The 60,948-nt window shown below is 42.8% G+C and overlaps 1 protein-coding gene across 1 annotated transcript; it reads right to left on the reverse strand.

Moving 5' to 3' along the window:
• Window positions 1-25,614: 25,614 nt before the first annotated feature.
• rae1 (ribonucleic acid export 1) lies at window positions 25,615-59,284 on the reverse strand. Its single transcript, XM_041205176.1, has 13 exons — window positions 58,979-59,284; window positions 56,952-57,043; window positions 50,125-50,229; window positions 46,670-46,762; window positions 43,173-43,259; window positions 41,738-41,824; window positions 41,052-41,123; window positions 38,942-39,049; window positions 37,338-37,444; window positions 37,171-37,249; window positions 34,343-34,537; window positions 29,883-29,968; window positions 25,615-25,814 (listed from the first exon to the last, which is right to left on the reverse strand). Exons 2-13 carry the CDS (start codon window positions 57,033-57,035, stop codon window positions 25,808-25,810), a joined length of 1,110 nt encoding a protein of 369 aa, XP_041061110.1. The 5' UTR covers window positions 57,036-57,043; window positions 58,979-59,284; the 3' UTR covers window positions 25,615-25,807.
• Window positions 59,285-60,948: the final 1,664 nt, after the last annotated feature.

Genomic DNA, 60,948 nt, shown 5'->3' on the forward strand with positions numbered 1-60,948 from the left:
GAAAGACAGAGAGAAGCAAAACTACATACGCTGCATCAGGAACTAGGGGCAGTTGAGGCAGGTTGGAGAATAATACCCTCAAAAAGTCAAGGACAGACAAGAGTGGCTGAGAAGGCTGGGGAGAAAGCCAGCAGGATCTGCTGAGGTGCAGGGAACTGAGAGAGGTTCAAAAGCCCTACAGGGGTGATAGAATCCGTGAGGGTTGGAGTGCCTAGGGAGAAACCGCTTGCATTTAAGAAGGCCAGATCCAGGCCAGTAGAAGTAAAAGGAGTCAAGATAGGCACAGAGAAAGTTAAAACCGCCGAAGCCAGACCAGCAGATGTAAAAGAGGTCCGTAAAGGGCCCGTAAAGGTTAAAAAGAATTAAGGAAGAGGGCCAGTGTTCTGGTTAGCAGACACTTACATGGCAGATTTAAATGGGGACCAAGGAAGTTCCCAAATAGACCAAGAAAGAGCGTGATGCCTCACTTCGTTGAAGAGCCACCAGGGAATACAGAAAGAGCTGAACATGCACTTGGGGCAGTAGTGTTCCAGGGAACATGGAACAGGTTAGGTTCCAAAACAAAGGAGGAAGGCAAGGAAACACATCCCAAAGCAAATAACACTAGTGGAGACCACAAGGGGAATATCAGTGAAACTTATGCAGGGTTAAACACTGGTACGCAAAACAAAACAGACCAAGTTGTAAACTTCAACAAGCCTAGCAGTGTTGATGGAAAATTCACCAGAACGACGTACTGGACGCCAGTCCAGAATTACTCCAGGAGGCAAAAATCAAAATACCACCCACTAACTTCCTAGAAATCAAATTTATAGAAGTATCTGCCTTTGAGCTATTAAATTCACAGATTATAACGGTGGACAGCAAATTAAAACTGTTCAGAGCAGACCAGGCTAGCAATCAGGAAAATTTGCATACTAGGAGCCACTGTGCTAAGCAACCTGAAGGCAGAGCCAATGGGAGGTACAGAATGCCCCTGTCCCTACAGGAACCAGGAGCAGTTACCAGCAGCCTGGGAGCTAACAGCCATGTAAAAGGACCAAAACACTTAGACAACACTTAATCTGAAGGTACAGCCGGGAACGGGCACAGGGTTTCTGACAAAATGATCTGTCATGCCTACCATCAAAAAATATTATTTAGGTACCAAAACCACAGTAGAGCATAATGGATGCAATTAGATTAAATGTGTGAATGGGTGCGCATGTGTTATGTTTAATTCTCTTAATATTTGGGCATTTGTAATGAAACGATCATTGAAATTTATGTTTCATTCCTCATGAGATGGAGGTGTCACAATGATGTGAGTGTGCATGTGTGATATTAATCTTTAATTTCATAGGCTGATCAAATATATATTGAAATGATTTAAAAGGACTTTTTAAAAGTAAGCAAAGACACTGACTTAACATGGCTGCTGCAAGTCACCTGACATCTGGCATTACAAGTTGACCAGTTTCTGGAAGGTTCAAATGTGAATTATAATTAAGACATGCCAAGACAACCTCCTATGGGATTTCACACCTGCTGATTTCAAGAACTACTTCAAAAGATGGACTGAAACCATAAGCCTCTTACCATTTGCATTTCTATAAAACTACCATTCAAGCAAAGACAGAAAGTCTACCAGGACAATGGCTATATCGAAGGTATCCTTCCTATCTCATCAAGATGGAGGACGGATCATTCAGAAGTTGATAGCTGGGATATTAAGAAAACTAATCAGCTCAACCATAAAACAGTAGCCACGGTCTGTCCAAACACGAGCAAATCAATTAACTTCTGAAATCACTATGGGGAGAGAGGTCATGTGACTAGAAGAACCATTTTTATTACAATACCCAAGCTGCTAAAACAGAAGTCTGGAAGAAATCAGCCAATGGAGCAGTAACACCAGTTCTCTCTTCCTTAATCTGAAGGTACAGCTGGGAACGGGCATAGGGTTTCTGACAAAATGATCTGTCATGCCTACCATCAAAAGATAAAGCAAGTTCCTTCACTCTCTCAAATTCAAGACATTATCTCTACTACAGTTTGAAATCTAGCACAGAGACAGAGAATTTCCATTGAAAGGAAGATCAAGTGCAATATTATCAACTTTTGGAAAAGTTGGATTACATTTAAAAGATAAGCTGTCTCCAGAAATTGGCGTTTACATCAGCTTCAACTGAAATTTCAAGACTACTGTGGAAAAATTCTACTTCAGCCATGGATGCCAGTGAAGGACTCATGAACAGTGAACTCTCTATTTTTTTGCTTTTTATCAGTGAATTTTAATTCAGCCAAAGAGTAGCTTCCTACCGTGGAACTTGTAATGTTACATGTTTTTGTGTATGTTTGTGTGTGTTGCGAAGGTCGGGACATGGGTTTACTTTATTAAATATTTTTATATCTTTACCTGGGTGGGTTTTTCGCTCAATAAAAACTATCCCCTTTGCATTTTAAATGCAAGAAAGCCTGTCAGATTGCTTTCTTTGCAATCAAGACGTAAATGGTTAAGCATAGACATTGAATTAATACCTTGATCCTTATAAATTACATGAAGCCCTGTTGCAATCAATTGTGGAGTGGAAAAAAGGTCAAGTCCTGACAGATGTCCTCACTGGTCGTAACAATAGTTGTTGGTGCCCGTGATGAAAATCTCTCCCACTTTCAACAGACCAAGGATAACCACACTTTAGATCAATCAGTCCAATGTGCGATGTAGGCCGAACTCAGATAAATAAACTGGGCTACAATTCATTGAAACTCCGAGGCTGTAGTTGACTCCATTAACTGATCAACTGGAACTCTGAAGAAGAGTCAGATTGGACTCAAAACATTAACTCTGCTTCTCTCTCCACGATGCTGCCAGGCCGCTGAGCATTTCCAGCACTTTCTGTTTCTATTTCAGATCTCCAGCATCCATAGTGTTTTGCTTTTATTCCAGTGCCATTCATGATGTGTCTGCCTGATCGTCAGCCTCATGGAATTCACTGCGCACATCGGATGCACACATACCTTAATCTTTCATGCCACCCTCGCAGAAGAAAGCACAGAATGCCAAGAAGAGGATGAGGACTGGAGACAGATCTTGACAGAATGAACAGCTTTATCAGGTGAAGGAGATTACCAGAATTTCTGCCTCCCTGAACATCTGTCATGGCATAATTGGTGATGCATTGCATGACAGTGAAGTTTATTTGGGAGACTCTTATTGAGAATAATACTGAAGGGCACCAAAGGCTTGCCTGATGATGCATCTGGTTACCATATAGTTTACTTTGTAATGCTCCTGGTGTACATTAGTGGGGCTCTCCTAAGGCGGCATCAGCTGGCTTTGAGGGGATTATCTTTTGTTAACAACCAGTCACCTTTTCCAAGTGGATTCCAGTTCTGAACGTGTTGGCGATGTTGGATTGCTCCAATCTATGAAGGCAGCATGGCAGCACCCACGGAATCTGGTGCAGACTGAATGAATCTTTTCTTGTGGTTACACAGCAGCTGAATATTGATGGAGTAAAATTCCTTGCGGTTGATGAATGTTCCTGATTGGTAAGAGGTGCTTGGATTATCACCTAAGTGCACCCGATGGCTGTCTGCACTGTTGGAAACCTGCCAGAAACACAAGCTCAAGTGACCACTTATTCTGGCTATTCTAATCAGAGAGGAAGTTTGCATAACTCCCAGTCTTGGTAAATAATCCATCAATCACCTGCCTTTTGCATTTAAGTGCAGCCAACTGGAAGACCCCCCAAAATATCTCCAGCAAAACCCTGGAATGAACCAGAGATTAAGAAATTGAAGGTGATGGTAACTTTCGTAGCCACTGGTAACGCATTGCTACTAATTCCAGTATTAGCTGATCATCCTGTAGAAGGTTGCTGATTGCTGCGACATACTGTAACAATTTCAGCCTTCAGCCCTCTGCCTTGTGAAGGAAGCTGGGCCTCTGTCTGTAGACCCTGTTAGGTGGGTAAGAGCTCAGCCCACTGTTGCTGCCTTTGTGACTGGCTATCTGCAGCTCTCTCCACCACATGCTCTTGCTGCTGTTTGTTCTCATTCTCCTCCCCTTCCGAAGTCCAACTGAGGACATCAATGACACCAGCCATCCAGAACGTCTATGTCTGAACACCTGCAAACACTCCAGATAACAGTCAGACCAAACTCTCACCAAACTGCATCTCAGAGGGAGGAAAGGTGTTCATTGACATTGGGCCTCCTGACCTTTAACCACCTTAATAAATAACCAAATAATCTCACCTGTTTCCCTGATGACTTTCCTGATGGCCAGGAAAACCCAGGCAGCACCAGGGAATTCCATATTGCTCTCCCAAATACATAACAGGAGCCCAATTCAAATATATTAATGACGATCCTCCTTCTCAATGGCATCTCAATATCCACCGCTATTAAAAGGCAACAGATGTGTGTGTGGTGGGTTGAATCACACATTGCATATTGTTAATACACCCTGACTCTCTCCTGTGCAACATAGGGGAAGTTAATATTGAAGCCTTGAACCCATGTTCTCTGAATTAGAGAGTAACGTGACCACAGTATTGTACCCAACAATGTTGCTTTCTATTTTTAAATAGTTTTAAAGTTTTCTTTAAGTTTTAATCTTGGAGTTTAGGCCCTGAGGGGAAAGATGAGGTCTTCCTTAGGTCTCCCAAACCCTAGTATAATGAAGAGGAGAAAAGATGAGAGGAGCTAACCCCCATTAGTGTTTCTGGAGTCACATAAGACAGGCCTTCCCATTAATGAATCAGATGGATTTTTAATGATAATTCAACAGCTTCATTGTCACTTTTACTGAGGCCAGCTCTTTATTTCCAGAGATTTTAAACTGAATTTAAAATTTTAAGCTACCATTGTGAGATTGAACTCAGGCTCTCTGAATTATTAGTTCAGGCCTCTGGTTTACTAAATCCTTAATTTTCCATTAAAAAATACATGGGTCTGAATTTTACCTTTGGCAGGCACACATGATCGGCGGTCCCGGGAGCGGTTGGGGGAAATGGGCCCCGGACCGCGATTTATGCTGGTTGGCCAATTAACAGCCAGCCAGCGTGAAATGCGCGCTGAAATGCTGGGCGCTGCCTGGGTGGAGGCGGGAAGAGGGTGGGTGATGACATTTCCATGGGTGTGGGTGAGCGCTGTGAGAAAGCTCCCTGAAGGCAGACAGCTGCCTCAGGGAGCTGCAAGCCTGAAAATGCTCAAATAAAGATTTAGAAAGCTGCAAAAAAGTGTCCTTGCATCACAATCAATCACCTGAAAATATAGCTGATGAAAATGCTGTCCACAGATATTTATTTTAATTTTATTTCATAACAGAAATTTCATCCTGCCCTTGGATGAGGTTTGATGAAAAATGTGAAGGTCGCCTGCCCGATTCGGCAGTCCACCAACCATAAGGTTGGATGGGCCACGAGAAATTGGGGACAACTGCGTCGTTAATGGGCTTAATTGCCCTCTAAATTGTCAGCGGGTGCACTTCCAACTTTTGTGCGTGCCTGCCGAGTGAAATATCGCACAATATTGCACGGTGCGTCAGGACACTTACCCAAGATCTTCTTGCGCGATTTTATGCCCAATTGGGTTGGGTGCGTGTCTGCTCTTGGGATGTAAAACTCAGCTCATGATCTCTGCCTCACCCACTCCCTGTGATAAAGTATTTCATGCTCCTACAAACAGCAAAATCCTGTGCTGGGGTTGGTTTTAACGCCCCCTGATTGAAAGATAAGGGCCAGGGAGAGTAGTTAAAATCAAGTGGCTCCATTTCCTGATTTTAATGCCACTGGATTTTCATAGAATCTCAGGTTGTGGTATCATTGGCAAGGCAAGGTGGGCGATTGTTGTCCTTGAGTGATTCACTAGTCAACTTCAGAGGGCAAGTTAAGGGTCAGCCACATTGATGTGGGATCAGAGTGACATACAAAGCTAAAGTTGGTAAGGGCAGCCAATTTCCTTCATGAGTGGCATTAATGAACTAGCTGGATTTTTCTCTGGCAGCTTCAAGGTGATTTTTACTGATACCAGCTTTTTATTTCCAGGTTTAAAAAAAATCAAACTCTGGAACTGCCATGGTGGGATTTGAACTCACTTTCACTGAATTATTAGTCTAATAACATAACCTCCACACCTCCATCCCTGTAGTTACTCTTGTGCAGCCATGCCCCATGCCATTTTGCACATGTTCCACCAGTTCAACACCAACAACTTTCATTTATGTAACACCTTTAACAAAGTAAGACATCCCAAAGTGTTTCACAATTAAGCATTTAAACTTCCTACTGTTTCGGATCATTGTGCTTCCCTTGTTACCTACTCTTGTGCCTCCATTCAGTCCAGTGCCAAGAGGTTTTGAGGTGGTTGATTACTTGAGAGTGAGTTGGAGAGTTCGTCCTTTCTTGTCTATTCTAAGTGCTGCCAACCTTTAAAGTTCCTCTCTTTATCTATTTTTATCCTATTCATTTTTTTCTACAACTCTTCCTTTACTGTGACATTGCCAGCATTCTCTTTAGTGAAGAGAGAAAGTATTCATTTAGCACCTCAGCCATGCCCTCTCATTTTGGTCCCTTCTTTTGCCTTTGACTACCTTTTTACTATTCATAAGTTTATAAAATACTTTCGAGTTTTCTTATATGTTACCTGCTAATCTATTCTCATGCTCGCTCATTGTCCCTCTTATTTTCTTCTGCAGTTCTGATCTGTACTTTCTGCATTTTCTTGAATACAGGAGCAAAGATGTCTTACTGCAGCTGTACAGGGACTTGCTGAGACCACACCTGGAGTATTGTGCACAGTTTTGGTCTCCTTACCTAAGAAAGGATATACTTTCCATTGAGGGAGTGCAGCAAAGGTTCACCAGACTGATTCCTGGGATGGCAGAATTGTCTTTTGAGGAGAGATTGAGCCAACTAGGCCTCTATTCACTGGAGTTTAGAAGAATGAGAGGAGATCTCATTGAAACACATGCAATTCTAACATGGTTGGACAGACTGGATGCAGGGATAATATTTCCTCCAGCTGGGGGGTCGATAACAAGGGGTCACAGTCTCAGGATATGGGATAGAGCATTTAACACTGAGATAAGGAGAAACTTCTTCACTCAGAGGGTGGTGAACCGATGGAATTCTCTACGCCCGCAGAAGGCTGTGGAGGACAAGACACTGAATATATTTAAGAAGGAAATAGATTTCTAGACCCTAAAGGCATCAAGGGGTATGGGGAGAGCACGGGAGTATGGCATTGGGATTGAGAATCAGGCATGATCACATTGAGTGGCAGAGCAGGCTTGAAGAACTGAATGACCTACTCTTGCTCCTATTTTCTATGTTTCTATTGAATTATAAACCTGACATTTATTATAATTTTCCTTTTCTGTTACATATTAATTTATATATTTTTGGTCATTCGGATCCTCCTTTACCCCTTGTGGGAATGTGTCTAGCCTGTCCCCAAACTATCTCCTTTTCCAATGCCTTCCATTACTCATTTACTGTTTTACCTGCCAATGCTTGATTTAAATCCCTCTAGGTCAGATCGCCTTTCAACTCACTGAAATCAGCTCTCCTCCAGTTGAGTATTTTTATGTTTGATTGGTTCTTGTCATTTTCCACTGATCCCCAAATGCTCTCCAAATGAAATGTGCTCCATTTGCCCCACTTCATTTCCAGAGCAAGATCCAGCAATGTTTACATTCTCATTGGGTTGGAAACACATTGAACAAAAAGTCGGTGCTCAGTGTTTGAAGCATGGTAGAGTGACAACATAACTGTAACACCCAGCTGGCCCACTTAAAGGACTAAAAATTACTAGTTACTGGGCCGGTGCTTGTTGCCATCACAGCACCAGATGTGGCATCGGCAGTTGCAAGGATCTCATGCCCCATTGTAAACAAGTACAGAGCTGTGTCCAACTGCAGAGGCTCCAGTTAGAGAACAGCCATACTAGCTCCTGATGGTGGGTGAGCATCTTGTGGAAACAGCAGACTAAGTTCTAGACAATGAATGTACCAGCTCTCTTTCATCATACCTATATCCCAATTCAAATGTAACCTGGTTAAGGACTTTGCTTCCTCGTACCTGTTTGATGGTAAAATTGGTTATCTCAGTTAGGAAATGGAAAGATATTAAAAAGACAAAAGAATGTATGCATTGTAAAGGTGGTAAAAAGTCTGGGAAAAAAGCATCCTTTTGTCATAGATTAGACTAGGATAGAAGACAGGGAAGAAATGAAGGGGTGCAAAATTGAAAAAAAGTGATGCAGGAGGTTTGATATGAAAGTCAGAAATCCTGGAAACATACAGCAGGCCTGTTGGTTCTGATCCTTTGCGACCCTTGCTAAAGCTGCATTCCAACAATTGGAGAGGGGGTGTGGGGGAGGTGGGGAGGTGTGTGGTGTGGAATTGGGAAATCCTTTTCCATGATCCTGCCCCAAAAGGAGGCAGAAGTGCAGCTGCAGTGGCGAATGTTGGGAAATTCAGACCACTGAGGTCTACCTTCACCACAATGCCCCAACCGGGAGTTCCCATTTGGCAGCTCCTTCCCCAATGGCTGAATGCAAATGGAATTGGAGAGACTGATGTCCTGCGTCTCCACATCATTTCTCTCCTGTCCACCACACTTGCTGCTGCTTCCTGGGTCTGAGGTATGGAAGGTGGAGGGAAAGGACATTGTGGAGGTCTCCTCCCACTCCAGGCTAGGCTCAACATTTGATGGCAGATGCCCTTACTCTGGTTGAGGTCTACAGTAGGTATTTTGAATCCAATCTTTAGCCTCCCTCTTTCCCTTTCAGCTCCCTCAATCAAAGCTACCACAGGAACACTGGAATATCCTCAGTTACATGGTGGTCACCTTCAGGATCATAGAATTATTGAATGATACAGCGCAGAATGCAGACATTCAGTCTTAGCCTATCACATCTGTTAGAGCTATCCAACTAGTCCCACATCCCTGTTCTTTTCTCATTGTCCTGCAAATGTTTTCCCATCCAATATTTTTCCAATTCCTTCTGAAAGTTACTATTGAATCTATTTCCACCACCCTACCAGGCAGTACATTCCATATCACAGCAACTCCCTGTGTAAATAAATATTTCTTCATGTCACCTCTGGTTCTTGTACCAATCATCTTAAATATGTGTCCTCTGGTTACTGACCTTCCTCCCACTGGAAACTGTTTCTCCTCATTTACCCTATCAAAATCATTCATGATTTTGAGCACCTCCATCAAATCTCCTTTTAACCTTCTCTGCTCTAAATAGAACAACCCCAGGTTCTCTAATTGATCAATTCAACTGAAGTTACCATTCTAGTAAATCTCTTTTGCATCTTTGTAAGTTGTTGACATCCTTCCTAATATGTGGCGCCTAGAATTGAACACAATGGCATGGATATTGCATTGAGCGTAGTGGTGAGGCTAAAATGACACAATGATTAAGGAGTAAATCGGACAGCAGCTTTTGCAGTCCTATTATGCACAGTTAAGCATGGAAATCCAGAAGTCACTGTCCAATTTACCATGCTGCTCCGCCTAAGCTCAGCTACAGCAGTATCTCACTGAGACCCAAGTAAGTTCGTGAAGTTGAGATACTTTAGGGCTGGTGTATTCAGGTGTAATTATAGAATCATTACAGCACAGGAGGAGGCCATTTGGTCCATTGTGTCTTTGCCGACTCTCTGCAATAGCAACTCAGCTAATCCCACTCCTCCACCTCATCCTTGTAGTCCTGAAAGTGTTCTATCTTCAGATAATTATCCAACTTCCTTTTGAAAGCTACAATTGAATCTGTCTCCACTGCACTCTCAGGTAGCGCATTCCAGATCCTAATCACTTGCTGCGTAAAAAGGTTTCTCTTCACGTTACATCTGGTTCTTTTGACAATCAATTCAAATCAATTTTCACATCCATAGGGAATGCCTTCTGGGTTGTGCGGTTAGTGGCTCGCGGTGTTGCCTACACCTGTGGAATTGCCACAGTTTGTCTAGTGCTGCTGAAGTGGCGCTACGTGAATGAATTTTTTCTCCCATGTGTCTCTGTGTGAGTTCTTCAATCTGTTTAACTGTTGCTTGCCCTGCTCACACATGCACCTACTAAAGGCACCATGCTGAAAGTGATCCCTAAATATCGTGGGGTGGAAATTAGCTTGCACTGTTTTTTGGGCAGGTGTCACAATTTGCGACCTGTCCATGCCTGTTGGAGATTGACAGCATGCAAATTTGGTGCTGCCACTTCATTACCTCGATTGTAGCCTTGAACCGAGTGGGGCCCGTGCAGCCAGCTGCCTCAGTGCTCAGGAGGTGGCCACGCCAAGTAGGCTGATTCCACATGTTGTAGCTAGCCTTCTGCTCTTAAAGATAGTCCTTCCATCCTAAAGGGAAGCTGCACTGAAGCACAGGCGGTTGCTACTAAATATTATTGTTGTAATTGTAAAATGGGACACCAGGAGAGACAGGGGACTCCTGGGTCAAGGACGCAGAGCTGGGGGAATGAGCATGGAAAGTAGACAGGAGGAGAAACACTGTCGTTCTGTTGGGGAATGGTGGGGGGGGGTGGTGGTGGGATGTGGACATTGAAAGGCATCAGGGACCGCAGTCAGAAGGGAATGGGAGAAAGTGGCCAGGGAAGTCAATTCCCAGTTTCTGAATGTGAGGATCTGGCAGCAGTGCCACACTAACTCTAATGAATCACGTGGGTGGTCAAGATCAGTGAATGCATCCTCATATGACATCCCCTACCCACTGTTCCACCACACTCTCTCAATATTCAACACAACACAGTTTAAACCCTGCCCCACTGCACTACTTAACCTTTCCTCCAGGATATTTGTCCCAGCTCTTGTTGAGGGGTAAGTGCTCACTTTGAACAAGTCCCTCCCATCCCAGAACTGGTTCCAAAGCTCCAGGAATCTGAAACCCTCCCTCCAGCCATGCATTAACCAGTTTTATCCTACTATTCCAATAATCACAAGTGTGTGATACTCAGAGTAATGCAGAGATTACTGCCTTTGGGGTCCAGGTCTTTAATATTCTCGTGAAACTCTGCTGGAACAACCTGAACTCTCTTCTTTCCTATGTCATTGGTTCGCACATGAATCACAACTCTTGTCTGTTCCCTTTCCCACTCAACATGCTCTGCACCCTCTCTCAATGGCAGTAATCCACTGAGAGCCCACAGCACATGTATGGAACAAATTATGGCCTAGGAAAATTTGGGGAAGACATACAGCAAAATAGATGTGAAATATGTATTGTTTTCTGACTTGTACATAAGAGCATAACTGTCACAGAAAATTAACACAATGGCATATGTGGCATTCTTGTCTAATGATGTGTAATATGATCATGTGTAATATGTTGTGGTGTGATATGAACAAATATCAGAGAGAGCAATACTGTCTTTCTCAGCAGGAGGGCATTGAACTGAACGCATCTCCCTCTCCCAGCAATGCTGCACTCCACCTTTAGTGCCCCTGAGGCAGACCCCAGCTGAAGCAGGTGAGAAATACTTGAGATGAGAGCTAGCTGACCATTCAGCCCACTCTTTCTGACAGAGCCAGAAGCACTGCGATTTGTATAACACATTCCCATTGAACTTAGGGTATGTCCACAGCTTCCACAAGTGCGAGGATTCAAATAGCGAAGCCCATGGATTGGATAAAGGAAGCAAGAATTTGCATTTGTACAATTTTTTTCACAGACTGCCTAAAATGTTTCAGAACCAAGGAAAACATTTTAGTAGTCATTGTTGGTGTGTTGGCAAACAGCAACTAAGTTATGCACAGCAAATTCCCACAAATAGCAAATTATATAAATGTCCAGATTTCGAGGTGTTGCTTGAGGGATAAATATTGGCCACCGCATTGAGGATAACTCCTCTGCTTTTCTTCAAAATAATACCATGGGATCTTTATGTCCAACTGGGAGGACGTTGGTTTAATATCTCTCCAAAGTCAGCGTCTCCAGCAGTGTCACATTCCTTCAGTACTGCACTGACTTGTCAACCTAGATTTTGTGCTCAATAATGTGTGGCGAGACTTGAACCTGCAATCTTCTGCTTCAGAGTCATGAGTGCTAAGATAAGATAAAATGGATATACCCTCACCAAGGTGTTTTTTTTTGCATTTGGAAAGCTCCAGATAGTTGAGTACTGATAATGAATAGATTGAACTATGAGGGACATGAGCCAGTGGTTGTTGCCATGTGTAAGAGCTAACATCAACAATGAATGAGTATATGTACCAAAAATACCACATGGTCTGATTGTGTGCAGAAGGGAAAGTTACACTGAGTTTTGTTTGTCTGGTAGAAAGCTAATCTCCTGCCATTGTCCAACTGATCACAAGTGTGTCAGCACAAAGGCTGGACCTTTATACTCCAATTACATCACTTCTGTACTGAGATGAAAAGTAAACTGCTTAGCTCAAACTTTTCAATTCAACTGAATCTAATCAGCCAGATTCAGCCATTAACCGATTGTTATATTCTATGCACAACAGTCAATGCATAGATCTGTGTGTGATCTTGTGGATATGGCAGCCAAGTGTAGAGTTCATCACAAACAGTGAATTAAGATGGCTTTCCTCATCCAGAGTATCTTGGTTGATTGATCAGTGTGTAAAGACATTCCAACACTGAGCTTTTCAAACAAAGAAAATTATATATTTATAAAGCACCTTCTACATCCTCAGGATCTCTCAAAGAACTTCATAGTCGATGAATTACTTTCAAAAGGCAGTCACTGTCCTTTTGTAGTGAAACATGACAGTCAAGATTGCACAAAAAGCTGCTGAGAAAGCTGTGAATCTAGGATGGTATGTTGTCTCTGGTGCTAGAGTCAAGGATATCACTGAGCAGCTGCAGAGCACCTTGAGGGGATAGTGTAAACAGCCAGTGGCTGTGGTCGATGTCAGTACCAACAACATACTAGTAAGTAGGAAGAGGTCCTGTAGGCAAATTGTAGGGACCTAGGAAAGGGAGGAACAAGCAGGACTTCAAAGGTAATAATCTCCAGATTACTACTGATGCCATGTGGTAATGAGTATAGAAATAGCATAGAGCAGATGAATGGTTGGCTGGAGAGATGCACGAGGGAGGGTTTTAGATTCCTGTCACATTAGAACCAGTTCTGGGAAATGTGTAACCTTTACAAGCCATAAGGGTTTTACTTAAACAGGGGAACAAATATTCTCACAGGCTGGTTGGCTAATGTTGTTGGAGAGGGTTTAAAGTAACTTGGACGGGGGATGGGAGCCAGTATGTAGCATTAAAAAGGAGAAGCAAGGTCCATGAAGGTCCTCACAATCTATACCAATGATTTGGATGTGGGGACCAATTGTAATATTTTCAAGTTTGCTGGTAACACATAACTTGGTGGGAATGTGAGTTGTGAGGAGCATGCAAAGGGGCTTCATAGAGATTTAGACAGACTAAGTAAGTGGGCAAGAACATACCAGGTGGAATATAACATGGAAAAATGCGAAGTTATTCATTTTTGTAGGATAAGCAGAAATACAGCGTTTTTCTTGAATGGGGAGAGATTGGGAAGTATTGATGTCCAAAGAGATCTGGGTATTCTTATTCGTAAGTCATTGAAAGCTGACATGCAGGTGCAGCAAGCAATTAGGAGAGTATGTTAGCCTATATTGCAAGAGGATTTGAGTACAGGAGTAAGGAAGTCTTGCTGCAATTGTATAGAGTCTTGGTGAGATCACAACTGGAGTATTGTGTGCAGTTTTGGGCTCCTTACCTAAGGAAGGCCATAAAGAGATTGCAACAAGGGTTCATCATACTAATCCCTGGGATGACCAGATTGCCTTATGAGGAGACATTGAGAAAATTGGGCCTCTATTTTTTAGACTTTAGAAGAATGAGAGGTGATCTTATTGAAGTGTACAAAATTCTTACAGGGCTCGACAGGGTAGATGCAGAAATGATGTTTCCCCTGGTTGGTGGGGATCTAGAACCAGGAGACACAGTGTCAGAATACTGGAGGTAAGCCATTTAGGAGTGAGATGAGGAGGAATTTCTTCAGTCAGGGAGTGGTAAATCTTTGGAATTCTCTACCCTGGAGTGCTGTGGAGGCTCAGTCATTGAGTATGTTCAAAGCAGAGGTTGATAGATTTCTAGATACCAATGATGTCGAGGGATATAGAGATAATGTAAGAAGATGGAGTTGAAGTAAAAGATCAGCAATGATCCAGCTAAATGGCAGAGCGGGCTCGAAGGGTTGAATGGCCTACTCCTGCTCCTATGTTCCCTTGATTGGGAGAACCAGCTAGCACTAGAGTAAGAAATAGTAAGGTATTAAGTGAGATCCGATTAGAAGAGAATGCAATAGGGCCTAAATTAGGTTTACAATGCATGTATGTAAACACATGAAACTTGGTAAATAAGGAAGAAGATATGGGAATATGTTGTTGTGGCAATACAAGAGACCTACCTCAAAAAAGGCCAGCACTGGCCACTGGGCACTAAATATTCCTGCATATAAGGTGGTCAGCAAAGATGGGTTCCCAACGGATCAATGTTGGGGCCACTACTGTTTACAATTTATATAAACGATTTGGAGTTTGAAATATAAAACACAATTTTGCTCATAATGCCAAATTGGGTGGGGCAGATAGTCAATACAGACGAGGACAGCAACAAATTACAGGACGTTAATAAACTTACAAAATGGGCAAATAATTAGCAAATGAAGTTCAACACAGATTAATATGAGGTAGTACATTTTGGTGGGGAGAATAGAGAGGTCACTTATTACTTAGAAGGTGCAAGTCTAGTTGGGATAGAGAATTGATGAAATTGCAGAGTACAAATACAGCAATCACTAAAAACTGTGTCACAGGTTAGTCAGGCCATTAAAAAAGCAAACCAAGCCCTAGGTTTTATTTCTAGAGGCATATATTTGCAAAGTAAGAAGGTTAAGTTAAACCTGTATTGAACCTTGGTTAAACCACACTTAAATGCATACAGTTCTGGTTACCATGTTATAAAAAAGTATTTAGAGATACTGGAGAGGGTGCAGAGAAGATTTAAAAGGATAATACCAGAAATGCATGGGTATAGATATTAGGAAAGGATTGACAGGATGGGTCTGCTTTCTCTTTAAAAAGGAAGGCTGAGGGGTGACCTTCTGGAGGTCTTTAAATTTATGAAAGATTTTGATAGAGCGGATACAGCGACTGTTTCCACTTGTGGGGAAGAGCATAACTAGATGCCATCAACATAAGATAGTCACCATGAAATCCAAAAGGGAATTCAGTGGAAACGTCTCCACCCAAAGAGTGGTGAGAATGTGTACCTCACTCCCACAGAGTGGTTGAAGCGAATAGTATAGGTACATTTAAGGGGAAGTTAGACAAACATGAGGGAGAAGGGAATGGAGTGTCACAATGGTAGATTTAGATGAAGAAAGGTGGGAAGAGGCTCGAGTGGAGCATAAACACTAGCATGGATGATTTGGGCCAAATGTCCTTTTCCTGTTAAAAACAAAAAAACTGTGGATGCTGGAAATCCAAAACAAAAACAGAATTACCTGGAAAAACTCATCGGCGGAGCGATGCTGCCAGACCTGCTGAGTTTTTCCAGGTAATTCTGTTTTTGTTTTGTCCTTTTCCTGTGCCGTATGTCCTGTGTAATCCTATGAAAGCAGGGATGAAGGGTGGCAGTATTGATTAAGGAGAACATTGCAGTGCTAGAGAGAAAGGATATCCTATAGCATTCAAGGACAGAATCTATTTGGTTAGAGCTAAGAAAAATAGAGGTACCATTGCACTACTGGATGTATTTTATAGGCACCATCTAGTGAGAAAGATATAGAGGGGCAAATTGCATGGGAATTACAGAGATGCACAACAAAACTACAGAGTAGTGATAATGGGGGATTTTAATTATCCTAATATAGACTGGGATAGTAATATAATAAGGGTAGAATTTCTGAACTGTGCTCAGGAGAATTTTCTTGATCTGGTTCTGGTGAATGATGATGGTCAAGTGGATCAAGTCAGTAGGGACATTTAGGGAACTATGATCATAGTATCATAAGGTTTAGAAGAACTATGGAAAAGGACAAGGAGCTATGGGAAAGAACAAGGAACAATCTAGAGTAAAAGTATTAAATTGGAGGAGGATCAGTTACAGTGGGAGGAGAGTGGATTGGCAGGCAAAATTGTAATGGGAAAATGGGCTGCCTTAAAGAGGAGATGGTTCAGGTACAGTTGAGGTACATTCCCATGGGGAGGAAAGATAGACAAACAAAGCCAGGGGTCCCTGGATGACAAAAGAGTAAGATGAAACAGAAAAGAGTATGCATGTGATAGAAGCCAGGTTAATAATACAAAGAGAAATTGTAGTTCCTTCACTGTCGCTGGGCCAAAATCGTGGAACTCCTTCCCTAACAGCACTGTGGGTGTACCTACACCATATGAACTGCAGCGGTTCTAAATAGCAGCTGACCATCATTTTCTCAAAGGCAATTAGGGATGAGCAATAAGTGTTGGCCTGGCCAGCAATGCTCATGAATGAATAAAAAAAGAGAACTAGGCTGAATATAGTTCTGAGGGGAAGTTAAAAAGAAAATAAGAGGCAAACATAGAAACATAGAAATTAGAAGCAGGAGTAGGCCATTCGGCACTTCGAGCCTGCTCTGCCATTCATTATGTTCATGGCTGATCATCCAACTCAATAGCCTGCCCCCGCTTTCTCCCCATACACTTTGATCCCTTTCGCCCAAAGAGCTATATCTAACTCCTTCTTGAAAACACACAATATTTTGGCCTCAATTACTTTCTGTGGTAGCGAATTCCACAGGCCCACCATTCTCTGGCTGAAGAAATTCCTCCTCATCTCAGTCCTAAATGGTCTACCCCATAACCTCAGACTGTGGCCCTTGGTTCTGGACTCCCTACCATTGGGAACAACCTTCCTGCATCTACCCTGTATAGTGCTGTTAGAATTTTATAGGTTTCTATGAGATCCCCCTCAGTCTTCTGAACTCCAGCGAATATAATCCTAACCGACTCAATCTCTCCTCATATGTCAGTCCCGCCATCCCAGGAATCAGGCTGGTAAACCTTTGCTGCATTCCCTCTATAGCAAGAACGTCCTTCTTCAGATAAGGAGATCAAAACTGCACACAATATTCCAAGCGTGATCTCACCAAGACCCTGTATAATTGCAGCAAAATATCTAATCCTCTCGCTACGAAGGCCAACATACCATTTGCCTTCTTTACTGCCTGCTGCACCTGCATGCTTACCTTCAATGACTGGTGTACGAGGATCTCGTTACGCATTCCCCTCTCTCAATTTATAGCCATTCAGATAATAATTGCCTTCCTGTTTTTGCTACCAAAGTGGATAACCTCACATTTATCCACATTATACTGCATCTGCCATGCATTTGCCCACTCACTCAGCTTGTCCAAATCACCCTGAAGCATCTGTGCATTCTCCTCACAGCTCACCCTCCCACCCAGCTTTGTGTCATCTGCAAATTTGGAGATATTACATTTAGCTCCCTCATCTAAATCATTAATATATATTGTGAATAGCAGGGGTCCCAGCACCGATCCCTACAGTACCCCACTTGTCACTGCCTGCCATTCGGAAAAAGACCCGTTTACTCCTACTCCTTGTTTCCTGTCTGCCAACCAGCCTTCTATCCATTTCAATACACTACCCCGAATCCCATGCGCTTTAATTTTACATGCTAATCTCTTTTGCGGGACTATGTCAAAGGCCTTCTGAAAGTCCAAATAAACTACATCCACTGGCTTCCCCTCATCAACTTTACTAGTTACATTCTTGAAAAATTCCTGAGATTTGTCAAGCATGATTTCCCTTTCGTAAATCCATGCTGACTCTGTCAGATTCTCTTCATATACCTATAGAAACTTTTACAGTCAGTTTTTATGTTCCCTGCAAGCTTACTCTCGTACTCTATTTTCCCCTTCTTAATCAATCCCTTGGTCCTTCTTTGCTGAATTCTAAACTCCTCCCAATCCTCAGGTCTGTTGTTTTTTTCTGGCTAATTTGTATGCCTCTTCCTTGGATCTAATACTATCTCTAATTTCCCTTGTAAGCCATGGTTTGGCCACTTTTCCTATTTTACTTTTACGCCAGACAGGAATAAACAATTGATGCAGTTCACCCATGCGCTCTTTAAATGTTTGCCATTGCCTATCCACCGTCATCCCTTTAAGTAACATTTTTGAATCCATCATAGCCAACTCGCGTCTCATACCTTCGTAGTTTCCTTTATTAAGATTCAGAATCAACTACGTCACTCTCCATCTGGATGAAGAATTCTATCATATTATGGTCGCACATCCCCAAGGGGCCTCGCACAACTAGATTGCCAATTATTCCTTTCTCATTACACAATACCCTGTCTAGGATGGCCTGTTCTCTAGTTGGTTCCTCAACGTATTGGCCAAGAAAACCATCCCGTATACACTCCAGGAATTCCTCCTCCATGGTATTGTTACTAATTTGATTTGCCCAATCTATATGCAGATTAAAGTCACCCATAATTACAAACATTCCCTTATTGCATGCGTCTCTAATTTCCTGTTTAATGCCATTCCCAACATCAGAGAGTGTGAGAAAGTTTGCAGCTTTTGTTATTCATCATGGGATGTGGGCATCACTGGCTGGGCCAGTATTTATTGTCCACCACTAATTGCACTTGAGAAGGTAGTGGTGTGCTGCCTTCTTGAACCGCTGCAGTCCATGTGTTGAAGGTACACCCACAATGCTGTTAGGGAGGGAGTTCCAGGATTTTGACCAAGAGACAGTGAAGGAACGGTGATATATTTCCAAATTAGGATGGTGAATGGCTTGGAGAGGTACTTCCAGGTAGTGGTGTTCCCATGTGTCTGCTGCCCTTGTCCTTCTAGATGGTAGTGGTCGTGGGTTTGGAATGAGCTGTCTAAGGAGGCTTGGTGAGTTCCTGAAGTATATCTTGTAGATGGTAAACACTGCTGCAACTATGCGTCGGTGGTGGAGAGAGTGAATATTTGTGGATGGGGTGCCAATCAAGCAGACCGCTTTGTCCCAGATGGTGTCAAGCTTCTTGGGTGTTGTTGGAGCTGCACCCATCCAGGGAAGTGGAGGGTATTCCATCATATTTCTGACTTGTGCTGTGTAGATAGCGGGCAATCTTTGGGAAGCCAGGAGGTGAGTTACTCAGCGCAGAGTTCATAGCCTCTGGCCTGCTCTTGTAGCCACAATATTTATATGGCTTGTCCAGTTCAGTTTCTGGTCAATGGTAACTCCCTGGATGTTGATAGTGGGGGATTCAGTGATGGTAATGCCATTGAACATCAAAGGGCGATGGTTAGATTCTCTCTTGTGGAGATGGTCATTGCCTGGCACTTGTGTGGTGCGAATGTTACTTGCCACCTGTCAGCCCAAGCCTGGATATCATCCAAGTCTTGCTGCATTTGGACATGGGCTGCTTCAGTATTTGAGGAGTCGTGAATGGTGATGAACATTGTGCAATCATCAGCGAACATCCCCACATCTGATCTTATGATGATAGGATATGATGATAAAGCAGCTAAAGATGGCTGGGACACTACCCTGCGGAACTCCTGCAGTGATGTTGTGGAACTGAGTTGATTGACCTCCAACAACCACAACCACCTTCCTTTGTGCTAGGTATGACTCCAACCAGCAGAGAATTTTTCCTGGTTCCCATTGACTTCAGTTACTCTCACCTCACCTCGAGTTCAGCTCTTTTGTCCATGTTTGAATGGCTAACATAAATGGGAATCCAAAAGTCTTCTCTAAGCATATAACTAGTAAAAGGGTGGTAAGAGGAGGGATGGGGTTAATTAGGGATCAAAAAAGGGATATATGTATGGGGACAAAAGGCATAGCTGAGGTACTGAGTACTTTGCATCTGTCTTTACCAAGGAAGAAAATGCTGCCAAAGTCATAATGAAAGAGGAAGTAGTTGAGGTATTGGATGGATGAACAACTGATAAACAGAAGGCTGATTGATAAGTTGATAAGTTACCAGGACCAGATAGGCTACATCTGAGGAAGCTTAAAGAAGTAAGAATGGAAATTGCGGAGGTACTCCCATAATCTTTCAAGCCTCCTTAGATACTGACATGGTGTCAGAGGGCTGGAGAATTGGAAATAATGCATCTTTGTTCGAAAATCACCTTAGCCACAACACGGGCTTACCTCTGGTCATTTTCTGCCCCACTTTTAAGTTCTTTTTAAGTTGGTGTGATGTTGAACACCTTTACACTTAATTTTATTTATGTATGCCAGGCTCCACACCGATAAATGTATTTGTTTTCAACAAGCCTCTGGGTGCTTCATTAGTTCTGCAGGTGAACGGTAACCCCTGATGTTATGAGTGACTTGATGGTTACTGAGTTTTATAGAAATGGCACATAGTTCATGTTGTTGACCAAGCAAATGTTGCTGTCAGGTATCGAGTATGGAGTCTGCAGCCCTGGCATGTGGTTGTGGTTCATCTTTGGTAGGTTAGCTGAAGGAGCATTGGATCAAAGCTTCCGGGGTGTCCCTGCCTCCCAGGAGGTTGCCTAGATTAGCATTTGTCCCCTCAGTGTTCTCCTGACTGTGCTCGTCCTTGGACTCACTACTGGGCTCATCGTCTGCTGCCAGAGCAGCTGTGCCAATATCTTCTTCCTCTACTGTGTCCCCCCTTTCCAGCGCCAGATTGTCGAAAGTGCAGCATGCAAACACTATCAGCAACACACGATCTGGGGGGTATTGCAGTGCATCCCTTGAATGGTTCAGAAATCGGAAGCGCATCTTGAGAAGACCGATGGTTCTCTCTACCACAGGCCTTGTGGAGGCGCGGCTCCTATTGTACCGCTGCTCAGCCTCTGTTCTTGGATGGCAGAGAGGCGTCATGAGCCACCTTCTGAGGGGATAGCCCTTATCACCCAACAGCCATCCATCCCGCCGGGCTGGAGCACTGAAGAGCCTCGGCACCTGGGAGTGTCTGAGGATGTAGGCATGGTGGGAGCTGCCTGGGTATCTTGCACAGACTTGCAGAATCTGCATCCTGTGATCATACACTATCTGCACGTTCATGGAGTGGGAGCCCTTCCTGTTGACGAAGGCACCGGGCTCACCTGCTGGCACCTTGATGGCCACATGTGTGCAGTCTATTGCACCTTGGACGTGGGGGAAGCCAGCAATCACGACAAAGCCTCTGATTTGCTCTGCCTGGCTGGCCTCATCCATACGGTAATGAATGAAAATCAATGCACGCCTAAACAGAGCGTCTGTCACCAGCTTGACACAAGTGTGGACAGCTGACTGGGACACTCCACAAGAATCACCCACCGAGCCCTGGAAAGAGCCGGAGGCATAGAAGTGGAGGGCCACTGTGACCTTCAGTACCATTGGCATGGGGTGTTCACCCACACTGTTTGAGCTGATCTCAGGGTCGATCATCTTACAGATGGAGGTCGCTGTTTCCCTTGAGAGGTGGAGCCTCCTTTAGTACTGCACCTCTGACATATTGAGGTACCGGCTTCGCCCTCTGTAAGAGGATAGTGGCATCTTTTGCAGCCCCTTCTGCCTTGGATTTCCTGTTGGCCCTGCGCCCCTTGTGCCTGTGCTCCCACAGGTGGCTCCCCTTGAGGCTGCATAAGGACACCTACCTCCTCCCCCTTCTGGCCCTCTCTTTCTCCTCAGAGGAGGTACCTCCAGTGAAGACCACAATCCCCATTCCCAGGGTAAGGGAAAGCCATCTGATACCTGGAAGGCCCCAAGTGTTATGACTCCTTTGGAGTCCTGACCTGAAGCCTGTTATTTCTGTTAAAGCAGCTCTGAAGCGAAACGAAGTCATCCTGTTCACACAAGCAAATAGCAGTAAGTAATGAAGTTCTAACAACTCACATTAGCAAGCCCACTCATCCCTCTTATCCCACCAGTGGGTGAGGTTTTTGAAAATGTGGCCTACTTGTCTGCCTGTTGCACCCTTGTAATGCACTGAAAATCATATGGACTGTGCAAAATTGAAACCAAATTCTGCCTCAGGGGCCTTAACAAGTCCGTTAATTAATAGTGGGCGTACCTCCATCCCCATAACACATCTGCCTTCCAAAATATCACGATGGTGCACAGTGACGTTGGGACGCACACCCAACATCATCGCATATCATTTTACGCACCAGCTTGTCAGGCCTACACCTGCACAGACTGTAAAATCATGGCCTAAAGTCAGTAACAATTATTATTTTGCCTTTGTTATAAGTTCCAATTATTTGATTAAGGCTCTGTCCAATGGTATAACTATTGTTTGAAGGCCTACACGGTACCGAGTGTTTGCTGACTTTTATTATTCCTAAACTCTACCCATACGGATTCTACTTCCTGATCTGCTGAGCCAAAATTCTTTCTCAAATAATGTCTTTATCCCATCCTTTATTATCAGGGGGCTACTCCTCCTTTGCCACTGTCTGGGGGCATATTCTTTTTCAGAAAAAATCAATGACTTGCTCTTGAAGACTGCCGTTTCCAATAGTTGAAGTGTCAATAACCAGAAGGCATAAATTTTATGATTGGCCAAAAAAAATCAGAAGGGGAAAATATTTGTTAGGATTTGGAAAGCATTGTTTGCTAGGGAGGTAGACACAGATTGGATATTTCCTTTCAAAAGGAAATGGATAATATTTGAAGGAAAAAAAAGATAGGTGGACCCCCTTCAGGTATTTACAATTATTTAGGGAAACTGCAGGAGATAAGTGGACAGATTGTTTGTGGGTAGAACTAAGGGCTAGCCAGCCATCTATATTGAAGGAGCAGGGAGTGAGGGTATATGCAGGGGTTTTATTTTACCATGAGCAGTGAAACAGCGTTCTGGTGTTGATGCTACAAATAACTGTTTCATTGCAGTTCTTTAAGAAGTTGTGTTCTTGGCAAACTAGATCAAATTGGAAGGAAGGCAGCAGTTATTCCAGGAACTGGATGGAGAGGCTGGCGGGGGGGGGGGGGGGGGGTGGGGGGGGGGGGGTGCGGGGAGGAGTCATTGAGGGGTAGAGGATGAATTATTGTCCGAGGATTCCTGAATTGGCTGTGGGTCCTTGCGCTTTTATTGAATTGGGTGAGTGCACCTGTGTCAACGGCCTCTCTCTGAAAGACATAACCTAACTTGCACACAAAGTTTTGACAGAATTTGCTATTTAACAAGATCTAATTGTGTTAGGTTGCCATCTAGTGTCATATCTTTAAATAGCATGCTATCCTCACCACAATAGGACAGCACTGAAGGCTGTCACAATCAAGTTCACCCAATCAAGTCTGTGCTGGCTCTTCTGAAGAGTCATCCAGTTAGTCTCATTCCTCATACCCTTGTCATTTTGCTTGTTCAAATATGATCCATTTCCTTTTGAAGGGAAATATCCAATCTGTGTCTACCTCAAGCAATGCATTCCAAACTCTAACAAATATTTTCCCCTTCTGATCTTTTTGCCATTCATAAACTTTATAGCCTGTGGTTATTGACACTTCAGCTATTGGAAACAGCAGTCTACAAGAGCAAGTTTGTTGCAGTGAACCCATAGCCCAATAACAAATAAAATGAGTCCAGTGTGGCCTTTCTGAGATAAAATATTGAGTCACAATGTTGGAGGTAAAAGCAAAATACTGCAGGTGCTGGAAATCTGAAACAAAAACAAAATGCTGGAAAAATCAGCAGGTCTAACAGCAACTGTAGCGAGAAAGACAGAGTTAATGTTTGAGTCCGTATGACTTCTTCAGAGCTGAGGTCTCTCCTGTTAGAGGTGCTGTCTTTCAGATGAGATATTAAACTAAGGCCCTGCCTGCCCTCTCAGTAGATGTAAAAGATCTCAGGATACTATTCAAAGAGCAAGGAAGTTCTCTTCAATGCTCTGACAAATATTTATCCCTCAAACATTACTAAAATAGAATCCAGTCAATATCTCACTGTTTTTGATGGGGCCTTGCTTTGTGCAAACTGGTTGCTGCACTTCCTACATTAAAACGGTGCACACTTCAAAACTACTAAATTGACTGTGAAGTATTTTGGGATATTCAGAGATGTGAAAGATGCTATATAAGTGCACTTTTTTTCTGGTCTCAAGGTCCTGTACCATTGGCTAGCAAAGCATTTGGCAGCTGAGCAAAGCACTTAAGTTTCTCGTGTCGGTGTAGAATCGATGGGCCGAAGGGCCTCTTCTGCACTCTGTGATTCATGTTTGGAGTCCATGACTTCCAAAGCTAGTAACTGCTTCCTCCTCCTCCTCCTTCAGGTACCATGCCCAAAGAGGGTGTGGACGACCATGGACTTCCAGTGGATTGGTCCATGAATATGCTTGGCAAATTGCTGCAGTGGTTTGCCATTGCCTTCTAAACTATCCTGATCTTACCACCTGCCATCAGGTGTATTGTAAAGACTTAACAGGCTGATAATCAACCTGCTTGGCCATGTCATGAACATGCCTTCCTTGGCCATCAAGTCCTGGAGTGGGACTTTAATCCAGAGCTCTGGGCCAGAGTTAGGGAAGCTACCCGCTGAGCTACAAGGTCTCCACCTATTAAATGCTTACTATTTTGTATTCAAATGATAGCATCAACCTCTGTGCATTTTCCCTGCAATGCTGTCCTGATCTCGCATTTGTCACAAGGCAGCATAACTGAATAACACTTTCACTGCCCAAATGTTTTTCCATTACACCAAAAAGTGCAATTCACTTCTCGTTCCTACAGTACACAATTGGAGAGGGATATACTGCACATGAAGCAATGACCAAATATGGGTCAGTGGAGCAAGGAGTGCAGAAGACATCAAGTTTGTGAGAGCAAAGCTTCAATAGAAGACCAATGTTGGAAGTACAAGGTCAAAATTTACAACGTAAACTCATGCATTTTTGGAAAAACAAGAAACAGCTGACTAAATTTCCCACATGGTTTCAAGAGACCCCAGATTCAGAAGCGGATCTGCACCAAAATACCTGATCACAGTTTGGCATCAGTGAAACATCAAAGTACTAACTGCAGCCTGGCATCAGTGCCATTACCTCCTTTGAGTTTCTATATCATGTACAGATCAACCCGATGCTAAAGTGAAAGTCTTTAAGGTTATTCTTAATGCATGAGACAGAATGGCCTTCCTTGCCCGTATTTTGTGAAATCAGGTGAGTAAAGGACTAGGATCAGCTATGATGCCTCTTGTTGTGGAAGAACCAGCCAGCAAGTCTGGGCTCCAACATATCTCCCTTTCGGAGTGAATGCTTTAATCTGAACTACATAAAAATATCTTGAAGGTAAAGAGCTGCTGCTGTGTAACTTAAACACTGCAAATAAAATTTTATTTTATTTTCAGTCTTAATCTTTAATATCCTTTTAATTAACAAGTATTTCCCCCTCACTTTGGTTTCTGAAAACAACACAGCAACAGTTATCCTGCAAGTGATAGTGCAACAGTAGTGCAAGTGATACAGCAGCTGACTCCTAAGACTGTCTTTCCCAACAGTGTGCTTAAAGAAGTGAAATCCCTACTCGGCTCCTGTTACCTGTTTGAGGACACGTCTGCTATTGCTGTAAGGGTTGGCACTCTGGTGAATTCTTTCTTCCCCAGCACCTTCACATTTCAAAAACAGCCCAAAGTAATTAAATGAAAACTTTATTATGGGAAAATATACGAAACAATCTAAAACAAGGCATGCTGTGTGGTCCAGGGAAACAGCAAGTGACAGAAATCAAGACAGCAGCTGTAGCTATGGCTCCACGAGTTTAAAAACTGTCCTTCTCCGATGGCTCTGCTTCTGAAAGGATTTTGGAAATCACCAGCTTCTGGTATTCAAATTCTGAAAAGGGGGGAAAAGAAAATGAGAGCATTACACAGAGCTACCAGCTGATCCTTTTCCCGATTCTTTTGGGACAAACCATCAAGTACTCCCAGTCCAGATTACATTCAATGTTAAGGGGGTGCTGGTTGCAGGGAGTGAATCTCCTCTGCCTGCCTCCAGCTTTGTCAATGTAACTTCGACATCAATGGAGTGGATAACCACAAAGGAGATTCACCCCGAAAATCTTCTGCCCCAATTAAATGCCCAATGCCAACTTCCAGTGCCCACTGCTGCATTTTCCCAATCCCCCTGTAATCTCTCATTGAACTCCTCCAGTTACACTGAATGTACAAGAACAAGTCAGTTAGCCCAACAGTTGGGCTGGTGTTTATGCTCTACACAAGTCTCCTCCCATTATTTACTTCATGTCACTCTACCAGCACATTCTATTCCTGTCTCACGTTTCCTACGTCACATCAGTAACTACACTTCAACATGACCTCATTAGTTGTACAACACTTTAGGATGTCCTCTTAGGAAGGTTGCTACATAGATGCAAGTCTGTCTTTCCTTCTATGTATTATTCTAACTTCTCTTAAGGACAGTAGGTAAGTAGGGACAGTTTTTATGTTTTGGGGCTGACACCCACTGAACAGGGAGACAATCTACACACACATTTAGGATGCTTTCAATAGCCAGAGCTTACTGAAATAAGATATTGGAATAGTAAGTCAAACAATAGACGTGTAGCCTGTCAAGACAACAGGATGTGCAACCCAGGTGGAAAATATTCTTTAAGAAGGAGTGAACTACTTTAAAATTACATTGGAATAAAAACAACAGGTGCAGGTAGAAAAGGCGCTTTGAGTTTTAAGTGGACTTCGCTACAATAATAGTGATACCACCAGACATCTCCAACACCGGTAACGATAGACAGCTAAGGATCCCCTGTAGAAGTTGCTCAAAGGAAATCCCATAGGTGACAAATAAATGAAGGCCAAAGAGCTCCTTTTCCCTGTGGGAGGTTAGAGCAGTGTCTGGTACTGTACCACAGAAAAGCAGCACGGCATACTTACTGTGCATTCTTCAACTCAAGAACGGATATCACCAACTGTACGTCTTTTGAAGAAAAAAACCAAACTGTTACAATAGTGGCTGATGTTAACGGCTGCATGCTTTAGGTTTTACAACTACAAATGTCAGGAGTTTGGGTGGGTGGGGGTGGTGGGGAGGGAGTGAGAAGAGGGGCTGGGAATAGTTAGTGGATCAAACGAGAGGGAAGATCTAACAAGACGTGTCTGTTTCGCCCTGCCATCTGAAGATGTTGACTCTTGTGGGGACAGGATTTCACAGGTACCCTCTGGTACCATCTTGAAGTGTTCATTTTTTAATGTGCCAGACTAGTTGACTAATCCCAGGCAAGCCCTGCCCTTGTACACACTTCGGGGGAGCAACAGAGACTGATAACCCTATCCCTATCTTGATTCTTACCCATCAATCCCCTGATGCACTAGGGCCAACTGCAGCACCTTCTCCTGACCCCAATATTGCCACCATGGCCCAGACCCTTCCTGATGTGTGTCTCAGCAGAATAGATAGGGTGCCCCTCATGCAGTCATTAAATAAACATTCTGGATTCATATCTTTAGTTCCTTCATGCTGTGAGTCCCTTATATTTCAATTGTATTTTGCTGTGATGAGGGTTTGCACGTTGCTGTTCTAGTAAAATATTTACAAAAAAAGTGAACTGAAATAGGAAAGTAAATGTTACTTCTTCAAAATGGTCTGGTTTTATAAAATACTTATAAATAATTTTATCAGGGATTGCAGATCATTTCTATATAGGTAACTCACTGGAACACCTGGGTTGATATTGTGGAAAACTGATGTTTGGACATAAATACTAACAATCCCCATCCACATTCTGCCATTACATGCTGGGCCTAGTACTAAGATATTAGAGGTTCCAGCACAGGGAAGGTACTTGGCACTTGGAATAAAGTCCAAACTATGTAATGAGGCAATGACCTTTGAATCATTTAACACCAGGGCTTCTGCCTCTTCCAGGGCTTCCCAAAGTCATTTCCACCCTGGCTGACACTGCAGTGCAGCACTGAGGGAGTGCTACACTGTCAAAGTACAAAGTTTTGAATGCATTAAACAGAGGCCACATCTGCCCTCTCAGGTGGGAGTAAAAGATCACATGATGCTATTCTGAAGAGGAATGGAAGAGTTCTCCTGGTATCAACATTTATCCATAAACCAACATTACTAGCAGATTATCTGATCATTATCCCATTGTCATTTGTAGCAGTTTGTTGTACACAAATTGGATGCCACGTTTCCTACATTACAACAGTGACTAAACTTCAAAGGTATTTCAATCGCTGTAAAGCACTTTGGGGTGTTCTAAGGTCATTAAATGCACTATATAAATGCAAGTTCTTCTTTATCATGCTAAAAATTTATTAATTCATAGGATGTGGGTGTCACTGGCAAGACTAGCATTTATTGCCCATCCCTAATTGCCATAGAGAAGGTGGTGAGTCACTTCTTGAACCGCTGCAGTCCATGTGGTACACCCAGAGTGCCGTCAGGGAGAGAGTACCAGACTTTTGACCAAGTGACAATGAAGGAATGACAATTTAGTTTCAAGTCAGGATGGTATGTGACTTGGAGGGGAACTTACAGGTGGTGGTGGTGTTCCCATGTATCTGCTGCCAAGCCCTTTTAGATGGTAGACATCATGGGTTTGGAAGGTGCTGTTGAAGAAGCCTTGGCAAATTGCTGCAGTGCATCTTGTAGATGGTACACACTGCTGCCACTCTGCATCAGTGGTGAAGGCAGCGAATGCTTAAGGGTGGATAGTGTACCGACCAAGTGGACTGCTTTGTCCGGGATGGTATCAAACTTCTTGAGTGTTGTTGGAGCTGCACTCACCCAGGCAAGTGGAGAATATTCCATCGCACTCCTAACTTATGCCTCATAGTTGGTGAAATAACTTTGGGCAGTCAGGAGGCAAGTCACTCACTGCAGAATTCCCAACCTTTGACCTGTTCTTGTACTCCTGTGGCTAGTCCAGTTAAGTTCCCAATAAATGATAGCCCCCAGAGCATTGATGCTGGAGGATTTGACAATGGCAATAGCATTGAGTTTCAAGAGACAGTTACACTTTTGTTTAGAGATGGTGATTGCTTGCCACTTGAGTGGCACATGGCTACTTGCCATCTATCAGCCCAAGCCTGGGTGTTTGCCAGGCCTTACTGCACATGGGCATGGACTGCTTCATTATCTAGGAAGCAACCCTGAGAATCTCCTGCAGTGATGTCCTAAACATTGAACAACTTCAACCATCCTCCTTTGTGCTAGCTATGATGGTGGAGTTTTCTCCCCCAAGTTCCATGGACTTCCATTTCACTCAAGCTCCTTGGCGCCACACTCAAATGCAGCCGCGATGTCAAGCACTGTACCAAGGCGCCTCAGGAACCAGATTTAAAGTTTAATTTCACGTGTCCATTAACTAATGCGCATCCCAAATTGCCAATTCTAACAGATCTTGGTGTTCAGATTGAGGATTTAACTGACAATTTGCTAACAGCATCAAGAACAGCTTCTTTCCAAACCCGCTGACCCAAAGAATGTGAACAGGCCAAAGCAGGAAATAATCTAAGTGCTAATGGGGCTGAAATATCTGGGCCTTGGGATCACATGAACACTCCTAATTTAAGAGAAACTTGGAAACTGTGAGAGGGGTGGGGGTGTGGGGGTTAGTAACAGTATATCCAAAGGGATGAACTAATATAACCCAAAGGGGTTTACTTGTTTGTATTTGATCTGGTGATAAGCAACAGGTCTGGCTGATTTGCGAAGGGAAATAATCGCTCATTTCCACCATATCTTTGTGCATTTTAGTGCATCAATTGCAGAAAAGATAAATATGGCACCAGATAATAGTGGAATTCATTGTCAGACACTCCACTAGTTTCAACCCCACCCCCATCTCTGACATTAAATGAAGTGGTCTGGATAATCAGAAGATAGGTGGGAGATTTGGCTGCCTGCAGGAAGCCTGGCTGTGGTACTTACCCTTTCTTGTTCCTGGGTTTCAGCTCCTCTGCAGCATTACGCAGGAAGATGTAATTCTTCTTCTGTGGGTTGAAATATTCATGACCCTGAAAATAAGACATTTAAATGTTTTTGTAACCGATTAACCAAGTGACAGCAAAGTCTTTTTAGGAATTAAAGTAAAAGTACATGGTAACAGTGTATTGTACAGACACAATGCCTTTACATCTCCTATCACAGCTATGACCTTATATTAGCCTCTTCTCTCCCCTCACCAAGGACAGGAGCTAGTGATTTACAATCATGTGTCAACCAATTGAAATTCTGCTATGCATTCATCCATTATTTGCCTATGGAATATGCCTTTTTGGACCACACCTCACAGGGCTCACCCGAGCATGAATCTTAAGGGATAGACCCAATTAAATGCAGCTCTATCTTAACATTGAACATCATGACTGCACTTCATGCCTCAGAAGCAATAACTCAAAGATCAGCTAGCCATCTAATATAAAATTTTTCACTAGGTATATGATTACATTAAGCTTAATAAATGATGGCTTCCACAAATTCAGGTATAAATTAAGGAAAGTTTCAGTCTATTATATGCTTGTTATTTTTTTAAAAATCCATCCTTAATCATAGCTTAATATGGCTAAGTCCAAAACAGGGTATCAAGACAGAGTATAGAATTAATTCTTCCAATTGAATATTGTGGAAAAAGTAAACCAGACATGACATCTCCCCCCAACTTCGGTAACTGCAAATAGTTCCGGGAATAATTTTGGGCTTGGATGCCACTTCAAATTCAAAATGTTGCTCTCAAGTCAGGATTGAAATTCACCAGCATCATTGCGACAGGCAGAAGGTGGGGGGGGGGAGGTGCGGAAGAGATGTGAATGTGCCAGGCACATCTCTGATCTTCCAGTTCTCATTATTTACAGCAGGAATCAAGTTACAGGTTGATCGCAATATCGCAATTCAGTGCCAGCCAGGGCTAAGGCAGAAGTGCCTATTCAAAGGATCAGGGTATTGATCACTACTGTATACGATAAAAACCATCCGAAGCTTTACCGATACATCAGCCAGTTTCTCCAGTGAGTAGCAAGTCTTAGGTTTGATCCCTCATGTGTGTTGAGTTGGCTGATCCCAGATAGAAGTAGAATCAGCCTCGACACACATGAGAAAGAGAGAGAGAGAGAGAGTGCGAGAGTGAGAAAAGAGAGAGATTAGTTAAGGAATCAATTACTGAACTAGGGAGATGATATCTTGGAGGGGGCATCGAATGAAGCTTTGTGGGTAGAGCTTAGGAATAAAAAAGGGGCAGCCACATTGTTAGGTGTTTATTATAGACCCCCAGATAGTCAGTGGGAAATTGAGGAGCAAATATGTGCACAATTTGCGGAGGTATGTAAAAACAATAATAGGGTAATTACATTAGGCGATTTCAACTTTCCCAACAATAATTGGGATAGACATTGTGTTAAGGGCTTGGATGGAGTGGATTTCTTGAAACGTGCACAGAAGAACATTTTAGGTCAATGTGTAGGGGGTCCAACAAGGGACAGCGCAGTGCTGGACCTAATTCTGGGGAATGAAACCAGACAGGTGGCTGAGGTGGTGGTGGGGGAGCATTTTAGTGATAGCGACCACAACATGATACGGTTTAAGTTTGTTATGGACAAAGAAATAGACAAGTTGCAAAAAAATGTTTTGGATTGGGGGAACAGCGGATTTTAGTAAAATAAGTCAGAATCTGGCCAAGGTAGACTGGGAACAGCTACTTGTGGGGAAATCTACGGAAGAGCAGTGGGGGCTGTTCAAAAAGGAAATGGGGAGGGTACAGGCTCAACATGTTCCCTCTAGGGTGGTAAGAAGGAGTAACAATCCCAGAGAACCATGGATGGTCAGAGATATTCAGGATACAATGAGAAGGAAGAGAGGCTTTTAGCAGGTACAAGGGGAGCAAATCAGCGGAGACATTAGTGGAGTACCGAAAGTGCAGGGTGGAGCTTAAGAAAGTAATTAAGAGAGCAAAGAGGGGAGATGAGAAAGCTCTGGCTGGTAAAAGTAGGGAAAATCCCAAGACATTCTATAAATATATCAATGGGAAGAGGATAACCAGGGAAAGAGTAGGGCCCATTAGGGACCAAGGGGGCAATCTATGGGTGGAACCACAGGACATCGGTAGAGTGTTAAACGAATACTTCACATCCGTCTTCACCCAAGAGAATGAGGATGAAGGTATGGAACTCGGGGAGAGACTGCGAGGTTCTTGAGCAAATTAACATAGGGAGTGAGAAGGTATTGGAGGTGTTGGCAGGCTTAAAAGTGGACAAATCTCCAGGTCCGGATGATTTGTGTCCCAGACTGCTGAGGGAGGCAAGGGAGGAGTTCGCAGGGGCTCTGACCCAAATCTTTCAATCCTCTCTGGCCACGGGGGAGGTGCCAGAGGACTGGAGAACTGCTCATGTGGTTCTGCTATTTAAGAAGGGTTGTGGAGATAAGCCAGGGAACTACAGACCAGTGAGTCCCATGTCAGTGGTAGGGAAACTATTGAAGAAAATTCTGAAGGAGAGAATCTATCTCCACTTGGAGGGGCAAGGTTTGATCAGGGATAGTCAGCATGGCTTTGTCAGAGGGAGGTCATGTCTAACAAATTTGAATGAATGTTTTGAGGAGGTGACCAGTTGTGTAGATGAGGGTAGTGCGGTTGATGTAGTTTATATGGATTTCAGCAAAGCCTTTGACAAGGTCCCACACGGGAGACTTATAAAGAAGGCAAATGCACGTGGGATACAGGGTAATTTGATAAGGTGGATTCAAAATTGGCTTAGTTGTAGGAGACAGAGGGTGATGACAGAAGGCTGCTTTAGTGACTGGAAGCCAGTGTCCAGTGGCATACCACAGGATCTGTGCTGAGTCCCCTGTTATTCGTGATTTATATAAACGGCATAAATGACTATGTGGGGGGTAGGATTAGTAAGTTTGCAGATGACACAAAGATTGGCCAGGTGGTTAACAGTGAGGTTGAGTGGCTTGGGCTACAGGAAGATATAGGCGGGGTGGACAAATGGGCAGATAAATGGCAGATGGAATTTAACCCTGAAACGTGTGAGGTGATACACTTTGGAAGGAGTAATTTGACAAGGAAGTATTCAAAGAACGGCACGACACTAGGAAGTTCTGAGGAACAAAGGGACCTTGCCGTGTGTGTCCATAGATCTCTGAAGGCGGAGGGGCACGTTAGAGGGGTAGTGAAAAAGGCATATGGGACACTTGCCTTTATTAATCGAGGCATACATTACAAAAGTAGGGAAATCATATTGGAGTTGTATAGAACCTTGGTGAGATCACAGCTGGAGTACTGTGTGCAGTTCTGGTTGCCACATTATAGCAAGGATGTGATTGCAATGGAGGGGGTGCAGGGCAGATTCACCAGGATGTTGCCTGGGATGAAACATTTAAGTTATGAAGAGAGGTTGCATAGACTTGGGTTGTTTTCGTTGGAGCAGAGAAGACTGAGGGGTGACCTGATCGAGGTGTACAAGATTATGAGGGGCATGGACAGGGTGGATAGGGAGCAGCTGTTCCCCTTAGTTGAAGGATTAGTCACGAGGGGACATAAGTTCAAGGTGAGGGGCAGGAGATTTAGAGGGGATGTGAGGAAAAACTTCTTTACCCAGAGGGTGGTGATGGTCTGGAATGCACTGCCTGGGAGGGTGGTGGAGGTGGGTTGCCTAACATCCTTTAAAAAGTATCTGGATCAGCACTTGGCACATCATAACATTCAAGGCTATGGGTTAAGTGCTGGCAAATGGGATTAGGTAGGTAGGTCAGGTGTTTCTCACGTGTCAGTGCAGACTCAATGGGCCGAAGGGTCTCTTCTGCACTGTGACATTCTGTCTCTATACGGTAACTTCTACTGTGTATGTGAGAATCAGATGAAAACAGGGTAGGCTTGCCTCTGAGCCTCTTGCAACCAAAGTAATGTAACTTGCCAACATTCAAATCTATAGCTTGCGTGTTCCAGAGTCTACACAAAACCTATGGAACTCATTATTAATAAACAAAATCTTCAATAAAAGGGCAGCTGGGGCCAAACTGGCAGAGAACGGAAACGTTCTCCTACCAGAATACTATTTCAATTTAAAATAAAAATGACAATAAACCACAAGATGGTGTTCCCTACAGAAACTAGCTCTTGCCACAGCGTTAGCAAAGCACCCACTACTGGAACCAGCCCTTTCCACAGCTGTACAAGAGCACCCCCACCTATTATCATAGCAGTAATAGAGCCTCTTAATTGAGTTTGTTCTTTTCATGGGTGCCAAGGAGAGCACTCCTTTCTGGAAACAGGTCTTGCCACAGCTGTCCTAAAAATGCTCAAGGTTCACAACTTACATGGTCAAAAGTTCAATTTTCTTCATTTATTACCATTACCCAGGTATTGATAGAGAGAGCACAATTCTTGTACTTACTTTTGACCAGTCATAACTTGATGAATAGGCAAAGATGTTCCCGTTATTATTGAAACAGCAGGCAGCTATTTGCTGGTCAAGTTGTTCTGATGTTTTGAGTTTTGTGCGAGCATCTTTGTCCCAAAAACTGAACCTGCCATCAGATCCCACAGTGGCAAGAGTGCCATGTATCGGGTGGAATGCAATTCCATTCACCTGGGAGAAGTAGCAAAGGAAGAGATTGTTAAATGTCAACTTGGAGTAATGGCCACCACGTTTGCAACAAATCATTGGTAACAACTCACCACTTTGAGATTTCATTGTGGAATCTGTACAGTTTCTACAATACATTAAAGGGCCAGGTTAGGTTTCAGACTGGTGCTGTACAGCAGTGCTGTCCAAGATGTCAGCCATATGTGGCTAACTGGGAATCCAGAAAGGGCTAATTTCATTTCTGATTAGTAAACAAGAAGAGTAATAGACTGTCATTATATAAATGATAACTGAGATCACATGCCAGTGTTGGGCTTCTGTGTGCATTTGTGGGTAAAATCTAAGGCAAGAAGCAGGGTGCACAAACATTCTTTGATTGTAATGAATGCCTTAAGCCCTTGATCACTGCATGGTAGTAGATGTTTATTAAGTAATCACACAAGTGAAGTACATTTACCTGCAAGAGAAAGCGTTTTCTATTAAAATTAGTGCATAGGCTGCCAAATGTTCGCACATGACATATATTGGACAATATTAGAGTGCCAGATTGGGCTCGCAGCCCTGGGTTACTGTCAGCTCCTGTTCTCTCTGAGCAGTGTGCTAATGTATTTGCACCTCTTCCAAACACTTTCCACATTTAGTACAATGTACAGTCAGATTGCTGAGCAAGTTACAGCATTGGATGAGCACCTGCGAGCCTCCCGTCCTATTCATTATACGGACAGAGAGATATTCCTGGAATTGCAGGTTGAAATATGTTATACTTATTTATCTTTGGATGGTAAAGTTTTGATCAAGTTTGATTAACTGGTTTTGGTTTTTCCTTTTAGACCTTATGATTGCCTGTTTGCCATCCAAAGATAAATGATTATGACATACAAATCTACAAAAGTAAAACACTTATTTCAACTTTACAATATCCACAAAATATAAGAAATATTCAGCAGATCAGGCAATATTTATGGAGAGAAAAACAGCGTTAACATTTCAGGTAGATGACCTTTTATTGAAAATTTAGAGATGTAACTAGTTTAAACAAGTACTGACGCAGGGAAAGGGCAGGGGGCTGATGAAAGTAGGGAAGGTGATTGGTTGGAAGATTAAAAGACAAAAGCGATGATGATACAAGGCAAAAGGGGATTAAAATGTGGCAAGAAACAGAAGATGGGTCTAGGGGAGGTGGAAATGCCAACAGCAAAATCATGACTAACAGCTGCCATCCCCCAAAATATGGGAGCAGTGGTCGATCTGAAATGGTTCAACTCAATGTTGAGTTTGGCAGCTTGTAAAGTTCCTAATCGAAAGGTGAGGTGTGCTGTTCCTATGGCTTACGTCAATCTTCAGTGGAACAGAGGAGGAGGCCAATGACCGGTCAGAATGGGAATGGACAGTGTGTGGAAATGAGAATTTTAAGCACTTGGTCATGGTTGCAGACTAAATGGAAGTATTGGCAAAGTGATAACTGAATCTGCATTTGGTCTCTCAACATGGAGGAGGCTGGATTGTGAGCAGCAAACAGAGTGTATTAAGTTGTAAGAAATACAACTAAACCTAGGTGCAGCATTAGGGCCCCATTACAGTGGGGAGGGAGCAAGTAAAAGGACAAATGTTGCATTTCCTGCGCTTGCATAAGACATTGCTGTGGGGAGGATAGGGGCGTTGGGGGCGATGGAAGAGTGCATGATAGGGTCATAGAGAGAAAGGTCCCTTCAAAATGCTGAAAGGAAAGAAAGGGAAGATGTAATTGGTGGTGGCATAATGTTGGAGGTGGAAGGAAAGGCAGAGCTTATCATTTTAACTCTTCCCATCACTCATACCTCTCTGACCTTGGCCTCCTACATTATTCCAATGAATCTGAGCAGAAACCCAAGGAACAACACATTCATTTGTTGATCAGGAGCTTTACAGCTTTCCGGATTAAACAGAGTCCAACAGTTCTAGAGCCTAGCCATTGCTCACATTTTTATCAGACAGCAGGTGTTAGTAATGATTCTATGATTATTTCAAACTCCTCTAGACCCACCTTCTGTTTCTTTACTTGTCTCGTTACCATCCCTTTTGTCACTTAATTCCTCCTGCCTTACACTCTATCACAGACCTTCCCCTTTCTTCTTTCCTTACCTCTGTACTTGCTTTAAACTTGTTAGATCTCTAACTTTTTCAACAGTTTTGATGAAAGGACATTGACTAGAAATATTAACCTTGTTTCTCTCTCCACAGGTGCTGAGTATTTTCAGACTTTTCTGTTTTGATTGAAACTACACACTGATATAAGACAGCAAAATTTGTGGATGCACTCTAATCCCAGGGAACATCATGAAATTGATCAGGTATGATATGGAGCTAGCACAGAGATTATGTGCCAAATGGCCTCCTCCTGTACTGAAATTTATTCTGTATGATCAGGTTGCAGAGGCTGACATGGTTGTAAATCCATGGAAAAAGTTAGTGAGTAATTGGGTTTGATATTAATGGGCAAACCGATAACATGACCAGGCTGCAAGTCTCAGAGTTCACCATTAGCCAAGTCTTTTTCCCCTAAGTTGTGCGCCTCAATGCTCAGGTTCTTGAGAAAATAAGCTACTGTTCTGGAACATAAATATTCCTGAGGATTTGTGCTTCTCCGCAATACTCACAGCATAAATATCTTGAGGCCCAGATGTGTTGGTTGTTCCATTAGATCGGTGGCATTTGAAAGTGAAGTTGTCTTTTGCACTATTTAAAAAAAAAGTGTTATTGAGCAGATTGTTAAAGCAATATATCGACAAAACAAAGAAATGATCAAAAAACTAAGAATACTTACGGGTTGGGAGGGTTTATATAATGAATGGCCACTCGACCCTCAATGCTTCCAAGCGCAAATCCTGTGGGCTTATTCTGTTTATCTTTGAAGATGGCAACACAGCGATGCTGAAAAAGATGGTTTAAATAGTGTTGAGGACAGGAGCTTCGCAGTGCGAGTCGAACAGATTATGTTCCTGTAACCTGATGGATTGATTTCATTTATGCAAGTTTGGGGGGAGTGGGGGCAATCAATGCTGGCAAGGCCCGAATTTATTGCTCATCCCTCACTGTCCTATTTGAGCTGCTACCGTCTGTCTGGTGAAGGTACTCCCAGAGTACTATTAGGTAGAGAGTTCCAGGGTTTTCACCCAAAGATGAAGAAATGACAACAGGATGGTGCGCAACTTGGAGGGAAACATGGGAGGTGATAATGTTCTCATGCACCTGTTGCCCTTCTGGAATGTGGAGTCATGGTTTAATAAGAGTTGCCGAGGAATCCTTGATGACTTGGATTAGGTGTAGATGGCGGTGTGAGAGATTGTAGAAACAAATATTTTCATTGCATATTGGATACTGGGGCAAATGATTTATGCTGATTTGGTTCAGCTTACATTGGGCAGAAACTAAGATTGACTACAACAAACCTCCATAATGGAGATGAAACACACTCAGGGATTCTGCTCCTAATTCCTCTCCAGCAATCTTTGCTCAAGCTGCGTGTCTGCACATTGGGTCAGGGTAGAATTGGGCTCTCCAGAGTTATGTTGTTAAGCCTTACCATCCAAGCTCACCAATGAAAATGGCCCAATTTAGCAAATTATTCAATAGCAAATACTGTTATGCTATGTGCCATCGTAGAGCTGGCTCTTGGATTTATTCCCCAGTGATGGGAGGATGGGATGGATTTATAATCAATCTAAGTGAGTCAAGCATGTGCAATCACAGTAGCAGCAGTGTGTACCATTTACAAGATGCGCCGCAGGAATTCATCAAGGCTCCTTCGACAGCACCTTCCAAACCCACGACCACTACCTTTAGAAGTACAAGGGCAGCAGATAGATGGGAGCACCACCACCTAGAAGTTCCCCTCCAAGTCACTCGCCATCCTGACTTGGAAATATATTGTCGTTCCTTCACAGTTGCTGGGTCAAAATCCTGGAACTCCATTCCTAACAGCACTGTGGGTGTACCCACACCACATGGACTGCAGTGGTTCAAGAAGGCAACTCACCACTACCTTCTCAAGGGCAACTAGGGATGGGCAATAAATGCTGGCCCAGCCAGCTAAGCCCACATCCCATGAATGAATAAGCAAAAAAAAAAAATTGCTCCAACTGATTTGCCTCTAATTTCTTATAAAAAGGACAGATCTCACCAGATAAAAGTCCAGGTTGAGTGGAAGCAAAGAATGGCTAAAAATAGACATGGGGATTTTTCAAAAATGTACCAAAAAAGCAGAAACTCTTTAACAAAGAGAGGCCGTTGCAGCCATTGAGCACAGCAGCAGGTGCAATGGGTGTGTGTGGACCTGTGCATCAATCTAAATTAATAATGAAAAGGGCACATTTCCTGCTGTCGGAACCACTCCCTTTCTCCAGCAGTCAGGTGTTGCTGTCATTGTACCTGATGCTTGAGAGGAGAGTCTATCCTCTTGAATTCGGAGGGCTGATTCTCAAGCTGGTAGACTATCAGACCTCTTTCTGCAGTGGCAACCACAGCCATGGGATACAACTGTCATGTAAAATAGAGAGGGAGAGAGAGAGAGGAGAGAGGGGAATTAAGGAATCTTATATGTCCACTTACTGGATTAAACACAATAAAGCTGACATAAGAAAACCCTTGCACCTTAACTATTATATTTCACCTTCCCCAATCCCTGATCCAAAAGGCTTCCTCCTTCATTCTAATGTTTTCCTATAAAATGGAATGGAGATTGAACATTCTGACAGCCTCCTGTGCAATACACAGAGGAGATAAACAACACAATAACACAATTGCAGAAATGTGCATTTTGCCACAATTTACTGAGTTCCCATATTTCTTTATTGCTGCACAAAAATGCGTCAATCTCACAAATTTGTAGAAATATTTTCACAACATACACATTTTTAATTTTTCCACTTAATAGTTAAAAACACACATTGAGTTAAGAGCTCTGTTACAAGGCTTTGATTGAGTTAGTTCCCAAACACTACTATGTCAGAAAAAAATATCTGGAACTAGTCAAAAGCTAGCCAGCAATCTGTAAGGTGGCAGGAGCAAAGCCACACCCCCTCCTCCCTCACCAATATCAATACAGTTTGAGTTCATGTTCCTGGGTTGAATCTGAAAACTCAGCAACATGTCAAGTTTCAGGACGGAAAGAACACAAGTCTAATTGGTTAGAAATATTTTGGAGTGGCTAAGTTCACCAAAGAGCGAGGCTTTGGCCTAGCATTTTTGTCTCACAGAGGTGCAGGATTTGAACCTCAGTCTGACTGAATTCTGGGTTGACATCCAGTGGAATACTCAGGAGGGTGTCAGCACCCCTTCCTCTCCTCCCAGGGTATGGGTTGTGGGACCCCATAAAACATACCCACCATACAGCCTGTCAACTGGTATAAAGTTGCAGTCTGCCAGCGAATGAGAGCACGAGTCCTCCCAATACTTCACATTGTTCACCAGGAAAGAGTGCAAGGATACAAAATCAACAATGGTTCCCTGATGGCTTGCTCCTGTTTAATCTATTAATCTGATTGGAACAAGTTACATTAATTTGAGGGGTCAGGGTGAGTGAGTAGGACTCAGGTTTGCTTCATGGACCACCCGTGATCTTTCATGGCAACTCCAAATGTGTACCTGTATGGGTGTTGTTGTCACGACTCACTGGGGATAGTGCGCTGTAATATCAAGCCCCAATGCTTTCCGAGCCGCAACAAACGTGAAAAAAGTTTGATCAACCCGCCTAATTTAGGTTAACAGAATACCAGCACCAGGTTTGTAAACTTACTAATAACTGTTTAATTGAACAAACTGTCGTTAACCAGTGGCAAAACAAAGAAATGTGAACTGCTAATTTCTAACCCTATAACCTAAAGTCTACCCCTTTTTAAATCCCTATACACACAAGACACGTAAGATACACAAAAACATGGATTTTAAGGGGGGATAAACAGTTCAATAGCACCAATTCCAGAGTACAGGACTCGATTGGTTGATTTTGATCGATGTCTTCCAAATTCCTTTCAGTTCTTGTTGATGACACGAGGTAGTCTTCCAGCACTTTCAGTATTTAGTTCACTGGTTGAGCACTTGCCTTTCAATGTCTCCAACAGTGATTTTCCCCTTTTGACTCTCGACAAGGGTTTTCAGAGAGAGAGAGTAGGTTAGAGATAGGAAGAGAAAAAGCCAGCTAGCTATTATTGCAGAATTACTGGAATCTTCCATATACAGGAGCAAGAGGTTTTAGGTCTTTTCCCTTTTAGGCTAGGAGTTATTCTACTGCACTGCTCTCACACACAACCAGGTCAGCAGTCAATTAAAATGCTGTTGCCAGGCAGCTCCTTTGGTCTAGGGCTCCTTTCCGGCACCATGCTATCTTTCATGGCACACTTTTCCAAGACTACAACATTGTATATATCTCTCATCCTGTTTCAGTGGACATGTCTTTCAAAGTTCAGTCTTTGTAATTTTAACCCACAGTCCAACAGAAAATAAAAAGATATGTTTCTTACATTGTAATGTAGCTACCTACCACGTCAGCACAGTAACACCTCTCCGGCAGCTGCAATGTCAGCATGGGATTTGGAGAACGCGTGTCCCAGAACTGAAATACAAGAGGAATAATTCATATCCTTGCCGTATTATAGGCTGTATACTACCTAAAAACATAAGCTCAAAAGCTATTTAACATTGTAGCCAGTTTCATGAACATGTTTCAGACAAATACTTTTCCAGGTTTAACCCTACGTGTGAGTTGGTCAATCTCAGACAAGGCAGGGGTGAAAGTGCTAAAATTGGCCTCAGTGTCTCTAGATACACTTCTCATCATTACCCAGTTACTGCTTCAATACCAAAAAACAGAAGTAACCCACCTACAATACTCAAATTCTGCTGTATCAGGACAAGGGCAGTAAGCGCATGGAAATACCATCACCTCCAATCACATACCAAACTAGCTTGGACATATATTTCTGTTCTTTCATCTTCACTGTGTCAAAACCCTGGCACTCTCTCCCTAACAGCACTGAGTGATTTCACCACATTATCTCCAGCGGCTCAATAAGGCAGTTCACGACTACCTTCTCAAAGGCAATTTACGTCTTCTGAATTACTTTTTGTTTTTACCAACCACAGCAGTCTACCCTCAATACTCCCAGGCTGTTGTATAACAGGATGTACTACATCTATAAGTTGAATATGAACACAATCAATTCATACCTTTAATGTCTTGTCCCAGCTTCCTGTCATTACACAGCTGTAGTTAGGTGCTTTGATCCAGTGGACAGTTTTAATGGGAGCATCGTGCTGTAGTTCAAACAGGCATTATTACTCATGCTGTACTATTTAAAGATGACAAGATTCTCCTGAAGCCATGTGACCATTTTCCTTGCACCTCCTCTTGTACACAGTAAGAAAGTACAGCCTAATTCCACTCAACCTCCAAATACAGAACTTGGAAACCCTGGAACTTTGATACTTTAACGCTGAACTTTTGTTACAGAGCCACTTGCAGTAGTTCTGAAGGTGCTGCACATAGGAACAAGAAGAGGCCATCCAGTTCCTCAAGCCATTCAATTAGATAATGGATGATGTTTACCTCAACTCCATTCTGTATTCCTTGATGCCCTTATCAAACAATAATTTATTAATAAAATAAAAGCAAAAATACTGAGGGTGCTGGGAATCTGAAATAAAAACAAAAAGTGCTGGAAATACGCAACAGTTCTGGAAGTGTTTGTGGAGAGAGGAACAGAATTAATGTTGAGTCAAAAATGAGTTATTCAAAAAAAAACTATCAATCGTAGTCTTGAAAATTCCAATTCATCCAGCAACACAACCTTTTGGCACAGAATGTTCCAGGTTATCACCATTTGTGTAAATTCGAGTTTCTTAGTTTCACTCCTGAATAGCTTGGATTTATTTTTAAGATTATGTCCCCTTGTGCTAGATTCCCTACCAGAGGAAACAGGTTTGTGTATCCACCCTTTATCATTTTAAATGCCTTGATTAGATCAGCCGTCAACCTTCTAAACTCAAGGGAATACAAGTTAGTTCATGCATCTTACACCAGTTATTACTCTAGAGAATCTGTCCTGATAACCCTTCCAAGGCTGTGTCAGTAACTGAGTTTGCAAAGTTTTCAGCAAGATTTCCAGCTTGAATATACTTTTGGTGAAAATACGTATGTACATTTGGTCTTTGTGCTCTGGAGAAGAGAGAGGGCAGGTCAGGAGACCACTTTCCAGTCTGTGTCATTCCTTTGTCGGAATCCCCTGCTGGTGTGTGAAGCAACTTTCCTTCAAATTTTACCAGCCTGTGGGAAGACCTTTGCTCTGCTTCCAGACAGCAGGATTTAGACCGGAACTTGCCAGTGGTGAATTATGGACAAACTGTGTGATACTGTTCCATGGCTATAGCTGCTCCCCCATGCTGCCCCACTAACACAGGCACAAGTTAACACCTCGCGGACACTTAGGACAATCTAGTTTCATAGTTGATTACAATTTCAGTAGTCATCGTGCTTGCAGACTTGCATGTTTTTAGAAGAAATACAACAAAATCTAAAAGTGAACAAGGGGGTCCATTCTGTTTCATATGTATCTTTTCCTGAGTATACCCACAAGTATTGCCGAACATCTTGCTATCCACTTACTTGTGCAATCTGTATTGCCTGGTTACTGTTGAGGTCCCACATCTTTGCAGTTTTATCACATGATGCTGTGACCACTTTGCTCCCATCCTTTAAAGATATGAAGAAGCATTACCACACAGGGTTGAGAGAAGACACGTTAAAGTAAACAGTTCTTACATACTACACTGCAATGAAAACACAACATAGCTTGCATAAAACTTCAGAGTCAGTGTACAAAATAATCCTCATTAAGTGTACATCTAATTCTGTGTTTCGTGCTAAAAAAAATCCCTCCCATAGTAAGTTTATGCTATTTCCCAAGGGCTGCAAGCCTGTGAGAACACCATCAACTCTACTGTCATTCAGTCAAAATCCTGAAACTCCCTAGCTAACAGAAAGGTGTATCTTCATCATACACACTGAAGCTGTTCAAGAACAAGGTCCAGCTCAAGGGCAACTAGAAGTGGGAAACAAATGCCAATCTGGCCATCAATATGCACATCACAAGTGTCAATTCAAAAGAAAAATTACCAACTTAACACCTCTTCAATAGTGTGTACTCAATTTATTTCACAGAAATCCATAGTTCAATTAAAAGACAGCTGCTAATGCTTGAGTGGTAGAGAACTTACCAATCTGATGTCTCACTCTGTGCTTAGCTAGCTTTTTAAATTTAAACATTTTCTTTCAGGATATAAGCACCAATGGCAAGGCAGGTATTTCTCACCCATTACTAGATGCCTTTGTGATGATGGGCAACATCATCTCTAATTTTTTTTTTGCTGTGCATGGCCTATTAATTTTAAGTGCACTGGACTTTTTTTTTTGCATGGCTGTGCATGGACATTAACTTAAAGGCACAGACTTGTGCTCAGTCTGCACAGGAACTTACAGGTTGCTACACACTGTATGGTTTACAGGCTACATTCTTGAACTGCTGCAGTCTGCGGCTGAGGGTACTCCCACAACTAACCCAGTGACCATAAGGAACAGAGATATATGGCTTAGTTGGGATGGTGTTCAGCTTGAGCGGAACTTGGAGGTGATGGTGTCCCCTCCCATGCAACTTTTGCTCTTGTCCTTCTGAATGATATAGATCATAGTTTTGGGAGCTTCTGTCAAAGAAACTTTATCAAAACAAGAGTAGCTTTTATTCTATGTCTTGCGCTTAAAAACCCCTTCCCCTGTCAAAAAAACCTTCGTAAACTGCTGCAGTGTAACTTGTAGATAATGCCACAGTAACCATGATGCCCTGGTGGTAAAGCGAATAGATGTTTAAGGTTGTGGTTGGGCTGCCAATCAAGTGGGCTGCTTTGTCCTCGATAGTATTGATCTAGGAATTGCAGCTGCATCCATTCAGGCAGTGGACATGATTCCATCACACTCCTGTCTTGTACCTTGTAGGTGGCAGAATACCTTTTGGAGTACAGTGGTGAACCACTCACACAGACTATCTGGCCTCTGACATGGCTGCCAATGCCCAAGGCATTTACATGGCTGGTCCAGCTGTTCCTGTTCAACACTGTCTCCTGGGCTGATGTTCATGGGAGATATCAAGGCGAAATGACTACAATATAAAATGTTACAATGCAGAAGGCATTCAACCCCATCCAATTCCTATCAAGAACTATCCAATTAGTCACATTCAGCTGCTCTTTTGCCATAACTCTGCAATTTTCCCTCGTCAAGCACATAACCAATTTCCTTTTGAAAGTTACAATTGAGCCTGTTCCTGTCATTTTATCAGGTATATTTCAGATCATAAAAATTTGCTGCACAAAAATCAAACATTCTCGCCTCACCTCTGGCTCTACTGCAAATTATTATAAATCTGTGTCCTTTTGGTTAATGACCCTTCAGCCAGCAAAGGTTCCTCCTTACTCTATCAAAAATCCTTCAGCCTTTGGGGTATCTCTCTAATCTCCCTTTAAACCTTCTATGCTCAAATTAGAATAATCCCAGCTTTTCCAGTTTCTCCATGTAACTGAAGTCCCTTATCCCTGGGACCATTCTAATAAATTTTCTATGCATCATGTCCAAGGCCCTGACATTGTTTCTAAAGGGTGACACCCAATACTCTAGCTGATGTTTAATGAATGATTTATAAAAGTTCAACATAACTTCCTTGTTTTTGTACTCCATGTAAATATTTTAAAGCAAAGGATCCCATATACTTTTTCAAACCGTCTTATCAATTTGCCCTGCTACTTTCAAAGATTTGTGCATGCAACCCTTCAGGACTCTTTGACCTTGCACCCCTTTTAAAATTGTACCTTTTAGTTTCTATTGCCTCTCCTCATTCTTCTTACCAAAATGTATCATTTCACACTTCTCTGCATTAAATTTCATCTTCCATGTGCATGCACATTTCATCAGTTTGTCTATACCCTCCTGAAATCTTTTAATATCCTCCTCACTGTTAACTGTTTTTCTGAATTTCATGTCGCCTGCAAACTTTGACATTATGTTCTGTATAACCAAGTCCAGGTCATGATGATCTGAGGAATTGCAAATGGAATTGAACTTGCACGTACTGTGCAATCAGGATCAAACACTCCTGCTTCTGACCTTATGATAGAGGGAAGGTCATTGATGAAGTGGGAGATAGCTGGGCCTAAAAAATGCACGAGGAACTCCGGCAGTGATGGCCTGGTGCTAAGACAGGCTAAAGAGGAAAATCAGCCAGAGTTCCTACCGATCTCGATCCATGTGCCTGCTGGGTAAGAACAGGGCTGGGACTGTGATTCTTCTATGGTGGAATAGCTCACAGAGTCACCACCAAGGTTCACTTGAATGGAGCTCTGGAGGATATTGGACACTATCCCTCACAAGGATCAACACCTTTAGAAGGGAAAACACCTGAGGTCATTGGCTTGGCATGATAAATAAGAAGGATGCCAGAGTATCAAATTCTTCTACTGGTTCCCTCAACCCTGACCACGTGCCTGAAAAGGAAGCAAGTTGACTGCTTCCAGGCCTTTGCAGACCATTGTCAGTTGCTTTCTCGAAACAACAGTGCTTCATAGTCCCTTGGGCATTTCTCCTCTGTCACATCCACTCAGCATCTCCCCTCAGTGGCACAGGCAAGATTAGCAACTGAGGACGTGATTGTGGGAGGGAGACCTTTGCGTCACTCATTAAAGATGGTAGTGCAAGTAGGAATGGCTATAAAAATGGTTAACAGATCTTTGGTTATGTATCTACAAACGGGCACAGATGCCATGTGTGAGGAGCCAAGTAACTAGCACAATATAAAGGAACCAGGGAGAAAATGCAGCCCATTCCAGATTAGTATGCCATACAATTCCCGTTTGAACAAATAGAATTATTTCTTTGTTCCAAAATCTAGCCCTCTGTCTTTACAGTCAGGGTTTGCTCCCTTTCACTCCTAAATTCTTCAACTGACTCTGTACTGACTGACCTAGAGATAAGATCACAGCAAGTTTCCTAGCTATTTTCCTTCTGTTCAACACAGTAGAACAAAATGAATTTGTAACAATACATTTAAATAGACCTACATCACTCCAACAGACATCCAGCACTGGACCTGTGTGCATCTGCTGAGCCTTTGGAACAGTCTGCCCACTGTCCTGAATCTCCCAGCAACGTACCTTCAAAAATAAAAACAAAGTTTCTACAATGTTGCATAAATAGAAAAATATTTACCATGAACTAATGGTTCAAGATGGTACATTATACACAGACACAAAACCAAGACCACTGAAAAATTTTAACCAAAGGACATCACTGTATGGGTGAGCAGCTAATGAGTATTAACGACTGGAAGTCTCTCCCAGGAGAAGTGAGTAAACCAATATAGGAGGTTAAGACCAGGGTGTTTGTTTCAACAGTGGCCACTGAACTGACACAATCCCATGTTTGCCAGCCCAGAAAGACACCAGGGGCCAACATCAAATAAACTGCTTCAACTGTTAAATAAGGATTGCTTCCAGCACGCAAGCTTCCATGCCAAACCATCAGCTGTACCAATGTACTCTCTCACATGCATTGAGAAAGTTACTGGTTTTCAAAGGAAGAATGGATGGAGTCGCAGAATACAAGTTGCGAGACAACTGGAACCTTGTAATAAAAACAGAGGAGGTTTATTTGGTTACCAGGTATCAGTAAAGGTAAATGGACAGAATCACGCAGGTAATCTCTAAAACCAAAGTAAAAAATCTCCAAATCTCAATCTAATGAACCCAGTGGACCATCAGGGAAGCTCACTAATCCTTACTCCAGTGCACTCTCATGGGATGTGACTGGTCAATCAGTTCTAATGATGAAATAAAAACAGAAAATGCAGGAAAACTCAGGAGGTCTGGCAGCATCTGTGGAGAGAGAAAAACAGAGCTAATGTTTCGAGTCCATACGACTTTTCCTCCAGCTCTGAAAAAAAGAGTCATATGGACTCAAAATGTTAACTCTGTTTCTTGCTCCACAGTTGCTGCCAGACCTACTGAGTTTTTCCAGTATTTCCTGTTTTTAATTCAGATTTCCAGCATCCACAATATTTTGCTTTTATCTTAGTTCTAATGATGCATTCTAGCAAGAGTCATTATTTTCAGAGGTTGACCAACCTGCTGAGCACTTTTTATTTACACTGTTCAAACACAACATCACCTTGCATTTATATAGCAGCTTTAACATGGATTTAGTGTTTCACAGGAGCCTAATCAATGAGTGAGCAAAACTTGGTTCAAATTCTCAAACATCAGGGAATTCAATGAAAGCAAGAGAATTTTGTAATATCAAATCGTGGACAGACACCCCTCCCCTCCCTCCCTTACCCGAACCCAAAGGAACAGCTGAGAAATTCCAGCGATAAATTGAAGAACCAGAGTCCACAAGAGTGCATCAGAATAGCGAGAGTAATTTGCCCCTTCAGTTGGAGGTGGCACCAACCCTGCTGTTGTTGGACAGTTTTTTCTTTGGGTCATTCCCCATCTATAATTGGTTGCAGTTGTGATACAGTCACACCTTTCACCATTTATCACTAGTTGCTGCTGAGGAAGCTGGTCAATTTGACAATGTTCTTTGTTTTGCATTAGTGTGTTGCAGGAGAGAAATTCTGATTGGGATCTATTCAAGGTGCTGGTGTTCATCTTGTTTCATGCCAACAAGCTGTGCATCAGCATGAAGTACAGGATAACTGATGAGTGAACAACAGTAGACAATTTGTCATAGTACTTAGTAAATGTAACCCCCACAGAAAGTTAAAAGATAATGGAAATATGCAGCAGACCTGTTTGCATCTGTAAAGGGAACACAGGAACAGGAGGAAATTCTTCAGCTCCCTTAGCCTGTTCTGCCATGTAGATCATGGCTGATCTATACCTTAATTCTTTGATGTACAACCATTGAAAAACTTAAACAAAATAGCAATCTCAGTCTTGAAAATTTCAATTGATCCCCAGTATCCATGGCCATTTGGTAGAAAGGAAGTCCAGATTTTCATTACCATGTGTGTGGAAAAGTGCTTCCTGATTTCACTCTTGAATGGCTTTGCTCCAATGTTAAGATTGTACCTCCCTGCTTTGATTAAATGAAGTTAGGAAAATGCTGTTAAAGGACAGTGGTTTCCATCCCTAAAACCCATCTTTTTACTCAGATACTGATGGACCTGCTGTGTATGTCCACCATTTGAAGTTTTATTAGCACCACTATATTCTCACTCTGACAATCATTCAGGTACAGCGTTTTATTTTGTGAGGCTGTATTATGCCTTTTTTTTAAAATGTCCTTCTGCTTCGTTGATTCACAAACCGGGGAAGCGTCATGGGTTTTCCCCAATGCTGTGACACAAATCTTTTACTAAATTTGAGAAGGAAAAACACAAGCAAAAGCAAAATATTCCAGTTACCAGAAATCTGAAATAAATAAAATTTGTTGGAAATACTCAACAGTTCAGGCAACATCTGTAGAGAGAGAAAAACAGAGTTAAAGTTTCAGGTTAATGACCTTTTGATAGAACCGGGAGAAGTTAGATATTTAACAGACCATAAGCAAGTATAGAGGCAGGGAAAAGGGGGCGATAGAAAAGTCTATTATCATTCAAATCTCCTTTAGACCATCTTCTGTTCCTTTACTTGTCCCCTTACCATTCTTTTGTCTTGCAACTTCTTTCCTTTTATCATTTAATCTCTCCTACATTCCACCCTATCACAGACCTCCCCTCGTTTTTCCCTCCTCTTCCTTCTTTCCCAATCTTCATACTTGTTTAAAACCTGTTACATCTCAAATGTTTCTTGTTTTGTTGAAAAGACATCGACCAGAAACATTAACTGTTTCTCTCTCCACAGATGCTGCCTGACTTGTTGAGTATTTCCAGCATTCTTCTGTTTTTATTTCCGGTTCCCAGCATCCTTAGTATTTTGCTTTTGCATTTTAGCACCTGCTATCTGGAAAAAAATTGGGAGCACAGGTTATGATGGAAAAATAGGACTGAAGCTCCAGATGAGTTATGATGAAAGGTTGAGTAAATTGGATCTATATTCTCTGGAGCTTAGAAAAATTAGAGGTGAACTCATTGAAAAATAGAGGTTGTTTCCCCTGCCTGGGGAATCTACAACATGGGGACACAGTCTCAGGAAAAGGGAATAATAATTTAGGACTGAGATGAGGAGAAATTTCTTCATTCAGAGGGTTGCGAATCTTTAGAATTCTCTACCCAGAGGGTTACAGATGCTCTATCATTGACTATATTTATGGCTGAGATAAACAGATTTTTGGTCTCTCAGGGAATCAAGGAATGTGGGGAGGGGGCAGGAAAGAGGAGATTAAGTTCATATTGAATGGCGGAATAGGCTCAATGGGGTGTATGATTGACTCCTGCTCCTATTTCTTATGCTCTTTTGAGTACAGAATGATGTGAAATGGAAGCTAAGCAAAAAACGTAGTGCAGAGAAGAGAACAGCAGCAAGATGCAGAAGGGCAATGAATAAAGGGCATCACCATTGGATTCATTACTCACATCATTGGCCCAGGATCCAGCGATCAGAAAGTTTCCAGGTAACGTAGGAGGGCTAAACTCCAGGCAGCTTATGCTGTCATCGGGCGGGGACATCACTTCAATATCCTGTGAAAACAACATCGCTAAACTAGGGCATGGTAATTCAGAATGCTAAATGAGTCATCTTTTCTGCTTTGCACAGAATTTGGAACTATTTTTCTGTAATAACCCAATCTATATAGACCTATGTGCTCCCCTTCTCCTCCCTTCACCCTCGATTTGAAATCAATACTTGTTCTGTCTCCACTTGTACAAATCCCTCAACTTTCTTTTCCTTCTAAAAAGTCAACTAGCTTTCAAAATCCAAACTTTGCATCACTAACACCATTAACACTAACATCTCTTCTCTCCAACTTTCACCTTGGTCTTAATAATAATAAAATTTAATGTGGAATTCCAAAAACCATAAATCAGTTAGAGACAACCTTCAATGACACAGTATTGGATGGCTCCATAAAGAGTTAACTTCTAAAATTATAAAATAAATAGTATGTGCAAAAGCCTTTGCTCTATTTTTATACTGATCTCCTCTCCCCGATGTCTGAGTTGGTGCTGCTCCTTTTTCCTTGCTCTGCTCAGAGAACATCATAATGCTTTCTGTTCATATCTTGATCCCCCCCACCGCCCCCATCCACCCTCCAATATCACTCACCTTCATGTAAATTCATCTAGGACTCCTCCTTTCCCTCCTGGACTCTGGTAATGCACTTTCCATAGATCGCTGGCACATTTATTCAGATGACTATTTCTCACAGGGGAGCTGCTGACAAGGTACTTTCTCCTCAGCTCAGATTTGCACTCTGCATCAGTATGAAGAGCCCTTGCCACATTCTTGCATTTTTCTTATAAGACGCCTTTGTCCTCACCTTCCATTCTACCAGCACTTTCTTTATCCAGACTACATGGTCCATTAACAAGCACATTTTCCCTTCTTCTCGACATTCCCACATCCAGCTATCCCTCCCCCGGCATCTTTCCAAGCAACCATAGGAAATATAACAAGTGCCCATTTCTGTTTTCAAGGCTACTGCCCCAGACACCAATTACTCCTTCTATTTGAGACAGCAATCCACCTACACTTTTTTTAATCTAACATATATTTGCTGCTTGCTGTACAGTCATTATACTGGAAAGACCAAGTACAGATTAGATTACTTCTTACTTCTTCACTGGACATAGCTCTTCTGTCTACAAGTATGGCTCTAACCTTCTTCTGCCTTTCTTTAATTCCCTCACCCCATACGTTTGCAGGTTTGTTTTCCTACACCGTCCCAACAACATTCAATGCAAACTTCAGAAGTACTTTATCATTCGGCTGGACATCCATTGGTCAACAAGACACTTGACTATATCTAAGTGACTTCCAGGGCATATTCTCTTGCCAATTCCCTCTCATCTCAACAAGGCACCTATATCTGCTGTTGATAAACAATTTCCCCTGCACTTTACATATCACATCTTCATATGAAATATACATTGGCCTTCATTGCGAGAGGACCCAGTATAGGAGCAAGGATGTCTTACTATACAGGCCCTTGGTGAGACCACACTGAGTATTGTGTGCAGTTTTGGTCTCCTTACCCAAGGAGGGATATTCTTGCAATAGTAGGGATGCAGCGAAGGTTCACCAGGTTGATTCCTGGGAAGGCAGGGTTGTCATGAGTAGAGATCTTGGCTTGAATTCACAAGAGTTTAGAAGAATGAGAGGAGATCTCATTGAAACATATATAATTCTGACAGGGGTGGACAGACAGGATGCAAGGATGATGTTTCTTCTGGCTGGGAGGAGTCTAGAACAAGGGGTCACAATCTCAGGATACAGGTAGGCCATTTAGGACTGAGAGGAGGAGAAACTTCTTCACTCAGTGGGTGGTGAACCAGTGGATTCTCTACCACAGAAGGTTGTGGAGGCCTAGTCAATGAATATATTTAAGAAGGAAATAGAGAGATTTCTAGACTCTATAGGCATGAAAGAGTCTGGGAGAGGGAGTATGGCGTTGAGATAGAGGATCAGCCGTGATCATACTGAATGGCTTAGCAGGGTCAAATGACCTACTCCTGTTTCTTTTTATCTATGTTTCTACCCTTAAAGCAGCAAATTTACGAAGGCACTTCATAGTACCATTATCAAACTGAGCCAAATAAGGACCTATTACCAAAAGCTTGGTCCTAGAGGTAGGTTTTAAGTGGCTTCTTACAGGAGCGAGAGAGGCATTGAAGTTTAGGGGCAGAGGAATTCCAGAGCTTGGGACCCAGGCAGCTGAATACACAACCATCAACGCTGGGGCGAAGGAAATCTGAGACAGGCCGGAATTGGAGGAATGCAGAGATCTTGGAGGGTTTCAATGCTGCAAGTGGTTATAGTTTGGGGGGGGGGGGGGGGGGTTGATTGGTATGAGTAAGGACCTGGGCAGCAGAACTTTGGATGAGCTCATGTTTGTAAGGTGAAAGATTGTAGGCTAGCCAGGAGAGCACTGGAATAGTCCAAGTTTGAGATAACAAGAACATGGGTGAGGGTTTCAACAGCAGATAAAATAAGTTATGGCAGTAGAAGTATGCTGTCTTGGTTATGGAGCAGATATATGGTCAGGAGCTCATCTCAGGGTCAAATATGACACCAAGGTTGCATACTATCTTGTACAGCTTCAGGCACGTGCCAAGGAGAGAGAGAGTCAGTGTCAGAGGAAAGGAATTTGTGGTGGGGACTGAAAACAATGGTTTGAACAGTTGGAGGAAATCTCTCCTAATCCAATGATAGGTGTCAAGTTTCTGATTTGTCAGACGCTATTACAACTTTATTATGACAAATCGAAGATAGTGAGATTGAGAAAGGTGCTGGTGAGATAAAGTTGGATGTTATCAGTGTACATGCAGAACATGACATTGTGTTTTCCAATGAGGTCATCAAGGGGCAGTATTTGGATGAGAAATAGGAGGGGAGGAGGGGACTAAGAATAGATCCTTGGGGGGAGGGGGGCACCAATGGTGCAGGAGTGGGAAGAGAAGCCATCGCAGATAATTCTCTTGCAATGACTGGATGGATAAGAATGGAACCAGGTGAGGGCAGTCCCACCCAGTTGACCAACTGAGGAGCAGCTTTTGAGGATGATGATGTGGTTAACCATGCCAAAGGTCGAGAAGAATGAGTAGGGATAGCTTACCACAGTCACAGCCACACAGGATGTTACCTGTGACTTTAAAAAGGGCTGTTTTAGTGCAGTGGCAAGGATGGAAACCTGATTTTCAGCAGGGGAGTGATGCAGGAAAGATGGGCATGGTTTTGGGAAAAATGGGGTTTGGAGATGGGGTCTGTAGTTTGAAAGGACAGAGAGTGAAGAGTGGGTTTATTTAAGGAGAGGGTGGCGATGACAGATCTGAAGAGGAGAAGAACCGTACCCGAGGAGTGAGAAGCATTCACAAAATCGATCAACATGGGGGCCAGGAAGGAAAGTTGGGTGGTTGGCAGTTTAGTGGGAATAAGGTCGAGGAAGCAGGAGATGGGTCTCATGGGCAAGATGAGCTGGGAGAGGACATGATGGGAGATAGGAGACTAGAGAAAGAGGTGAGTTTAGGGCTACGGTAGGGAGCAATCTTAGGAGAAGTTTTTGGCTCAGTGAACTAGAGGAAGAGAGGAAATCATGCAGAGGCAGCTGACTGATGGTCTCAAATCTTTGTAGCAAAGAAGTCCGCGATCTCCTCACATTGTTCTTGCAACTGATGGTTGAGAAGGCAGGGGAGAGTAGTTTATGAAGCTGGTTTGCAGTGAAGAAGTGATTACCTTTGTATAGGTTCTTTGAATTCTAGATAACGCTAGAATAGTGAACAGTTCTGGCAGACATGGTCTAATAATGCTTTGTGCAGTCCAGCCAGATCTGGCAATGAATGGTGAAACCAATTGCCTGTCATAGATGTGGACTTAAGGAACAGTGTTGAGGGCCACAATAACAAAAATAGCTGGAAAAACTCAGCAGGTCTGACAGCATCTGTGGAGAGGAACACAGAGTTAACATTTCAAGTCCGTATGACTCTTCATCAGAACTAAAGAAAAATAGAAATGAGGTGAAATATAAGCTGTTTGAGGGGGGTGGGACACGTAGAGCTGGATAGAGGGCCAATGATAGGTGGAGGCAAGAAGAGATTGCCAAAGATGTCATAGACAAAAGGGTGTTGACGGTGGTGATATTACCTAAAGGATGTGCTACTGGTGACATTAAGGGTAGAAAGCAGGACGAGCAAGTGACAGATAGCCCTAGTGGGGGTGGGGTAGGGGGAAGGGATCGAAATAGGCTAAAAGGTGGAGATAAAACAATGGATGGAAATAAATTTAAAAATAATAGAAATAGGTGGGAAAAGAAATATGTATTTAAAAAATATATAAATAATTAGAAAAAGGTGGTGATATTACCTAAAGGATGTGCTAATGGTGACATTAAGGATAGAAAGCAGGACGAGCAAGTGACAGATAGCCCTGGTGGGGGTGTGTTAGGGGGAAGGGATCGAAATAGGCTAAAAGGTGGAGATAAAACAATGGATGGAAATAAATTTAAAAATAACAGAAATAGGTGGGAAAAGAAATATATATATTTAAAAAATATATAAATAATTAGAAAAAGGGGGGGGGAAATTGGAAAGGGGGTGGGGATGGAGGAGAGAGTTCATGATCTGAAGTTGTTGAACTCAATGTTAAGTCCGGAAGGCTGTAAAGTGCCTAATCGGAAGATGAGGTGCTGTCCCTCCAGTTTGCGTTGAGCTTCACTGGAACATTGCAACAGACCAAGGACGGACATGTGGGCATGAGAGCAGGGTGGTGTGTTGAAATGGCAAGCAACAGGGAGGTCTGGGTCATGCTTATGGACAGACTGATGGTGTTCTGCAAAGTGGTCACCCAGTCTGCGTTTGGTCTCTCCAATGTAGAGGAAACCGCACTGGGAGCAGCGAATGCAGCAGACTAAATTGAGGGAAGTGCAACTTGAAAGGAGTGTAGGAGCGATGGGGCCTTTGGACAGTGAAGTGGGGGGCGTGGGGGGGAGAAGGGGCAGATTTTTCCAGCTATTTTTGTTTTTGTTTCAGATTTCCAGCATCAGCAATATTTTGCTTTTATCTTAGTGTTGAGGGCCATACCAGAGCAAGAGAGTAATAGTTTTAACAGGGTCAAGGGTATCAGAGGTTGAGGTGAGGATGTGATTGAGAAAATTGGTTGCTGCGTAAATGTCATAGTGATTGGAGGCCTATATGCCCCATAAAGATTCAATTAATCTGTGCTCACGCTTTGAAATTTCTTATTCTGAGATTAGAGATATACAGAATTGGTCACATTACCTTCATGATTGGCATTTACACATAGCTACATATGGCTACACAATAGGCATGTACAGATTTATCTCATCCATTCTCATGATCTAGTTACCCAATGCTGGATATAATAAAGGGGCTTGGTAGGTCAGGTAAGAGTCAACCACATTGGTATGGGACTAGAGCCACTTTTAGACCAGGTAAAGTTTCTTTCCCTAAAGAGGGATTAGTGAACCAATTGGGTTTTTGTAACAAACTGACAATTTCATAGGCATTTCTACTGAGCCCAGAATTTCATTTAAAAATAGGCCCTAGCCACAAAAAAACCTCAAATTCTCAAACTGCTATGGTAGGATTTGAACCCACAAACTGTGGGTCACTAGTTCAGTAACATACCCGCTGCACCCAGCAACCTAGTGCCATAACACCAAAAGTGAGGGTTGAAATTCCCACCAAGGTTTAAATCTCCAATTGTACCAACGTTCCTACAGTAAGAGCAACTTTCAACTGAGAAACTGCCTTCTCTTCTTGTTGGGAAAGCGGAGACCTGAAAAGATGACACTCACTAGGTTGAACAAGATGATATTTTACTCAACAAGGCACAACGCCAAATATCAAAACATGCAGCTATCATTTGATTCATGCCAGTTAAAGTACAAAGATCAGCTCAACTTCACATTACGGTTGCATTCCACTACTGAACACAATTTTGAAGACAGGCACAAAGGGATAGCAATATTAATATTTATTGGGAAGCCCAAGCTTTGTGACAAATGTTGAAAATAATGTGCAATTCACAAACATTCTGATTTCTTGAAAAACTGTAACTAATGTTCCCCCTAGGTTGTGTGACTGCATGGTTCCTTTAAATTACCATGTGTGGTTGTGAAAAAATGTTTACAGGCACCGCACACCTAAAGAAATCAAATACACTCTCCAACATAAAAATTACGGGGAAGGCTGGTCTTAATCATGTAATTCTTAAGGACTTGCATTCCTTTTGTGCCTTTCACAACCTCAGCACTTCCCAAAGCCCATTGCAGCCAATGAAGTACTTTTCAAGTGTCATGATTATCGCAATATAGGAAATGTGGCAGCAAATTTGCATACTACAAGGTCCTGCAAATAGCAACCTGAAGGTGTCTAGGTATCTGCTTCTAAGTGCAGGTTGTGGGACAAATATTGGCCAGCAAGAATTCCCCCATTCATTTTTAAATACTGCCATGCTCTCTTTTAGATCCAGCAGAGAGGGCAAACAGAGCAACATTCCCTCAGTACTGCACTGGAGTGTTTGTTTTGATTTTGCATTGAAGTCCCTGGAATAGAGCTTGAACTCACAGATGAAAGTGCCACCAACTGAACCTCAGCTGACCCTAAGGAATGCAACACTCCATTCAAAAGATTTTCCCCATTTTACATATTGTTGCAGTTTCTAATTATCTGCCTTGAAGCAAAATACACTCAATACCTGTAAATCCTCTTCCAAAGTATCATACCTTCATAGGATTGTGGTTGTCTGTTGTTGTCCCTCCAAACATGCTCCCTGTTCCAAACCCTCCACTTGTTCCAAATATGCTCATTTTAGGCTCTGCAAACAAAGAATTTTAAAGTGATATGATGATTACAGACCTATTTTAAAATAGGACAGGCCACTACCCTGTGTAAAAAAGGAATATGTTAATATGGTTAAATGAATTAGAATGGGAAGAGGCTCACGTGCAGCAAAAACACCATCATAGGCCATTTGGCTGCATGGTCTATTTGGGTTTTGTAAAATTTTATATAATTCTATACTACATCACAAACTATGTAAAAGTTACAATGATTGAACAGCTAGATAGTTGAAGTTAAATATGGAGAAAACACACAAGTAATGAATTGATTTTTTAAAAAGGTGAAGTTAGAAAACACTTCCTTTCACAACAGCATACTTAAGCTGACAATGAAAAGAAGCTGTGTGCATGCATTTAAGTCAATTCCAGTTTTAACAGAGCCTCCTGCTTGCCATGGCAAGACAGACTGGGTGAGGATTAATTACTGAATGCTAAGCACAGATACACCTCAATCAACAATCCCAGGACATTGTACAAAAGGGTAAAATCCCTTTTGGCTAGGGGGGGGGGGGCACACAGCCAGATCCCAATGAGGGATAGTAGGTGAGATATCATAGTGACATTCTGGGATGGGTTGGCAGGGTTGCAGTTTATCACAGGGGGAGGTTTCCCATTTACGCTCATTCTTACAGCAGCTGGAATGAGCTGGGCCTGGAAACCCATACTGGGCTGATTTTCCATTCAGCTCCAGTGTCTGATCCCTACCTACGACCAGCAACATTGCTGGCCAAGAACTCAAAGTTTCCATCTTGTCCTTAACACTGGGCCAAAACAGCTAAGCATCATCCTGGAAAAGACTCTTACTTATCAGCACCATCTCATAAACATGCACCAAAAAGTAAAACCCAGGGTGAACTGAGTCTGGAAACTCACTGACATCTCTTGGGGGAATACAGCAAGAATATTTTACTTTTTGGCCACAACAGTGGCTCTAGTCTGCTCTGCTGCAGAATACTGCTCTACCTGCAGCCATCACACAAAGATCTTGGTTGCACAGCTAACTGCTGCCATAAGGGCAGTGTCAGGGATCCTGAAGTCCATGCCAATTGAGTGGCTCCTACTGCTGTCCCACATTCTGCCACCTGCCAGGATGTTATTGTGCTCCATGAGACAGGTAAAATCATGAGCAACATTGGCCTTTCCATTCACTAAAACATGGGAAATCAACCATGAAAGCATTTAACATTGAACCAGCCATTCTGGGATCAGCAGTTAATATTCATGAGATAGGTATCAACCCACTGTCCAGATCGATATAATTGTAGGGCACATGTAGCATAAAAACCAACAACTCATAATTGTTCCAACAGTACCAGTACTAAGTGTGTACCACCTACAACTTGCAAAGCAGCAATTCACCAAGGCTCCTTTGACAGCACCTTCCAAACCTGCGACTTCTACCACTAGAAAGACAAGGGCAGCCGAATCATGGGAACACCACCTGCAAGTTCCCCTCCAAGCCACACACCATCCTGACTTTGAACTATATTGTTGCTCCTTCACCGTCACTGGGTCAAAATCCTGGAACTCCCTCCCTAACAGCACTGTGGGTGTACCTACACCACATGTACTGCAGCGGTTCACCATCACCTTCTCAAGCAAAATTAGGGATAGGCAATAAATGCCGCCCATCCCTTGAAAGAATAAAATAAAAAGTATAGGTCCCTGACTTTCCACTAAGGCCGTGGACAGTTCATAATCTCTAATGGGCATTTATGATGTGACCACCTACTAAATAAGTGGAAGATGGGGAACCACCCCAAGTCCCACAGCGAACCAGACCATGGTACTCATCACACCAGCCTGCACAGAGGTGTGCTGAAGGACACACATCATGTCTCTACTGCATCTCAGGAGGATAACGAATGTATATCCAGATAAGATATTTAAGGTTTATGCATATACAATACCTGCAGCCTGTTGCTGCACACACAGCCAGCTCTTGGTGCTTCTGACCCCCGGTCCTGGTTACTACTCCCGGCCCTCGGCGCTCGCTCTCCCTCCTCGGCCTCTCCGGGTCTCTCTCTCCCTCCACGGCCTCTCCCTCTCCGGGTCTCTCTCCCCCTCCTTGGCCTCTCCGGGTCGGTCTCTCTCTTCCCCTCCTTGGCCTCTCCTGATGGCGAGTGGGGGTCTCTCCGTTTCTCCCTGTCTGTCGCTCCCACCCAGGGCTCTTGCCGATTCACCAGAGGGAAGCTGCACACCGACTGCACAATCCGCGAATGTACTTCCGGTTTCAAAACATAGCTGTATCTCCAACATTGCATTTTATAGATGGCATTACAATATTATGTTATTATAATTGTACATTTTGCGATATTAATTTTGTACATTATTGGCTCTAAAGAGGGAAAAAAAGTTTCCAATTTTGTAGTCATTTTTTCAAATTGATGTTTTAATATATAATTTTAATTATTTAAGTGCTATATTTCACATAGAATACATAGATACAGGTCATTTAGCTCAATAAGTGTTTATACACCATACAAGTCTCCCTTCCGTTCCATCTTCTTTCAGCAGCTCTCCGTCCATTCCTTTTTCTCAGATACTTCTATCAATTTTCCTTTTGAATGTATCATTATACTTAAAAATAATTATTATACCTTGAAAGGAACGAAACCGGATGGACCACCTGGCATCGACCTGGCCACCTGAAATGCCATTGACAAACTCAGCCCTGTCGACCCTGCAAAGTTCTCCTCATTAACATCTGGGGGCATGTGCCAAAATTGGGAGAGCTGTCTCACAGACTAGTCAAGCAACAGCCTGATATTGTCGTACTCACGGAATCATAATTTACAGATAATGTCCCAGACACCACCATCACCATCTCTGGCTATGTCTGGTCCCACCGGCTAGACAGACCCAGAGATGGCGGCACAGTGGTATACAGACAGGAGGGAGTTGTCCTGAGAGTCCTCAACATCGTGTCTGGACCCCATGAAGTCTCATGACATCAGGTTAAACATGGGCAAGGAAACCTCCTGCTGGTTACCACGGACTGCCCACCCCCCTTCCATTTCAGCTGATGAATCATACTCCTCCAAGCAGAACACCAGGTTCAGGAAGCATTGAGGGTGGCAAGAGCACAGAATTTATGGGTGGGGGACTTCAATGTCCATCGTCAAGAGTGGCTCAGTGGCACCACTACAGACCGAGCTGGCCAAGCCCTAAAGGATATAGCTGCTAGACTGTGTCAGTGGAAGGTTGTGAGGGAACCAATAAGAGGGAAAAACATACCTGACCTCATCCTTACCAACCTGCCAGCTGCAGATGCATCTGTCCATGACAGTATCGGTAGGAATGTCCACCACATAGTTCTTGTGGAGGTGAAGTCCTGCCTTCACATTGAGGATACCCTCCATTGTGTTGTGTGGCACTACCACTATGCTAAATGGGATAGATTTTGAACAGATCTAGCAACTCAAGACTGGGCATCCATGAAGCACTGTGGGCCATCAGCAGCAGCAGAATTGTACTCAACCACAATCTGTAACCTCATGGCCCGACATAATCCCATGTGACCATTACCACCAAGCCAGGGAATCAACCCTGGTTCAATTAACAGTGCGGACAGCATGCCAGCAGCAGCACCAGGAATACTTAAAAATTAGGTGTCAACCTGGTGAAGCTACAACACAGGACTACTTGCGTGCCAAACAGCTTAAGCAACAAGCGATAGACAAAGCTAAGTGATTCCACAACCAATGGATCAGATCTAAACTCTGCAGTCCGGCCACATCCAGTCGTGAATGATGGTGGACAATTAAACAACTCACTGGAGGAAGAAGCTCCACAAATATCCCCATCCTCAATGATGGGGGAGCCCAGCACATTAGTGCAAAAGATAAGTTTGAAGCATTTGCAAAATTTTCAGCCAGAA

Source organism: Carcharodon carcharias, chromosome 14 (genome assembly GCF_017639515.1).
Source record: "Carcharodon carcharias isolate sCarCar2 chromosome 14, sCarCar2.pri, whole genome shotgun sequence".
Lineage (NCBI taxonomy): Eukaryota > Metazoa > Chordata > Chondrichthyes > Lamniformes > Lamnidae > Carcharodon > Carcharodon carcharias.

What these genes read in the sequence shown, in the direction of transcription:
- rae1 (XM_041205176.1), bottom strand. Translation starts at nt 57,035, where the DNA reads ATGAGCATATTTGGAACAAGTGGAGGGTTTGGAACAGGGAGCATGTTT. An exon ending in TGGATGTCTGTTGGAGTGAT is followed by an intron (nt 43,260 to 46,669) that starts GTAGGTCTATTT and finishes ATATCTTTAAAG; the next exon opens with GATGGGAGCAAAGTGGTCAC. An exon ending in AGGCAATACAGATTGCACAA is followed by an intron (nt 41,825 to 43,172) that starts GTAAGTGGATAG and finishes TTTGAACTACAG; the next exon opens with CACGATGCTCCCATTAAAAC.